The sequence below is a fragment of the Dipodomys spectabilis genome, unplaced genomic scaffold (assembly GCF_019054845.1).
Source record: "Dipodomys spectabilis isolate Male_0828 unplaced genomic scaffold, ASM1905484v1 ptg000081l, whole genome shotgun sequence".
NCBI classification, from domain to species: domain Eukaryota; kingdom Metazoa; phylum Chordata; class Mammalia; order Rodentia; family Heteromyidae; genus Dipodomys; species Dipodomys spectabilis.
In genome coordinates, this window is record NW_024870758.1 from 2,327,808 (window position 1) to 2,399,896 (window position 72,089).

General features: G+C 38.7%; 1 protein-coding gene and 1 non-coding gene across 2 annotated transcripts; both read right to left on the reverse strand.

Moving 5' to 3' along the window:
• Positions 1–506: 506 nt before the first annotated feature.
• Dars1 (aspartyl-tRNA synthetase 1) lies at positions 507–53,799 on the reverse strand. The gene is made up of 16 exons (XM_042683503.1): positions 53,624–53,799; positions 51,358–51,415; positions 48,046–48,138; positions 42,696–42,798; positions 24,562–24,664; positions 23,634–23,714; positions 22,134–22,193; positions 18,597–18,708; positions 17,491–17,625; positions 13,610–13,757; positions 12,107–12,253; positions 8,981–9,023; positions 6,431–6,511; positions 4,307–4,418; positions 4,014–4,085; positions 507–1,119 (listed from the first exon to the last, which is right to left on the reverse strand). The coding sequence occupies exons 1-16, from the start codon at positions 53,687–53,689 to the stop codon at positions 1,028–1,030; spliced, it is 1,506 nt and encodes a 501-aa protein (XP_042539437.1). The 5' UTR covers positions 53,690–53,799; the 3' UTR covers positions 507–1,027.
• An 18,012-nt stretch (positions 53,800–71,811) lies between these two features.
• Positions 71,812–71,918, reverse strand: LOC122110865. The gene has a single exon (XR_006147928.1). It is a non-coding gene; the product is annotated as a U6 spliceosomal RNA (small nuclear RNA).
• Positions 71,919–72,089: the final 171 nt, after the last annotated feature.

Here is a 72,089-nt window from a genome sequence, read left to right on the forward strand (position 1 = left end):
GAAAATAATGGTCAGATACTTATGGTTCACAAATAACTTGCTACTTTTTTGTTATCCTATTTTTTTGAGTATTTTAAAATCAATATCTGTATTACACTTTTTTGTTTACTGTGGAACTAATATGAACATCAATACATATTAACAATCTAGAATGAATTACTGTTAATTCTTACATAGAAACTTCTTTTTGGTGGAGAAGATGAGGATACATTTTAGTGACAAGCTCTAAGTACTATTACCAGTGAAGAATGAAACAGGATATTGCAATATTTTTAATTCCTAAAAAATGAACTCTATTAATCAACCCAAGCTTTTTGCTTTAAGAACTCTACCTTTACACTCACTTGAACTTTTATCTTGATATGAATATGTGTTAAAAACTTACTAGTTTTCATTTGGTTTTAGGCATTTATATAAAGCCAGTTTATCTACATTTAATTCTTGAAGTATAAATGCAAATAACTAGTTATAAGATCATATTACCACAAAGTTATACAAACTATAAGTTAGCTTTAAAATTTTATTGAAATTCAAGTTTAGAATTTAACAATACAGTACTGTTTTGCATATTTTTAGCAGGATTTTCATCTGCTTTACATGATTTCTAGGTATAACTTTTAAGAATTGATCCTTTCTAACTTGTCCATTACATATCAGCTACATATTTGTTAAAAGCTTAGTCATTTCTCCAATCATTTTATGTCAACGTTAAAAGTTTAATAAAAACTTCAAGTATTGAAAATTTAAGACAATATTGTGGCCACCATAATGTAGAAAATAAAAACTTCAGAATCTTAACTGTTTAAAACTTGTTAACATTAACTGAAGTAATGAGATATGAATTTCTAACATTACTGTATGAATTTCTCATTAAAATGTCCAAGTATTTCCTATTGCAGCATGTCCAAAGTTATAAAAGTCTCTTTTAAATAAACATATCAAATTAACCCAAAAGTAATGGTGACATGTTAGTAAGACATTTATTCTATTGGGTACCCAAGGTACACCTGAGCGAAGCAGGCCTTCTCTAAGGAGTCAGTCGTTTGGGGTCGCGAGGGAACATTGATGTCTGGCGCACATTATGCAGCCCTAGGAACAGCATAGTCACTCTTTCCAGCCCTGGGGAAAAGAAAGGCATCATTAATCCCTTTTCTGAACACCTCTCTGGGGCTTCTCTTACTTTATATTACTAATAGTACCACGGTTCAACAAAATACTGTGTTAATAAGGGCAACTTGATTATTTAGGGTTTCTGTAAAACGAAATGTCCTGGATAAATATTCAAAAACAGAGATGCTACTCTATGTGGGAAGAACTAAATGAGAATTCTTTTTGTAGTATTGAAATGTGAAATATGAAAATACACATAAATAATGAAATCTATAAACAATTTTTGAAAAGCCAGTCATTTTATAATATAGTTCTTATAACTAGATTTCTTTTTAACAGTTTTTATAATATTCTGATTCTGCAGTCCGGGCAACAAGTTATTAAATAAGTCATAAACTTATTTGAGGAAATTCATCAATACAAGTACCAAAATATTTAATACAATTTTGTAATTATTATTATCATTATTATTTTTAGTTTTTGGTGGTTGTGGGACTGAAACTCAGAACCTGGGTGCTGGACTGGGAAGGTGGCTCAGTGGTAGATAGCTTGCCTTACAGGTAAGAGGCCCTGGGTTAGATTCCTCAGCACCACTTAAGCAAAAGGAAAAAAAAGCCGGAAGTGGCGCTGTGGCTCAAGTGGTAGAGTGCTAGTCTTGAGCCGAAGAGCTGAGGGACAGCGTCCACGCCCAGAGTTCAGGCCCCACGACCGTATACCCCCCACCCCCCAAAAAAAGAACCTGGGTGTTGTCCCTGAGCTCTTTTGCTCAGTCTAGTGCTTTACCATTTTAAGCCACAGCTCCTCTTTTGTTTTTTGAGGGTTAATCAGAGATAAGACTCTCAAGGGGACTTTTCTGCTCAGGCTGGCTTACAACCACAATCCTCTGATCTCACCCTCCTGAGTAGCTAGGATTTTAGGTGTGAGGCACCAGTGCCAGGCCAATTTTCTACTTTTTAAACACTGTGGACCCTAACACAGAAGGTTTTTACAGTACATTAGTATATTAAGTGTCTTGAGTGTAGAAATGTGACTGATTCTAATGTATGAATAAAATAATATGTAACTGACAAGAATTAAAATCACTGAAAGTAGCAGAATACTATTTCACAAATTTTCTTATGTTAAGATTTTATAATACTAACCGTACAAAGATACAGACAAAAAATATATTTATATGGCAATGAGTTTTAAATATTATACATTTTAAATGAAAATTGCAAACAAAAATAAGAGAATACTTCATCCTGTTTTTATTTTTTTGTCGGTTGTGGGCCTTGAACTCTGGGCCTGCGCGCTATCCCTCAGCTCTTCAGCTCAAGGCTAGGGCTCTACCACTCGAGCTACAGCGCCACTTCTGGTTTTCTGGTGGTTTATTGGAGCCAGTCCCGGGCAGACAAGACCGTGAAACTCCTATCTTCAATAAACCACCAGAAAACCGGAAGTGGCGCTGTAGCTCAAGTGGTAGAGTGCTCGCCTTGAGCTGAAGAACTGAAGGATAGCGCCCAGGCCCAGAGTTCAAGCCCCATGACTGACAAAAAAAAGTGTTTCATGGACTTTCCTGCTTGGGCTGGCTTTGAACCATGATCCTCAGATCTCAGCCTCCTCAGTAGCTAGGATTACAGGCGTGAGCCACCGTGCCTGGCTTTATTTTTTAATGTCAGAACTGGGGCTTGAACTCAGAGCCTAGGACTTTCACTTTTCTTGCTTAAGGTTAGTACTTTACTCCTTGAGCCACCCCCCATTTCAGTCCTTTTGTTGGTTGATTGGAGACAAAAGTGTCATGGAGAGCCAGACACCCATAGATCATACCTGTAATCTTAAGCTACTCAGGAGGCTGAGATCTGAGGATCACAGTTCCAAGCCAGTGTGGGCAGCAAGTACATGACAATCTTATCTACAATTAGCCAGCAAAAAGCCTGAAGTAGAGCTATGGCTTAAGTGGTAGAGTGTTAGCCTTGAATGAAAAAGCTCTGGGACAGCACCCTGAGTTCAAGTCCTAGAATTGTCACAAAAAAAAAAAAAAAGGGAAAAATGTCTCATGGTTTTTTTTTTTTTTGCGCTTTAGCTGGCTTCAAACTGGAATCCTCAGATCTCGGTATCTTGAGTAGCTGACTGGATTAAAGGAATGAGTCACCAGTGCCAACTTTTACTGCCTATTCTTTACATAATGACATCTGCATATTCTAAACCCTGTAATAGTGATTTAATATCAATCAATATATTAAACTCTTATCTCCAATTAATCACCAAAAAGCCAGAAGTGGGAGATGTGGCTCAAGTGGAAGAGTGCTAACCTTGAGCAAAAAAGCCAAGGGAAAGTGCCTGGGCCCTGAGTTCAGGCCCCAGTACCAATTACCCCCTCTCTCTCCGCTCCCCAGCTACTACAATACTATCAACAAATTTCAGCTAACTTAATGTGAAACTTTAATTTGGGGTAATCTCATTAGACTCATAGTAGGACAGAGAATATAGGACATTTCCCTTCAAAATGATTTGTTTGAAGGGTTTGAACTCAGGGTCTGGGTACTTCCCTGAGCTCTTTTGCTCAAGGCTATCATTTTGAGCTATAGCCCCACTTCTGGTTTTCTAGTGGTTAATTGGAAATAAGAGTCTCATGGACTTTCCTGCCTGGGTTGGCTTTGAACCCCGATCCTCAGATCTCAGCCTCCTGTGCAGCTAGGATTACAGGTTTGAATCATCAGCAACTGGCGGCTTCCAACCTCTTTAAAAGAAAATGCTTAGAACCTTATTATTATAATAGTATTTTAAAACCTACAAGTTAGCTGTTCACTTTTTATTTTGGAAATAAAATTTTTATTTAGTCCTAATTAAAAATGCTTAAAATTAAAAGTTGTATTATTCTTAGCATTTATATGTATTGTTCAACAATAACAGTGGATTACCAATTCCTCCACCAGCATGAGGAGGTGCTCCAAAGCGGAAGGAATCAATGTAAGCCTTGATTTTCTCCAAATCTATACAAATAAAACAAAATAACATTTATCATTTCATTTAACATTAAAAAAATTCACAACTCAAGAGGGAGAGCGCTAGCTTTGAGCTGAAGAGCTGCAGGACAGTGCCCAGGCCCAGAATTCAGGCTCCATGACCGGACCACCCCCAACCCCCCCCCCCAAAAAAAAAAATCCACAAAAGCAATTACTGCTCAATGAAGACTATATTTTAAGCCATTTACCAATTCCATGATGCAAGGCTCTCTCTGTCAGTAGCTGGGAATCATGTATTCTCTGAGCTCCTGACAATATTTCTTCTCCTCTCATGAACATATCATAAGAGTTTGAATGTTTCTGCAGGGAAAACAAAATCAGTGTTAAAGTACTACTACTCTTTCTCTGTTGTAAACATATGGAGGGAAAAACCTATGTTGTATGAAGAACAAATTCATGTTTTCTTCTTCAGCGAACATAATTTCTTCTGCCCAGGAAGATTTATGGAGAGCTGAATAATTTTTTTTTCCTGTATTAAATTTTGAGTCCTTTTTTGTGAGTCCTTTCTTTTCCCTTTTCCCTCATCTCCAGCAACAAATACAAGTGCCACATTAAAGGGTGTGCTGCCAGGAGCCGGTGGCTCATGCCTGCAAATCCTAGCTATTCAGGAGGCTAAGATCTGAGGATCACAGTTCAAAGCCAGCCTAGGCAGGAAAGTTCATGAGACTCTTATCTTCAATAAACCACCAGAAAGCCAGAAATGGTGTTGTGGCTGAAGTGGTAGAGTGTTAGCCTTGAGCTGAAGAGCTGAGGGACCAGTGCCCAGGCCCAGAGTTCAAGCCCCAAGACCAACAAAAAAAAACAAAAAAAAAAAAAGAAAAGAAAAAGAAGTGTACTGATTTTTTATTTTACTTTACTATCCAAAATATTTTAAAATATGCTATGATTTCTGGGTCATTTTGGAACTGAAATTATCAGTAAGTCCTTAGTCTTTTTTAATTAAGAAAAACTTTCAAGGAAAAATAAGTTGAAAATCAACCAGTTAAGTAGTTCTTTCAGGTTGATAACATCAACTTGAACTTAAACCCCTTCCCCACTTTCAACAAACAATGGCTTTCAAAGTCTGATACTGAACCAGGTACTTCAGTATTACCAGGAACTTGTTAGAAATGTAAATTACCATGCCCTACTACTGACCAACTAATCATACTCAGAAATGGAGATCATAATCTGTTGTTTTCTATACTAAGGGGCTTGAACTCATGGCCTAGGTAGGCTCTGTCCTTTAGCCTTTTCTTTTCTTTTTTTTTTTGGGGAGGGGGGGGGGGAGTCCGGTCGTAGGGCCTGAACTCTGGGCCTGGGCACTGTCCCTCAGCTCTTCAGCTCAAGGCTAGCGCTCTACCACTTGAGCCACAGCACCACTTCCGGCTTTTTCCTTTTTTCTTATGTGGTGCTGAGGAATCGAACCCAGGGCCTTGAGCATGCAAGGCAAGTGCTCTACCACTGAGCCACCTTCCCAGCCCTAGCCTTTTCACTCAAGGCTAGCACTCTACAATTTGAGCCACAGCTCCACTTCCAGCTTTTTGGTGATTAATTGTAGACAAAAGTCTTATGTCCTTTTCTGCCTGGGCTAGTTTTGAACTGCAAGTCTCAGATCTCAGCCTTCTGAATGGCTGGGATTATAGGTATAAACCAGTGGTGACCATCTGTTTTTAAAAAGTACTGCAGGTGATTGTAATGCATATAATGCCTGGGAACCTCTATTACAGGAAAACAGTTAAAAAGACATTACTTACATTTTATCTCCTAAAACAATTTGAACTCTGAGTTCAAGGTCAATAATAAGAAAGCATAATAATGTTTTTAAAGCTAGCAATAGTTATCAATTCTTTCTTCCTTATGAGTCTTCTAAAAATGGCCCAATAAAGTAATTTTTTTCCTTTTTTTTTTTTTTTTTTTTTTTTGCCGGTCATGGGGCCTACTCTGAGCCTGGGCACTGTTCCTCAGCTCTCCAACTCAAGGCTAGTACTCTACCACTTGAGCCATGGTGCCACTTCAGGCTTTTTCTGATTATGTGGTGCTAAGGAATTGAACTCAGTGCCTCATGCATGCAAGACAAGCATTCTACCACTGAGCCACCTTCCCAGACTTAAAATGATTTTTAATATCGGCCTTCAGGACTAATTTGACAGAATATTAAAATTTAACAATGCCAGTGTGAACTATAGTGAGACACTAATACTGTATAATAGCAATATATCTATTGATACTATGTTATTAATGAAAATCATTATTCATGTTATATAATTTGACATAGTGACAATAGTTTTCCTTCTTTCCTTAGGTACATTATTTGAAACCAAATTACTTACAGGATTATTTGGGTCAGGCATGGTATAGAAAGGTCTTACAGCCAATGGATATTTATCAAGAACATAAAAATCCGTATCATACTGTAAGAAAGAAAAAAATGCAATTAAAATAGGCTTTTTAAAAAAGGCTAACTTTTCTAGAACATAATTTTTTATATAGTTTTGCTCCCAAAAATCACTATAATTACACTGACTTGCTTTTTGCAAGTAAAATCTAAAGTTCTAGTAGGTATCTTCTAAGAGCTATTTACAATGCGTAATTCATTCATTCTTTTTTTAAAATTGGTGGTGGAATTTGAACTCAGGGCCTGGGCACTGTCCCTGAGCTCTTTTGCTCAAGGCTAGTGCTCTACACTTTGAGCCACAGCTTGGTTTTTGAGTGGTTAATTGGAGCTAAGAATCTCACAGGGACTTTTCTGCGTGGGCTGGCTTATGAACCATAATCCTCAGATCTCAGCCTCTTGAGTAGCTAGGATTATAGGTGTGAGCCACTGGTGCCTGGCCCTTTTATCTCTCTCCCTCCCTCCCTTCCTTCCTTCCAAACTGGTTCTTGGGCTTGAACTCAATAGCCTCATGCTCTCACTTGGCATTTTTGCCCAAGGCTGGTACTCTATCACTTGGCCCACACTTCCATTTGGCTTTTGTGTGTATGAGTGTGTGAACGCTGGTCCTGGGGGCCAGCTGAACTGGGGGCCTAGGTACTGTCCCTGAGCTTTTCTGCTCAAGGTTGGGGTTCTACCACTTAAATCAAAGCTCCATTCCCAACTTTTGTGGTAGTTAATTAGAGATTAAAATCCCATTGACTTTTCTGCCTGGGCTGGCTTTGAATTGCCATCTCCAGATTTCAACTTCTGGAGTAACTAGGGTTATAGGTGTGAGTCACTGATGCTGAATTTCACTTGTGTTTTTGGTAGTTAATTAAATAGTCTCAGGAACTTTTCTGTCCATGTTGACTTTGAATGGAGGTCCTCACATCTCAGCATCTGAGTAGCTACGATTTCAAATGGGAATCACCAATGCCTGGGTTTAGTCATTTCTTGTAAAGTGTCAGTCCTGGGGCTTGAGCTCAGGGCTTGACACTGTCCCTGAGCTTTTGTGCACAAAACTAGTGCTCAACCACTTGAACCACAGCTCTACTTCTGACTTTTTGGTGTTTAATTGGAGGTGAGTTTCATGGACTTTCCTGACCCAGGTGGCTTTGTATCTCGATCTGAGAGGGCTCAGCCTCCTGAGCAGCTAGGATTACAGGCATGAGACACCAATGCCCAGCCATTCATTTCTTTTGATATGTAATCTCCAACCCCTCCCCATCACAAATTATACTGCAATAAATACCATTTATTTTTAGTTTTTCATTTGTTATTCTAAGTCATCTAGTCTTTTAGATGCATCTACACCATTTTTGTTAAATTATTTGAAATCCTTTTGGGTTTTACCAAGACTTTATTAAATGTATAAGTCACTTTGGAAAAAACTGACAAACTGGAATTTTATTTCAATATTTGTATTAAAAAACATGGCTTTTCTCAATAATTGTTTAGATATAGAAATATCACTTGGTAATGTTTTTTTTTTTTGGGTCCGGTCGTGGGGCTTGAACTCTGGGCCTGGGTGCTGTCCCTCAGCTCTTCAGCTCAAGGCTAGCGCTCTACCACTTGAGCCACAGCGCCACTTCCAGCTTTTTTTCTTTTTGCTTATGTGGTACTGAGGAATCGAACCCAGGGCCTCGAGCATGCAAGGCAAGCGCTCTACCACTGAGCCACCTTCCCAGCCCACTTGGTAATGTTTTTTCAAATGAAAAAGTACTATTAACATGAAATTTTAAGTTCTGTAGAATATTACTATGTGATCCAGATTTAATTAAAAAGACATTAACAACATTTCAACTGTATTTCATTTCAAACATGTTTGCTACTGTAAGAGATCAGAGAGAATATTAACAGTTAACAAATTGGTTCTTTTGAAACAATTTTTGCACACACACACACACACACACACACACACACACACACACACACACACACACACACACACAAACTGTATGGTTTTCAAAAAGTTCCCTAGTTTATTTCAAGTGTAGCCAGCAGGGGGAGCTCAAGGACTTTGTTAATTACATTATTGTCTTAAGTTTTTAAAGACCATACTGAAGTATAGTGTATATCCTTTTTGGAGTTTTAGTTTTAAAAAAGCAAGATACTAAAATAGATATGAAGAAAGCTCATTCAAGTTTCTTAAGAGGAATTCCTAGGGAAGATCTTTTTAAAATAATCGCAAATAATTTAGAAGTCCTTTTAACTTACCTGATATTCTAACGTGTCACTTACAATCACCCTAGTACAACTTAGCACATATATAAAATATTCAATTAGTTCTAGGCAGAGTCCAAGTATTTTGTATTTTTTCAAGAATTAAAAAAATATGGTCCTCATTTTGTTTATTCTAGAAGCATAGCACTTTAGGGAAGATGCCAAGAACCTGTAGTTGTTCTCTTGAATCAGCATACATCTCAGATATATAGAAAAAGAAAGCTAGCATATCCAAGAGTCCTACCTTTTCCTTTACCAAACGACCCAACAGTTTTTCATTTGGGGTACTGAAAAAAAGAAACATTAAGTCAGGTATTTGTTTTTGTTTTGGCTAGCATTCTACCACTTGAGCCACAGCGCCACTTCCGGCTTTTTTCTTTTTGCTTATGTGGTGCTGAGGAATCGAACCCAGGGCCTCATGCATACAAGGCAAGCGCTCTACCCCTGTGCTACCTTCCCAGCCCAAGTCAGGTATTTGAAGCTCAAATAGCAACTTAAAAAAAAACAAAGGGGCTGGGAAGGTGGCTCAGTGGTAGAGCGCTTGCCTTGCATGCATGAGGCCCTGGGTTCAATTCCTCAGCACCACATAAGCAAAAAGAAAAAAGCCGGAAGTGGCGCTGTGGCTCAAGCGGTACAGCGCTAGCCTTGAGCTGAAGAGCTGAGGGGCAGTGCCCAGGCCCAGAGTTCAGGCCCCATGACCGGACCCCCAAAAAAAAAATTTTTTTTTGGCCAAAACACAGTTAATCTATCTTGCTCTCCCACCCACAAAAGGTATCTGCTCCAATAATGTGGTTACTTGTCTTAACAATAAGTGACCTCTCTACCTTTTGGTAGACTTTATCAAAAGTTTGTAAAATAAAAATCAGTATTTCCAATCTTTAAAATGTAATACGGTTTACAAAAAGGTTAATTATTTTCTTTCTTTTTTTTTTTTTGCCGGTCATGGGGCCTGAACTCTGGGTCTGGGCGCTATCCCTCAGCTCTTCAGCTCAAGGCTAGCGCTCTACCACTGGAGCCACAGCGCCACTTCTGGCTTTTTCTGTTTATGTGGTGCTGAGGAATCGAACCCAGGGCCTCATGCTTGCAAGGCATGCACTCTACCGCTGAGCTACCTTCCCAGCCCAAATATGTTAATTTCTGAGGTAAAGAGATACTTTCTGTAGCCTACATGCTATTTAAGAATAATTTCCAAGTCTGGTGCCAGTGGCTCATGCCTATAATCCTTGCTACTCAAAGAGGTTGAGATCTGAGGATGGCGGTTTGAAGCCAGCCCAGGCCGAAAAGTTCCTGGACTATCTCCAATAAACTACTCCAAAAAAAGCCCGAAGTGGTTCTGTAGCTCAACTGGTAGAGCGCCAGCCTTGAGCACCGAGGCTCAGGGACAATGCGCCCAGGCCCAGAGTTCAAGCCCCAGGCCCAGGAAAAAAAATCCAAACACTTAAAATAGTTAATAGAAGGTAGTAGAGATAGGAAAAGAAAATAATGGAAAGGAGTCAATAGGATCGAAGTTCAATATATGTATGTGTGAAATACCATGGTGAAAATTCTTTGAACAGTAACATACCCTTAAAAACTATATGATACAATGTAAAAAAAGTCCTACCCAGGACATAGCATTAGTAGGAGTAAGGAAGTGAACAAAGAGGATAGGGAGGATGACTATGCTCAATATACTTTATATACTTGTATGAAAACGGAATAATAGAGTCTTCTGAGACTGTCTTAGGTGGACAGGAATGGGGAATGAGAATGTGATGGAGGAATTGCATCTGATCAAGGTGCATTTTACATATATTTAGGCACGTGAAAATGAAATTCCTTTGTATAATTAACAGGTACTAATAAAAAGAAAATATTGTCCAACTTGAAATATTTATGATTTGCCTTAAAATATCCTATAGCAATATAGGGGATGCTTACAATCTTATTTTTTCTTTGTTAAACAACAACAAAAAAAAAACCTCTTGAATAAATCATGTTTTGAGTATGTTTTTGGAAAAAACTGCAAATAAAAAAGAGACAACCATATATATATATATATATATTCTCTGTGTGATGACTTAAACATTTTACTTTTATTTTTGTATTTTTGTTGTTGGTCATGGGGCTTGAACTCAAGGGCCTGGGTGCTGTCCCTGAGTTCTTTCGTTAAAGGCCAGCACCCTACCACTTTGAGCCATAGTGCCACTTCCAATTTTCTGGTAGTTAACTGGAGATAAGTCTCACAGACTTTTCTGCCCCGGCTAGTCGGAACTGCAATTCTCAGTCCTCAGCCTCCTGAGTAGCTAGGATAATAGGCATGAGCCACTAGCACTTTGGCTGACTTAAATATTTTAAACTAGCAACTGTGAATGAAATGTGATAGGAAATTTCATAATTTGCTTCAAAATTATGTTTTATGATGTTTAGATAATAAAATACTATATATCAAATAAAGAACAGTAATTTGATAACTTTTGAAGATACTAGTATTTTTATGTGTGGGGACAATTGAGACCACTCTCTACTTTGTAAAACCACTGATTTGGAAGAAATAACATTATATAATAAAATCATAGGCATAACTTTTTTTTTTTTTTTGCCAATCCTGGGCTTGAACCCAGGGCCTGGGCGCGGTTCCTGAGCTTCTTTTGCTCACAGTTAGCATTCTACCACTCGAGCCACACCACTTCTGGCTTTTTCTGTGTATGTGGTACTAAGGAATTGAACCCAGGGCTTCACGCATGTTAGACAAGCACTCTACCACTAAGCCACATTCCCAGCCCCTCCTTATATTCTTTAAAGGGTTAAAACTATGAGGGGGGGGGGAATAAAAAGTGTTTATAACTTAAGTGAAATAAATAATAATTATTAACACACTCATTCTTATATTCTACATGTAATTTCTTTTAGTTCTTTTTTTTTTTGGGGTCTGGTAGTGGGCCTGGACTCTGGGCATGGGCGCTGTCCCTCAGCTCTTCAGCTCAAGGCTAGCACTCTACCACTTGAGCCACAGCGCCACTTCTGGCTTTTTTCTTTTTGCCTATGTGGTGCTGAGGAATCGAACCCAGGGCCTCATGCATTCAAGGCAAGCGCTCTACCACTGAGCCACCTTCCCAGCCCCTATATGTAATTTCTTTCTTTTTTTTTTTGGGTCCGGTCGGAGCCTGAACTCTGGGCCTGGGCGCTGTCCCTCAGCTCTTCAGCTCAAGGCTAGCGCTCTACCACTTGAGCCACAGCGCCACTTCCGGCTTTTTTTCATTTTGCTTATGTGGTGCTGAGGAATCGAACCCAGGGCCTCTGGCATGCAAGGCAAGTGCTCTACCACTGAGCCACCTTCCCAGCCCCCCCTATATGTAATTTCTAAAGCATAAAAAATCCTGGAACAAACCTTAAGTCTTCTTCATCTCCCATTTCAACTCCAGCTTCTCTAAGCATAGCCAATGCTTCACAATATTCCAGTCTTAAAGTTGGCTCCAAAAATTTGAATGGTTCACATGGGAACTGTTTATTCACCGTTTGAATTTCAGTCTGAAACCTGTAGGTACAGTTAGTTAATCATGTGTGAGAAATAATGTTTCTCCAAGAGGTTGCCAAGGCTGTATTAAAAAAAAAAAAATCGTTAAGTGAAAGCCAGGTGCTGGTGGTTCATGCCTATAATCCTAGCTTCTTAGGAGGCTGAGATCTGAGGATTGCAGTTCAAAGCCAGTCCAGGCAGGAAAGTCCTTAAACTCTTATCTCCAACAAACCACCAGAAAACTGGAAGTGGTGCTATGGAAGAAGAGCCGAGGGATAACACCCAGGCCCAGAGTTCAGGCTCCGACCGACAATAACAACAAAAATCATTATGTGAAACAATATATGCACCAGAAAATGGTTATCTAATTCTTAAGTTTAAAGGTGAAATTTAAATATATAAATTTATAACACATTTTCTCAATGTCATCTATCTACCTACCTACCTATCTATCTATCTATCTATCTATCTATCGCCCGGGGCTTAAATTAGGGCCTGGGTATTATCTCTGAGCTTTTTGGAAGGCTAGTACACAACTCCTTTGAGCTACTGTTCCATTTCCAGCTTTTTGGTAGTTAATTAGAGTTAAGGGTTTCACAGACTTTCCAGCCCCAGCTGGCTTTGAACAGCCACTCTCAGATTTCATCTGCATGAGTAGCTAGGATTACAGGTGTGAACTGTCGGCATATTGCTTAATCACTGTGGTATTGAAGGATTAATTTTTTTTCCTTCGAAACTAGTATCAGGTAGCAGTGTTTGAAACATAAAATACCAATTTTTTTCCTCCATAGTAGTGGAGCATGAACTTAGGGCAGGTGTTTGCCAGGCATGTACTCTATACTATCCAAGTCTTTTTGCTTAAGTTATTTTTCAGACAAGATCTTATTTTTGAGTGTGGATTTTCCCAACTGCAGTTATATGTTAGTTAACTCTGAAGCTATGTTCTATGATTCTGTCATGTGTGAACACATTATAGAGTATGTACTTATACAGACTATAGTGTCATTATTTTTTGTTGTTTATGAGACAGGGTCTCTCTATGTAGGCCAGGCTACCCTTCAACTGAGTATGCAGCACAGGCTGCCATCAAACTCTTGAAACTCCTCTGTTATCCTCCTAACACTAGGATTATAGGCATGTGTCAAAATACTGGTCAGTCCAGGAATACTTATGGAGCATATAACTAGTTACATTGATTTCTGGGTAAGTATGCACAATAAGTTTAATTTGCATATCAATTCATTTTTTTTCTTCTTTAAAGTAAGGTAGGCTATATAGTAAAATCCTATCTCAAAAAGCCAAAACCAAAACAAAGCAAAAAAGAACCCAAACTAACTTCAAATTAAGAATATTTAGGGATATAATATACTTCTTAACCTTTCTTGAAGTCCTTTGAATATTTGTACCAAGGTGTCAGCGATTTCTTCCAGAACTTCATGGTAATGATAATTAAAAGCCATTTCAATGTCCAAACCAACAAATTCGGTTAAATGTCTGTGGGTATTAGAGTCTTCAGCTCGGAAAACTATGAACAAAAGGAATAAATAACAAATTGTTTTAAATTTTAGACAGATTGTAATTTAAATACAAATTTCCACTTAGTACTCAGGTGGTTCTAGTTTCATATCACTATATGCCTAGACAGCAAGTTCATATAAATTCTGATAGGTATGCAGTGTAAAATATATGCCAAATATAAATTAATAAATGAAGCTCATGAGAACCCCAGGAGAATGCAAGATCCCAAAGTATCTTCTCAAAATTAAAAAGTTGATTCAATTATGAATCAGTATAGTTCTTCTAAATTTTATTACTAATATTCATATAACACACCCTTGTTTAGTTACTTATAATGGGCCCCAAATAAGTATAATAATGATGTAAAATAACAAAGGTCTAAAAACCTTCTTGTGCTCATAATTTACTCTTAACCTATATTTTGCATGTCTTTAATACTATTCTTATTTTGTTTATTCTGATAGTCCATGTTCTTTACTTATCCTGTTTCCTCTGACTAGAAGTAACTGTCCTTGTTGCTCATATATCCTATTCTGCCCTTCAAGCCCTTCTCAGTTTGGCTTTGTTTTCAAGGCTACTCTAGTCAATTCTAACTTCTTCCTCTTTTTTTTTTTTTTGGGTCCAGTTGTGGGGCCTGAACTCTGGGCCTGGGTGCTGTCCCTCAGCTCTTCAGCTCAAGGCTAGCGCTCTACCGCTTGAGCCACAGGGCCACTTCCGGCTTTTTTTCTTTTTGCTTATGTGGTGCTGAGGAATCAAACCAAGGGCCTCATGCCTGCAAGGCAAGCCCTCTACCACTGAGCCACCCAGCCTCAACTTCTTCCTCTTTTTAAAAAAAAAAAATTTTTTTTTTTTGGGTCTGGTCATGGGGCCTGAACTCTGGGCCTGGGCCCTGTCCCTCAGCTCTTCAGCTCAAGGCTAGCGCTCTACCACTTGAGCCACAGCACCACTTTCGGCTTTTTTCTTTTTGCTTATGTGGTGCTGAGGAATCGAACCCAGGGCCTCAGGCATGCAAGGCAAGCGCTCTACCACTGAGCCACCTTCCCAGCGCAACTTCTTCCTCTTTTTATACTTACTAAGTAACTCTTTTCTGGGTAATTAACACCAATCTGCTGATTGTACAGCATAATTGTTCATTTTAAAAATCATTTGATTATTCTTTGTAACTGCTTAGAGTAGGTCTTATTCATCTTGGCATCAAAGACAATGCTTATTCCCTTGTTACAAAAAGCATGAGCCACAAATCAAACCAATTGACCTGGACTACAGAATCTTAGGCCTCACCCCAACTTTATTACATGGAATCTGTATATTAACAAGATTCCTAAGTGATTTGTGTGCATTAACATTTGAGAAATGAAGCTGGGCAGTGGTGGCTCACACCTGTAATTCTAGCTACTTAGGAGGCCAAGATCAGACGATCCTGGTTCAAAGCCAGCTTGGGCAGAAAAGTCCCCATGAGACTCTTCTTTCCAATTAACCACTCAAAAACTGGAATGGCACCATGGCTCAAGTGGTAGAGCGCTAGCCTTGAATACAAAGAGGCTCAAGGACAGAACCCAGGTTCTGAGTTCAAGCCCTATAACCAACCAAAAAAAAAATTGAGAAACACTAGTTTATTCTTCTTTTATGTACATGGGTATCTAGCATAAGAATATATATGCAGGGGGGCGGGGGGAGGATGGGAAGGGATGGGAAGGGGAAACAAAGGAGGAGGCTATAATGCTTGATAAGAAATGTACTCATTATCTTGCCCATGTAATTGTAACCCCTCTGTACAGTATTTTCACAATAAAAAAAAATATATATGCAGCATATATATATATATACATATATATAATAAATGGTCAATGAATTCAGAAAATTAAGACATTTAACGGTATTGCCTTTTTCTTTGTGGGAAAGCATTGAACTATCAAAAACATATAAAAACTTGGTGAGTTTATTTATTTATTTTGTTGGTCCTGGGCTTGAACTCAGGGCCTGGGTACTATCCCCAAGTCTCTTTTGCTCAAGGATAGTACTCTACTACTTAAGGCACAAAGCTCAGTTCCTTTTTTTTTTTTTGGTGGGAAGGGGTAGTTTATTGGAGATTAAGAGTCTCAGGACTTTCCTGTCTGGTCTGACTTTGAACCTTGATCCTCAGATATTAGCCTCCTGAGTAGTTGGAATTACAAGCATGAACTACCAGTGACCAGTGCCTTGGTGAGTTTTAAAAGCTGATGTAAGGCTGGATTTTACTTACAATTAGCTTAAAAAATTATTTACTTGACTTTTAGCAAATACATCTTAAGAATATTTTAATAATATAACCTAGCTAGGTGACAGTTATAGTGGAGTTTGGGAGGAGTGTGGTTATGACTAGGCAGGGCATCATAAAAAGTTCATGAGATTCATCCTAAATAGAAACGGGACCAAAGAAACCTATGGTCCTTGCTACTCAGGAGACTGAGATCTGAAAATCACAGTTCAAAGCCAGCCCAGGCAGTGAAGTCTGTGAGACTGTTATCTCTAATTAATTATCAAAAAGCTGGAAGTGGAGATGTGGCTCAAATAGTAGAGCGCCAGCCTTGAGCAAAAAAAAGCTAAGGGAGAACACCCTGACCTCAGTACTAGTACAAAAGAACTAAAACCTGCCGGGGCGCTGGTGGCTCAAGCCTGTAATCCTAGCTACTCAGGAGACTGAGATCTGAGGATCGGTTCAAAGCCCCAAAGAGTCTGTGAGACTCTTATCTCCAATAAATCACTAGAAAATCGGAAGTGGCGCTATGGCTCAAGCGGTAGAGCACTGGCCTTGAGCTCGCCCAAGCCCATTGTTCAAGCCCCATGACCCCCCAAAAGAAAGAAAGAAAGAAAGAAAGAAAGAAAGAAAGAAAGAACTGAAACCCCTCCAAAAACTCCAAAGCAAAAAGGCTGGAGGCACAGCCCAAGGCAGTAGAATGCTAGCCAAATTCAAATCCTAGTGTAGGGGCTGGGAAGGTGGCTCAGTGGTAAAGTGCTTACCTTACAGGCATGAGGCCCTGGGTTGAATTCCTCAGCACCACATAAGCAGAAGAAGTTGGAAGTGGCATTGTGGCTCAAGTGGTAGAGTGCTAGCCTTGAGCTGAAGAGCTGAGGGACAGCGCCCAGGCCCAGAGTTCAGGCCCCACGACTGGACCCCCCTCCCCCCCCCCCCAAAAAAAATCCTAATACAAAAAACAAACAAAAACCCAAAACAAATTCTATGTTAATATGGCCCATAAGACCTTTTTTTTTCTTTTTTTTTTGGCTGGTTGTGGGACCTAAACTTGGGGCCTGAGTACTGTCCCTGAGCTCTTATGCATAAGCTTATTGCTCTACTACTTTGAATCGAAGTGCCACTTCCATTTTTCTGGGGGTTCAGTGGGGGTAAGCCTGCCTACCTAAGTTGGCTTTGAACTACAAACCTCAGATTTTAGCCTCTGGAGTAGCTAAGGTTATAGGTTTGATCCACCAGTGCCTGGCTGCCCATAAGACATTTACATGGTTATTTCAGCCCCCTCCCCCAGGTGATGCTAAGACTCAAAGTCAGGGCCATGTAGATCCAAAGCGAACGTTGTTATACTGGGCTATAAATCCTAGCACTCAAAATCAAGTATTTGTGTAGTCAGCAATTAAAATTTATGCTTTCAAAATGTCTGTACTTATACATGTAAAATGTGTTTCTAATACTGCAACTACTACATGATAAATGAATTTAGGAAACATAACTGACAAAATCTTACCTGGTCCAATGCAGAAAACCTTCTCAAAATCAGCACAAATGCACATTTGCTTATATAGTTGTGGAGACTGAGCTAAGTATGCATTATTTTTAAAATATGACACAGTAAATACATTGGCTCCTCCTTCACTGGCAGCTGAAATGTAAAATTTGTAGTATTATAACTGGTAATATTATCAATGTAAACTTCTAATAAAAATTTATTTTTTAAGTTTTTTTAAAAAGAAAATTGTTAAGTATTTGTACAAAGGGGTTACAATTCTGTAAGTCAGGTTATAAGTGCAATGCTTCTTGGACAATGTCACCTCTTCCTTATGCCTATTTTCCCACTCCCAATCTTACTCACAAGTTACATAGTTCATTTAAAAAAATTTATTCTTTTGCTTCAAGTGGTTCACTTAAAAGAAAAACTGGAAAGTCCAAACTGGTAAGTCAGTCTATACATATTTATTCTTGTATGAGATTCTAGACAGTTTGTATTTAAGCCAGATTTTCTGCTTTGGATATAAATGCTCTCTTTGCTGCACCAATATCAAACAGTAAAGCTATTTTTGTAGACATATATAAAAACAAGAATATTGTAATCATTTTTTTAAACATAATTTTATGGGTACTGCTATTATTAAGGTGTTGTATAGAGGGGTTACTATTTCACAATTCAGGTCCATTTGTAACAATTTAAAAAATCAAGAATATAATTTTTAGCTTTTAATTTATATTTATCACTTGTATTCACTCTTTTACTGTTAATTAAGCAATTCTGTAAGGGTAAAATGCTTAAGATTCTTCTATAAGAATGGCAACTATGTGATCTTTCCACCAGCAGGTATTTACCGAGTTTAGAATGTAGTTTGTACAAAAGAAAACTGTAATACCAATTTTGAAAGAAAAACATAATGAAAACAACTTTCCAGACTAACTTATATAAAAGGAATCACACTTTGTATGCTAGGGCCTCATTTCACAATCATTATCATAAAATGACTTCAGGAACAAGTAGTCACTTATGTTGACATAAAGCATGGCCTTTGAAATAAATAGCTGCATAATAAACCTTACAGAATTCTTTTGGATTTTCCAGATTCAAGGAAATATTTTTAAACATACCCGAAATAATTTTAGGAGTTTGGATTTCCACAAAACCCTTGTTAATTAATGTTTCTCGGAAGAGATGGCAGATGCCAGATTGGAGACGGAAGACTGCCTGACTGGTTGATGTCTGTAAGACAGTAACAACATCTAATTAAATCAATCTGACACATTTATTGAGCACTCATCGTGTGCTCAGCATTGTTGGAAACCTAAAGGTAAACTGAACTATTATTCCTCTCAACATTGTAAAGTCTAATAGTAGGGGGAAAGACAAAAGCACACAAACATAACACAAAGGGCTGGGAAGGTGGCTCAGTGGTAGAGCGCTTACCTTGCATGCATGAGGCCGTGGGTTCAATTCCCCAGCACCACATAAGCAAAAAAGAAAAAAGCCGGAAGTGGTGCTGTGGCTCAAGTGGTAGAGCGCTAGCCTTGAGCTGAAGAGCTGAGGGACAGCGCCCAGGCCCAGAGTTCAGGCCCCAGGACCGGACCACCCCCCCAAAAAAACCAAAAAACAAAAAACAAAAAAAAAACAAACATAACACAAAGCAGGTGATAAAACATGCTGGAGTGTAATGACTACATATAATGACATAAAACTATTCTCACTAGAAACCCTTGGTGAGCAGATGCTTTAATTTATAAGAATTATACAAAAGAAAAAATATTTAACAATTAACAAAACATTCTTACTTCTAAATGCTCTTACATTTTAATTTTTAAGGTTAACTCACTAAGTGAGATGTACTAATGATTTTTTTTTCACTACAGAGGTTTGAACTTAGGGCCTTTCACTTGCTAAGTAAGTACTCTACTGCTGAGTCACAGCTCTAGCAATTTCCAGCTTATTGATCGCCATGGCAGGGTCTCAAATATTTTTGCCGAGGTTGGCCTCCAATCATGATCCTCTGGACCTCATCTTCCCAAGTACTAGGATTACAGGTGTGAGTCACTGTGCTCCATCGTACTAATACTTACAGCATACAAATACTCCTTTAAGGAAAGTAAGAGTTTTAGCACAGAATTAATGAGTGAGTAAAACCATGTTCTTTTACTTTAACCATTATCAATAATAATAAATTAACTGCAGATAGTCACAGACAATACAAGAGGTAGGTATCCCATCACACCGATTCCCCAAACGACACACAAAGTATTTAAAGCAGTACTCTGTCTAGAAAAAGTCACCTATGTCCTCTTCTTTTCCTTTTTTTCTTTATCAGTTTCTCTGGTCCTGCCATTTTCCTTTATAGACCATTTATAGACAAGAATTATCGGTAGGTCTTGCCTAATAACATTTGAAAAAGGTTATCTCATGACTGGATAGGTGTTGAATAAAATCTTTGACTCAAACAACTAATCTTGCTGTAGACAGCTGAGTTAGTATTGGGACTTCAATTATTTGTCAGGGCTTTCTCCTGATTTGTGCACACAAAACATTCTGAATTCAGCAGTGTACTTTGAAAACACATTATTTCACTGTAAAGAATGCTAACAAATAATCTTGAGTTTCTGGAGATCAGGGTTAAAGAAACTCATGCAAATGGGACTTATTTAAGAACATATTTGTAATTCAAACTCAAGAGACAGAAAGAGAAAAATAAATTCCTCACAAAACAATGGAGATTATTAAAAGATCAATTTGTTAGACTATTTACTCATTCTTTTTTAAAAATGTCTACATTTAAATTAGAAAGATTTGTAGGCCCTGGTGGCTCATGCCTATAATCCTAGCTACTCGGGAGGCTGGGATCTTAAGATCATGGTTCAAAGCCAGCCCAAGCAGAAAAGTCCCTGAGACTCATCTCCAATTAACCACCGGAAAACAGAAATGGCACTGTGGCCGAAAGTGATAGAGCCTTGAGTAAAAGAGCTCAGGGACAGTGCCTAGGCTTGGAGTTCAAGCTCTATGACCACCACCACCAACAAAAAAATGTGGTTTAGGGAAATATCCAATTCAAGTTGAACAATCTGCTTCCAAAATATTAGCAACTTATTTAAAGCAGAAACTGTTTACCTGTATTGATATACATATAGAGACTCCAGTAAAGTATATTCTATAAGAGAGCCACTGAGGGCTGGGAAAGTGGCTCAGTGGTAGAGCGCTTGTCTTACATGCCTGAGGCCCTGGGTTCGATTCCTCACCAACACATAAGCAAAAAGAAAAAAGCTGGAAGTGGCGCTGTGGCTCAAGTGGTAGAGTGCTAGCCTTGGCTGAAGAGCTGAGGGACAGCGCCCAGGCCTGGACAGCGCCCACGACTGGACCCCCCAAAAAAACCCAAAAAACAAAAACAAAAACAACAAAAAAAAGAGAGCCAATGAATACATTTTACTGCCACCTGCCTCTTTAAGCTAGCCCAAATAAACTCAATTCAACTTTATATCAAAGGGAAATTAAACTCTGGAAGTGTCACAGTTTACATAGTTTTTTTGGGGGGGTCTGTTGTGAGGCTTGAACTCTGGGCCTGGGCGCTGTCCCTCAGTTCTTTGGCTCAAGGCAAGTGCTCTACTACTTGAGATACAGCGCCACTTCTAGTTTTCTGGTGGTTTATTGGAGATAAGAGTCTCACAGACTTTCCTGCCCGGGCTGGCTTTGACCATGATCCTCATATCTCAGCCTCCTTATTAGCTAGGATTACAGGCATGAGCCACCAGCACCCCGCCAGTGCACTTAGTTTTAATAGAAGATTAATTATCACGAAAAAGCAAACACTCCTGATCCCAATACCATATTGATATTCCTACTTTTCTTTTTGATTATATAAACAAGTGTCTTATTACGCATCATTTATAAGGAAAACGAACCTATGCCATACAAGAATAAGCATTGTTTCCAATAACTTCTTCAAGGTACTGTTTGCTAGAAAGACAGGTACATACTTGATTAGACACTGAACAGTTATCCAGATAATTCCAACATTATCTTAAGTTTCTATTTAGCATTTACATGCTGGAAAATACTCTTTAGCAGATTTTTCACTTTTAATTTTTAAAAATTTTTATGGATTCATGTATTGAATAAATTAAATAAGCAATGCAATGATATAATAAGCAATTACAAACATTGGATTTTAGATTTTTTTTTTTGGTGCCAGTCCTGGGGTTTGAACTCGGCCTCCGCACTGTACCTGAGCTGTTTTTGCTCAAGGTTAGCACTCTACCACTTGAGCCACAGTGCCACTTCCAGCCTTTTCTGTTTGTGTGGTACTGAGGAATCAAACCCAGGGCTTCATGCATGCTAAGCAAGCACTCTACTACTAAGCCACATTCCCAACCCGATTTTAGATTTTTTTTTTTGGTCCGGTCGTGGGGCCTGAACTCTAGGCCTGGGCGCTGTCCCTCAAAGCTCTTCAGCTCAAGGCTAGCGCTCTACCACTTGAGCCACAGCACCACTTCTGGCTTTTTCTGCTTATGTGGTGCTGAGGAATCGAACCTAGGGCCTCATGCATACAAGGCAAGCACTCTACTACGGAGCCACCTTCCCAGTCCCACAATTAACTTTCTGGTATCTCTGCCCATCTCTATTTTGGCATAATAAATGAGAAATCATACCCTAAGATCAATGACTCTGTTGTCTAATCTTGTATCCTGATTAACAGTAGCTCTTCCTTCCTAAAAACAAAACAGAACAGAACAGATTTTACTAATGTTTTGAAGACCACATATAGAAGCCATATTTGCTTTTCTTTTTTTATAATGCATGCATTATAAATGAAAATCTGGGATTGAAAATAATGGTAGAAACAAAGGAAAGGCTAGAGAAGTCAATGTTAAAAGATCAAAGGAATAAAAAGAAGTGAGAATCAACAGGTGTTAATGTTTTTATCTATCCCCTTTTACAATCCCTTCCCTCATTATTCCAACATAACTATAGACCTCTATTGTTTACTGGATTTAATCTGTTAGTCCCAGGTTAATGGAACAGATAAAAGTTGAAAGATAGTAACAGTTCTTAAAAGTGTTGTCTGGGAATCAGAAGGTTTCTGAGACTCTTTCAGGGGGTTTATGAAGCCAAATCTTTATTTCCATAATATTTTTTGCTGTCATTCTTTCTGAATGTACTGAGTGTATAATCACAACAGAGTGAGTTCAGAGGCAATGTGAGAACCTAGTTGGCGTACATGAGATGAGACATTATAAATACTTGTAGATAAATAATATGTCATTCTTCATACTAAATTATTATTTTTTAGTGCTAGTACTCAGGGACTGGGTATTTTCATTCAGTTTTTTTCAATCAAGGCTGGCATTCTACACTTGAGTTTTTTTTTTTTTTTTTTTTGTGATAAGTCTCACCGACTTTGCCCAGGCTGGCTTCAAACCAAGATTCTCAGATCTTAGTTTCCTGAGCAGCTAGGATTAAAGGAGTGAGCCACTGACACACAGCTATTTTTTTCTTTTGAAAAACATAAAATTGTACTATTTTTATTACTTATATGAAATTCATACAAATATAATACTTTTATATAATAATTTTAAATAAATGAATACTCTAAAATTTGTTTTAGCTTTTTCTTTTTTTGTGTGTGCTGGTACTAGAGCTCGAACTCAGGGCCTTGTACTCTTGCTCAGCTGGCACTCTACCACTTAAGGCTTGTCTCCCATCTGGTGGCTTGTCTCCAGTCTGGTATTTTGCTGATTAACTGGAAATGGAGTTCACAGATTTTTCTGCCTAGGTTAGCTGAAAACCATGATCCTCTAGGTCTCAGCCTCCTAAGCAACTAGCATTTCTAGTATTGTAAATATTGATACACAAAATGAAGACTGAGGGCAGAAGGTGTTTCAATATCTTTAAGCATAAAAGGGATCTTGAGAACAAAAAGTTTGAGAACTGCTGGTGTCAGTTAATTTTTGTGGAGGTAGGGATCCAACACAAGCCCATGGCATACTAGACAAACATTCTACACTGGAGTCACATCCCTAGCCTTTGAAGAGTAAATTTAAATAAAAACAATTCAATTCACAGGAACACTTAACCCAAAAGTAGGACATCATGGTTTCAACATTTTGCAAACTATACAGAAGAAGCATAATTCATTAATATAATCTTACTTCTTCTCCTTCCACCTCAGGCCGAATGGCATCATCCAGCTGCAGGGGCAAGCGAGGTTCAGCCAAACTGATGACATAAATCTAGAAGAGAAAAATTGCAAAAAATAATCAGAAGCACACACAATCTGGCATGTGTTGTTTAAAAAACAATCTACAGTTGACTTAAACATGAAGCAGTACTTTCATGTATCTTGAACTGAAACTACTCGCTGAAATCAAAGAAGAAGATCTGCATTTTTCACCTATAAAATGAGGCTATTTTTGACTGCTCTAAGGGTTGTCAAAAGTAAAATAGCATACATACAAATACTTTATCCTAAAGTACATAGCAATATAATAAGGGGCTTGCTGTGTCATACAAAAGCTGATTTTAGAAAAATCAGTCTCAGGGCTGGGAAGTTGGCTTAGTGGTAGAGTGCTTGCCTTACATGCATGAGGCCCTGGATTCGATTCCTCAGCACCATATAAGCAGAAAAAAGCCAGAAGTGACACTGTAGCTCAAGTGGTAGAGCACTAGCCTTGAGCTGAAGAGCTGAGGGACAGTGCCCAGGCCCAGAGTTCAGCCCCCACGACCGACAAAAAAAAAAAAAAAATCTGTCAGAACTTCAATCAAAATGTGGTTTGCTCTAAGAATCAAACCTTTAAAATTTTCTCTTTCTCAAAAAAAAAAAAAAAAAAAATTCTCTTTCTCTAGCACACACCCACCATATTTTTTTTTTTGGATGCTAGTGACTGAATCCAGGGCTTTGAGCATGCTAAGCACAAAGGTATATTTCTAGTCCTCACAATTTTATTTTTATTTTTTGTTGGTCATGGGGCTTGAACTCTGGGCCTGAACACTGTCCCTCAGCTCTCTTCAGCTCAAGGCGAGCACTCTACTGCTTGAGCCACAGTGCCACGTCCAAGTCCTCACAATTTTATATTTTACCTTCTGAACATGTAACTCAACATCTTGCTGTGTACAGCTTCCAATTTTCTGATTCACTTTTCTCACAACACCTTCTACATCTACGATGCTTTCTTTGTTGATGCTGTCAAGAAAAACAACAACCTCAACTTTAATAATCTTATTAGAAGTGTCAGAACTCATTTTATGTTTAAACAGTAAAGGCTGCTGAATATATCAAACTTCTCTTTAATAGTATCCACTCAAGATCAAGGCAGCCTGTTTAACCTACTTACAATAAGCTATTACGGGACATGCATTGTGAGATTCCTTATAGAGATGATTTTTTTTTCATGCTATAATTTGTAACCATTTATAGATACTCAGGACATAAAAGGCAATAGAACCAATTGAATTGTGAAAAGTAGTAAAGTCTTTGAATTATTTATTAAAGAACATTTTCCTTCCTATTCTTGAGATTCACTAAGATCAGCATTTTCTATAACGAGAAACATTGGCTTCAATAAATGCAATTACTGGTAAGTAATGGAATTAAATAATAGAAGAAGGTCAACTGAAAAGATTTCAAGGTAATAAAAGGACATTAGGGTGTTGCTCTGCAATTAAATCCCTATTGCCTGTAGTTTCTGAGCATACTTTGTCATTGCACTTGTGACAGCCTACTAGATTGTGTATTCCAACTTAAAAGGATTACTATTTAAAACCTTAATATCTGATGAGTGAAAAGTAATGCATCTCTTGGGAAGTATACTCTTTATACCAGACACTAAAATTCTGAAATATAAAATATTATTTATGCTTATTAGACATTTAATTGTTTTTTTGATTTCTACTATGTAACCAAGGAAGAAAAAATTTAATTTTAAATGGCAATTCTTACGCAAATTGCACTAGTTTTTTTGGGGGAGGGAGGTCAGTTGTGGGACTTGAATTGTGGGGCTGGGCGCTGTCCCTCTCAGCTCTTCAGCTAAAGGCAAGCACTCTATCACTTGAGCCACTGTGCTACTTCCAGTTTTCTGGTGCTTAATTGGAGATTAAGAGTCTCACGGACTTTTTTGCCCAAGCTGGCTTTGAACTGCAATCCTCAGATTTTAGCCTCCTTAGTAGCTAGGATTACAGGTGTGAGCTACTGGCGCCTGGCTAGTTTTGCTTTTGTGTATATTATACTAACAGAATGTGCTACAACGTATTAATGAGGTGGGAAGGGGCCGGAGGCATGGCTCAGTTGGTAGAGCACTAGTCAATGAACAAAAGCATCAGGTTCTGAGTTCCAGTCCTACTCTCAGACCTAGTATCAAGTCCTACGCTCAGACTGAACTTCCATGGAAAAATTCTATTCATTGTGCCAAGGAATTGGATGGTTAGTAGTTTTGGTGCCATTAAAACATTCTAGAAATCCAACACTGTTTAATTTACATTGGAGCTTACCATAGTATTTTAATGAACATTTAACTCAGGTTAGAATCAAAATGAAGCATTTAGGTATGGCTGCTAAATAAGAAAAATTCTCATTTTGCTTAGTGTACTGCCTAGAATTCTTTATCACCAACTACCTTGTAAAAATAAAAATCCAACAGTACACGTATCTTAAAACTCTCTTAAGTCTCTTAAACTCCTACTAGAACTATCAGTGAATGTTTAACTAAAATCTTGTGTATTGAAGAAACAATTTTTTTTTTTGGCAAAAGTAGTTGGCCAACTAAGATAAGACTCCTCTGAGACTTGAGAGGATCAGTGGGCTTCAGTTTACTGTTAACAGGGCATTCTAATAATACTGGCAAACTAGTCTCAACTGAGTGTCTTTAGTGTGACTGCTACCTCTCAGTTACCTCACCCATTTGCACAACTAAACCTGATGCTTAAATAAATAATTCAAGCCTTACAAATTCTATTGTTTCACATGACATGAGGTTTTCTTTTCCTCATCAAGTAATGTGCCCTATCCCCTACTAAAGTTCCAATCTGACTACCTTTCTACTATGACCCCTCCCGCCAGACCACTTATTTTATTTTACCCCTTCTGATATCCTTGTAGAAGGCATTTGGTAGAACTGTGGCCCTTCCGTTGTCAGATAATTTTCTTCAACTCAACTTCAATACATCTACTTTTTTTTTGTGGGTATGGGGCCTGAACTCTGGGCTTGAGCTCTTCAGCTTAAGGCTAGCACTCTACCACTGAGCCACAGCGCCACTTCCTGATTTTTCTGCTTATGTGGTGCTGAGGAATTGAACCCAGGGCTTTATATATGCAAGGCAAACACTCTACCATTGAGCCACCTTCCCAGCCCCAATACATCTACTCTTTAAGAATTGGATTCCATACTATTTTCCTTTCAGAAGCTGGTAATTCTACCTATTTGGGATGTGGAGAACAGAAGAGATGGTTCAAGGTCAGCCTACCCAGTCTTAAAAGTCTGTGAGATACCAACTCAAGTAATAATAGCTGGGCATGATGGTGTATATCTGTTAACTCAGCTACGGGAGAAGCACAATGATTGGATTCAGTGCTGAATGCCTGTCATCCCCAGCAACAAGGGAGAACACAGGGGGACTGCAGGTATGAAATGAGACCCTACTTTGAAAATAATCAATGCAAAAAGTTCAAGTGAAAGAATACCTGCCAAGAAGTGTGACCCTACCACCCACTGTACTCCCTCCAAAAAAAAAAAAATATGGCCATGTCTGACTAGAGATTCAATGAAAGAAAAATCTTCGGGCAGGGAAGGTGGCTCAGTGGTAGAGCGCTTGCCTTGCATGCCTGAGGCCCTGGGTTCGATTTCTCAGCACCATATAAGCAGAAAAAAAAGCCGGAAGTGGCGCTGTGGCTCAAGTGGTAGAGCGCTAGCCTTGAGCTGAAGAGCTCTGAGGGACAGCGCCCAGGCCCAGAGTTCAGGCCCACGACCTGACCCAAAAAAAAAGAAAAATTTTCTTTCTTCCTCAGAAGTACTAGATGACTTTTTATTTTTTTAATTTTGAGTGATTTAGTTCTAATACATCTATACATCCAAATCTATTTGTTGAAATGAGAGGATTCAAAAGAAAAAAAAACATTAAAAAGCACCACAAATATATTATGCAGCCATTAGAAATGACAAAATAATGGCATTTGCAGGGAAATGGATGGAGCTAGAAGGAATCTTGTTGAGCGAGGTTAGCCAAGAACGAAGAGACAAACGGTACATGGTCTCCCTGATAGTGGATGCTAAATCCAAAATGTTAGGTGATATGACAAAACTAACAGGCCTTAAGAAACAAAGAACTCCCACTCATCTGGTTGAACCACTACTAAATATCCCCATGCTGCTGATCACATATATGGTATATAACATGTGAACACCGTTATATATTACAGACTGTGATAGACAATTTGCTCCAGGAAAGTTAGAATGAACTTGTGACTTTAAATGAGCATCATTATTCCACAATACTGTGAAATTCTGGAAATTATGTAATCACTTAATCACAATCAAAAAAAAAAAAAGAACCTCGGGGAAGGGAGGGAGGGAGGGGATGGTAGGGGGAAAACAATGGAGGGGGTAACAATGTTCAAGAGGAAGTGTACTCATTACCTCACTCATGTAACTGTAACCCTCTGTATAGTATCTTTACAATTAAAAAAAAAAAAAAAAAAAAGCACCACAAATAAAGAGATTTGTGACTAGGCACCAGTGGCTCACACCTATAATCCTACCTACTCAGAAGGCTGAGTTTTGAGGCTCAAGGTCAGAAGCCAGCCTGGGCAGGATTCATAGCTCCAATTAATCATCAAAAAGCTGAAAGTATAGTTGTGGTTCAAGTGGTAGAACACTAGGCTTAAGCACAAAAGCTCAGGTACAATGTTAGGCCCTGAGTTCAAGCCCCATAAAGATTTATGAAAAGGGTCAGGCTAAAACTCATTTGCTAGAATTAGTAAAAGGTTTCTAGGAACTGATGGCTTAACCCTATAGTCCTAGCTACTTAAGAAGCTGAGATTTGAGAATTACAGTGTTCAAAGGAACACTGACTTTTATTTCCCATCAACCATCAAACAGCAGAAAGGAGAGCTGTGACCCAGAATGTGCAAAAAAAAGTGTGAGGCCTTGATTCAAATCCCAGTACTGGCACAAACAAACAGAACTATAAAAGGCTAGGGTTTTTCATGTGTGTGCATATGTATATAAACAGATACATTTTGATAAGAATACTTGAGAACATTTCTGCCAGAAAGAGGAAATTTTAGTTTATAGAAATATGGTCTAATTAATGTTTTTCATGACTCACATGAAGACGGCTTCTACTAAGGCCATATTTTGGGGGAAAAAAAAGTTGTATCTAACAGAAAGCTTGGGTTTTTTTTTTTTTTTTTTTTTTTTTTTTATTGTAAAGCTACTATACAGAGGGTAAGCTTGGGTTTTTATAGAGGAAATAACAGAAAAAGAAATCCATGATGAAAAGCAGAGGAACTCCTCAGAACTATTTTATTACAGGAGAAATAGAAGAAGAAAATTAAACACATCTTTTTAAGAGCTAAGTCAGCTATTTTTATTCTTTATTACCTTGATGAAATACATTATCACTGGATTGTGTTTTATACTTCTTTAATTTCCCAACCACCTTTTTCTAATTCCATATAATTAATCACTAGCCAATAGGATAAATCAGTATACATGGGGAATTGTCAGCCACCAATGTAATAGTTAAGTCCTAACTAAAGTTGTTTTTATTATTTTTTTATTGTTAGTTTTGTCAGTTATGGGGCCTCAACTCTGGGTCTGGGGACTGTCCCTCAGCTCTTCAGCTCAAGGCTAGCGCTCTACCACTTGACCACAGTACCACTTCCAGCTTTTTTCGGCTTATATGGTGCTAAGGAATCAAACCCAGCGCCTCATGCATGCAAGGCAAGCACTTTACCACTGAGCCAACTTCCCAGTTCCTAAAGTTGTTTTTATAGAATAAAAGTCACAAAAATACCATTCTTTACATTTAAAAAAAATAATACATGGGTTGGGTGCTTATAATACATGCCTGTAATCCTTGCTAATCAGAAGGTGAAGAGTTGGGTGATTATGGCTCAACTCCAGTAAGACTGTCTCCAAAATAAACAGAAAGAACAGGGCTGAAGGAGGCCTGGCTCAAATTGTAGAGCACCAGCTGAACAAGTAATTCAAAATAAACCGTAACAGTAGAGGTGGAAGCATGGCCCAAGTTGTAGGGCACTAGGTAAACAAGCAAGCCTAGTAAGTGTAAGTCCTCAGGATCAAACTCCAGTACCACCAAGAAAAAACCCTTTGAAGCCAGGTGCCAGTGGCTCACACCTGTAATCCTATCAGGAAGCTGAGATCTGAGGATTGGTTTAAAGCCAGCCCAGGCAAGAAAGTCTGTGAAACTCCATCTCCAATAAACCAACAAAAAGCTGGAAGTGGAGCTGCAGCTGAAGTGGTAAAGTACCAGCCTTAAGCAAAAAAGTCAAGCAAAAGCACAAAGCCCTACTACAAGCCCTAGTACCTGTACCCCACCTGCCCCCCCAAATATATACAATAAAAATTTTTTAAAATACCCTTAAGTTCAAAGCTATCATATGATCATAAGGATTTTGAAGCAATACAAAGTTTACTTGTACTTTATCACATAATACACTAAAAATTTTCAATGTGTATTTTGCATTGTGAAAGGATTAGAAAGAACACAGCTGTCCTTTGCTATCTATCCATGGAGACTGGTTCCCTGATTCTCCTCCCCACCAAACTGCAGATGCTCAAATCCCTTACACGCCCCTAGGGCATAGCATTTGCCTATAATGTATCCATATCCTGCCCTATAGTCTAAATCATCTGTAGATTACTTATATTATGTAATACAAAGCTAATTCGATATAAATACTTGTTATACCACTTTATTTAGAGAATAATGGCAAGGGAGTAAAAAATCTTTATGTTTTACATGTCCAGTATAGATATAACATTTTTGCAAAATTTTTGATATAGGGTTGGCTGAATCAATGAAAGCAGAACCCAGGAGAGCTGACTGTACAGAATTATGAAAAACAGAGTTTATTTCCTAACAAATGTGACAGAATTTATTCATTTGTCCAATCTAACACTGTTCTTTTAAGCAACTAATTCAGGGAAAAGGTAGCAGTTATAAACACACAATTCAAAAGTAGCACTGTTCAAAGATAATTATAGAACTAGAATTAACTAATTAATTAATTTTGCGATTCAAGGGCTTCATGTTAACCATACCTCCCAGCCATATGGCCAGTCCTCTTGGCTTGTCCTCTATATAGCCCAGGCTGGCCTTGAACTCATGATCCTCCTGCTTTAGTTTCCTGAGTGCTGAGATTACAGGTGAGCACCATTACGCCCAGACACTTGTCTATTTTCTGTGGGCTAGTTTATTAAAATACGATAATCTCAAAGCAGTTAATCATGCAAAGTAAAATGAAACTGCTTATGAGGATACCAGAATTAGTGCCTTTTCATTGTTATAATACTGCAATCTTCAGAAACTTCATGTGCCAGTGACATGTGACCTGAAATACAATATAAGTGATAAGTCCTTTGCTAGTCTACAAATTAACTATATAAAGACTCCGATTCTTTCTCGCTCTTGGATAAAAGACAGGAAAGGAAAGATGATGGTAAGAAGGAGAGAGGGACAATGGAAAGAAGAGTGGTTATTTTTTTTCCTTGATGGATCACTGAAAAAAATTATATCTTGAAGACCATTAGGGTTGAGAATAAAACTCATAATCACTGAGCAAAAGGCTATTGTTGGAGCACAGAAGTCAGGTGAAAAAACATTTAATGGTATACACACTAGTCAGAGGCTATCATATTGCACATGAATATGGAGAAAAATATGTTTACTGGTACAATGTCCCAGTGCGAGGTATTAATAACTTTGGAAGGTATTCCTTGAATATAGAGCAGAGGAAAAATGACCATTTGTTCTTAGGATTTCCAGCTTTTTTTATGTTTTGGTGGTGTTGGGCCTTGAACTTAATGAAGATAGTCAAGTACTTAACTACTGAACTACATCTCTGGTACTTAATTTTTTTTATTTTTTGGTCCAGTCGTGGGGCCTGAACTCTGGGCCTGGGCGCTGTCCCTCAGCTCTTCAGCTCAAGGCTAGCGCTCTACCACTTGAGCCACAGCGCCACTTCTGGCTTTTTTCTTTTTGCTTATGTGGTGCTGAGGAATCGAACCCAGGGCCTCATGCATGCAAGACAAGCGCTCTACCACTGAGCCACCTTCCCAGCCCTAATTTTTTTTTTTTTTTAGGTCCAGTTATGGGGCCTGAACTCTGGGCCTGGGCGCTGTCCCTCAGCTCTTCAGCTCAAGGCTAGCGCTCTACCACTTGAGCCACAGCGCCACTTCTGGCTTTTTTCTTTTTGCTTATGTGGTGCTGAGGAATCGAACCCAGGGCCTCAGGCATGCAAGGCAAGCGCTCTACCACTGAGCCACCTTCCCAGCCCCTTTAAGTTATTTTTGAAAAAGAGTATTTCAAAGATATTGTTTTACAAACTTTTTTAATTATAAAAGAACATACTTATTTTTCAGTTCAGAACTCAAATGTTAATTCAATCATTTTTCTATAGGCACTGTTTTCTATTCAGCCCATATTTCTCCACATTTTCCCTCTCATATGGAATACTTAAAAAAACTTCGTGCTACCCTTCTGTGGTAATACTTACTTTGTATTTTTTTTTAATGTTTAAGAAACTAATAACATTTACTTTTACAATTCAAATGGAAATTTTTTGGTTTTTTTGGTCAGTCATGGGGCTTGAACTCTGGGCCTGGGTGCTGTCCCGAGCTCTTCAGCTCAAGGCAACTGCTCTGCCACTTGAGCCATAGAGCACTTCTGGTTTTCTTGTGGTTAATTGTAGATAAGAGTCTCAGATTTTCCTGCCTAGACTAGCTTTGAACCTCGATCCTCAGATCTCAGCCTTCTGAGTAGCTGGGATTTCATGCATGAGCCACGAGCACTTGGCTCAAATGGAAGTTTTTGTTTTTGTCAGTCATGGGACTCGAACTCTTGTCCTGAGTACTGTTCCTGAGCCCCATTTTTATTCAAGGCTAGAGATCTACCTCTTGAGACACAATGCCACTTCTGGCTTTTTCTGTGAACAATCAGAAGAGTCTCCCGAGCTTTCCTGTCTGGGCTGGCTTTGAATCGCAATCCTCAGATCTGAGCCTACTAAGTAGCTAGTATTACAGACAAGAGCTACCTGTACCTAAGTGGAAGTTTTATTATATAAATCTCATTATTTTATAAATCCCATTATTGCTTAGCAATTTGGTGTTTTACAAATACCAAAAAGTTAAGGATTCTCACCATTTTACAGGTGAAAAAACAGAGACTCTTAAGAGGTTAAATAATTACCTTACCATTACATGGTGAAGTAAGATTACTTACTAATTATTACAATAGACAGGTCTGTTAAAATTCTCAAATTAACACTTCTATTGCCAGTTTCAGAGGGGAAAAAAAAAGCAGCAGAATTTTATACCAAACAATAGGAAGTAATATTTAACCAACAAGAATGAATCCCATAATCTGGGATTTTTTTTTTTTTTGGACACTAGGTTTTGACTTATTTTTACATCTTTTAGTTTAACTTGTGAAATGTCTGAGCTTGTGTAGGTTTTGTTTGTTTTAGCATTTTTATCTTCCATGGATTCTCTGGAGGTGTGGTAAAGCTAATGGATCTTTTATCAGAATATATATATATATTCTGGCTGTACTGCACTGGGGTCTGAACTTAGGGCCTCACACTTGCTAAGTGAGGAATCTACCGCTTGAGTCACACACTTAGCCTTAGACGTTGTTGCTTTGTTTTGTTTTGGTCAGTCATGGGGTTTGAACTCTGGGCCTGAGCTCTTTACCACTTGAGTCACAGTGCTACTTCCAGTTTACTGGTGGCTTACTGGAGATAAGAATTTCACAGCTTTTCCTGTCCAGGCTGTCTCTGTACCTCTATCTTCAGATCTCAGCCTCCTGAGTAGCTAGGATTACAGGCATAAGCCAGGGGTGCCTGGCTTACATTTACTTTTATAGCTGTTTCTTTTCTAATAGATGAATATTCTGTTGTAACAGAGAGGTTTAAGTCATGCAGATGCTAGTATTTAAGCAGTACCAACATATGACAGTATAATGCTTAGCCAACATTCAGTAATGTCCGTATGGATACTGCTTTTCTTCAAAGCTTCAACTCTAGATAAATATCTGCTCCTACCATAGAACCTATAACATGTCTCCGGATACAGTATTTACCTCTCTTTCCCTTTTCCTAAAATTAAGTTTTCATTTGTATAACCCCAGCTCAGCAGATTGCCTAAGATCATTTTTCTAAGTCAATGAGGCTTCTGAATATTCTTGCTACTTTCTAGATCAATTAGCTAATGTAACAAACTGAAAATTTAACTAACCAACTAGTGAAATAACATTTAGGTGCAATTGCTTAGAAAAGAAAATAAACAAAACTAGTGTGTAGCTAGGTGACTAATCATTAGAGTATGACTTACCATTGTGGTTAAATTACTTAACCACAATGACTAATAGGGTATGTAGTAAAATCTTAAAATATGTATAAATAATAGTACTGAATAACCCTTATTTTCAGAATAAAAAAATCCTGTGTTTGAAATATTAGGAGATTATGTGAACAAGTATAAATAGCAATGTATGATTTTTAACTTTAAAAATTACTATTCACATTAGCAATAGTCATTTTAACATCAGTCTCATAAAGTTTTTTTTTTTTTTTGGGTCCGGTCGTGGGGCCTGAACTCTGTCCTTCAGCTCTTCAGCTCAAAGCTAGTGCTCTACCATTTGAGCCACAGCGCCACTTCCAGCTTTTTTTCTTTTTGCTTATGTGGTGCTGAGGAATCGAACCCAGGGCCTCAGGTATGCAAGGCAAGCGCTCTACCACTGAGCCACCTTCCCAGCCCCATGTCTCATAAAGTTTTAATAACTTATGTTTACATATTAATCACTGTCCTCTATAGCAGTCAATACTGAAAGGTCTCCAGGGATAACACCCAGTAACCTTAGCTAGTCAGGAGATTGAAATCGGAGGATCTCAGTTTGAAGCTAGGCCAGGCAGGAAAGTCCATGAAACTCTTTATCTTCAATTAATCAAGAAAATGCTGGAAGGAGCTGTTGCTCAATTGGTAGAATGCTAACCCAAAAGCTCAGGGACCAGATCCCAAGCTCAGAGTTCAAGCTCTAGGACCAGTGCTCCCCCCACCCCCCACCCCAAGCCAACTTTTTATGACCATAAACTAATCATTGACTTTTTGGTCAGACATGGGGCTTGAAAACTGGGCCTGGGCACTGTCCCTGAGCTCTTCTGCTCAAGGCTTGCACTCTATGACTTTGAGCCACAGCACAACTTCTGGGTTTCTGGTGGTTAACTGGGTCTCAAAATTTCCTGCCCCATCTGGCACTGAACCACAATCCTCAGATCTCAGTCTCCTGAGTAGCTAACAAGGATAACAGGCATGAGCCACCAGTACCCAGGGAATCACTGACTTTTAAATGGTACTAAATGAAAAATCATTTTAAAAAGAAAAAAATGGCTGAGCACCAGTAGCTCATACCTGTAATCCTAGCTTGGGAGGCTGAGATCTAGGATCACAGTTCAAAGCCATGCAGGCAGGAAAGTCCATGAGACTCCCATCTCCATTAAACTATTCAGAAAAACCCAGATGCAGTGCTATGTCTCAAGTGGAAGAGTATTAGCCTTGCGCAAAAGGATCTCAGAGGCAGAGCTCAGGCCCAGAGTTCAAAGCTCCAGGACTGGAGAAAGAAAAGAAAAGAAAAGAAAAGAAAAGGAAAGGAAAGGAAAGAAAAGGAAAGGAGAGGAGAGAGAGAGAGAGAGAGAGAGAAAGAGAGAGAGAGAGAGAGAGTGAGAGAGAGAGAGAAAGAGAGAAAAAGGAGAGAAAGAGAGAAAGAGAGAAAAAAGGGAATAACTTCTTGTCTTAAATCAGGTAAATGTCAACTCAAGATGTGATCCAGAAATACAAGCAAACCTGTGAAACTACCACAGAAAAATTTAATTTAAAGATATAAATATATTCCTATCCACTTCATATATACAACTATGAATCTTTTCATTCTGGTGCAGATACTGCAGAGCCTAATGCTCTTGCTCTCAGTTAACACTCTACCACTGGAGCCCTACCTACAGTCCAAGAAATTTATTAGATATATAAACCTCCCTAAGAAATCCATTCAGTTGCTTCATTTCTAGATGTATTCAGCCATGAGAAAATTGATCTTACCAAGAAATAGATGAAAATGATGTGTTGAAGAGTCTGGTGACATTTAATTAGTGAGCCATTTTGGATAAGTATACTGATAAAGTATATCTACCTAGGTCATGTTTCTGCCTCTCCCAACTAGTTTTAAACTTCAATCTTTCTTCTTAAAGAAAAAACACAAAAGCTAAAAGTTTCTAATATTACTGCCTTGTTTGTAAAGCAAAAGATAACTCAAGATTTAATATTTAGAGTAAATATTAAGAGTCTATCTACTTAAGATATTGAAAGTGATCTCATATTTTGCTTTTTAAATTATTAGAAACTGCAGCTGAAACAATCTGTTTGCTTTTTTTTGTTTTTTTTGGGCCGGTTGTGGGGCTTGAACTTTGGGCCTGGGTGCTGTCTCTGAGCTATTTAGCTCAAGGCTAGTGCGCTACCACTAGAGCTGCAGTACCACTTCCGGCTTTCTGGTGGTTAACTGGAGATAAGAGTCTCATGAACTTCCCTATCAGGGCTGGCTGTGAACCACAATTCTCAGCCTCCTGAGTAGCCAGGATTAGAGGTGTGAGCCACCAGCACCCGGCTTGATTTAATATATATATAGATATATGTTTTTTTTTTTTTTTTTCCTGTTGGTTGTGGGGCTTGAACTCTGGGCTTGGGTGCTGTTCCTGCATTCTTCAGCTCAAGACTAGCACTCTACCACTTGAACCACAGCATCACTTCTGGCTTTTTCTGCTTATGTGGTGCTGAGGTTGAACCCAGGGCCTGGTGCATGCAAGGCAAGCACTTTACCACTTAGCCACCTTTCCAGCCCTATAATGAATTTTAATTGCAGATTAAATTTCTTTTTTAAAATTTTTTAATAGTGAAAATACTGTACAGAGGGTTACAATTACATGGACAAGATAATGAGTACATTTCTTATCAAGCATTGTAGCGTCCTCCTTTGTTTCCCTTTCCCATTCCATCCTCCCCCCCCAACCCTTCTCTCCCCACCACCAAAGTTATAAAGTTCGTTTTCGACATACAACTGTACGTCTCATTGTTGCAATGGGTCCACCTGTATCCCTATTTAAATGATTTGTTTTTTCCCTTCCCCTCCACAAATTATAACAACATCAAATACAGTGAAAGCAGGGGTTATACTGTGGGGGAGGGACATACAAAGCAACAAAGAAATAGTCTTATAAATGTGTTAGAAACAATCGCATGAAAGAAAAAAAACATTTGAATAGGTATCTTAGGGTTCATTTCCCTAACATCAACCACCAGCTGTGGCCCAAAGGTCCGTGAGACTCTTATCTTCAATAAACCCCTAGAAAACTGAAAGTGTTGCTGTGGCTCAAGCAGTAGAGCGCTCGCCTTGAGCTGAGGGACAGCGCCCACGCCCAGTGGTCAAGCCCAAGACCGACAAAAAAAAAAAAAAAAAAGCTAAGTGAGAAGTATGCACTATTCAATTGGCCACAGACGAGGATTCTAAAACTACTAAATTCCAGGGGCCTTAAGTGTTCATGTAAATTAGCATTATCTTATTACTTGAGTATCTACAAATATAAAGCTAGTATAAAATGTTTACAACTATAGCTCTTAACTAGAAAGTCAAAGTGATTTTTATATTTATTTATTTATTTTGGGTCCATCGTGGGGCCTGAACTCTGGGCCTGGGCGCTGTCCCTCAGCTCTTCAGCTCAAGGCTAGCCTATAATCCTAGCTACTCAGGAGGCTGAGATCTGAGGATTGCGGTTCAACGCCAGCCTTGGCATGAAGGTCCTATCTCCAATAAACCCCTAGAAAACTGGAAGTGGCTCTGTGGCTTAAGCCATAGAGTGCTTGCCTTGAGCTGAAGAGCCCAGGGACAGTGCCCATGCCCAGAGTTCAAGCCTTACAACCGACAAAAAAAAAAAAAAAAAGGAAAAAATAAAATTTATAATATTAAAATTCTATAAAACCAAGTTGCTGAAATCTGGTTTACCATATAAAACTGTAGCTTCAGCACCAGCTCTATATTTAATGTGTTTCAGTAGTTGGCTTCAATGCTAGTAATATGAAGGATGCCTGTTTGTAATTATGTATAACATTAACTCTGAAGTTGGTTCAGGACAATTTGGCTCCATAATTAACCAAAATTCTGCAAAGAACAATCCAATAATGACAATTTAAATAATTATCAGCTGGTAATTTTATAGACCTATATAATTCAAGTAAAAAGTTAATATTGTAGCATTGATAACTGAAATTTGCATAAAATGACTTATCAACTACTTATTGATAAACTGGGTACAGAAACTTATGGTTATAAAAATTCTTTCATCTGTTTCCTAGGTAATTTCTTTCAGTTATTTATGATTCAACAGTAAATTTACCTTAGATTCTTATTTTACAAATTTTAGCTTACCAACCGTGACCTCAAAGATAAATATACAAAAAAGCTACCTTAATCTTCAATTTCACAATGGAGCCAATGCACACTCACTTTAAATAAAACCACTGTTTTAAGCAAGGCATGATGGTTCATATCTGTAATCCTACCTACTTACAAGGCTAAGGTATGTGGAGGCTTATGTTTCGAGGCTAGCCTGGGCAATAAGTCCATGAAACCCCATCTCAATGGTGGTGCATACCTATAGTCCTAGTTTATGCTGTAAATGTAAACAAATGGATTGTGGACCAGGCCTGTCTGGGCAAAAAGTGAGACTTCCGTTATTAGAAAAATAAAAAGAAGTGACTCAAGTGATACAGCCTGTTTAGCAAGCACAAGGCTCCTGAGTTCAACGCCCAGTACCATCAAAAAATGATTCTGATTCTTTTTTTTTTTTTTTTTGGTCGGTCTTGGGGCTTGAACACTCTGGGCCTGCCTGGGAGCTGTCCCTCAGCTCTTCAGCTCAAGGCAAGCACTCTACCACTTGAGCCACAGCACCACTTCCAAAAAATGAAAGAAATCCAAACAAAAGCAAAAACACTGTTTAAAAGAAGCTGGGCTGGTGGCTCAGGCCTATAATCCTAGCTACTCAGGAGGCTGAGATCAGAGGATCATGGTTCAAAGCCAGCCTGGGTGGCTCACGCCTATAATCCTAGCTACTCAGCGCCCAGGCTTAGAGTTCAAACCCATGACTGACAAAAAAATAAAACAAAACAAAAATCCACTATTTAGACTATACCTAACTAGTAAGGATTTTCAAAGATAAAACAAATTCTAAATATTTTTTCTTAGTAAGTTCTAAAAGTTCTTTAGAATTTATATTACAATTTCACTTACTTATTTTTATTCTTAAATAGAACAGGTAACAAGTCATTCTAAAGTAAAACGTTCTTCATTTTCTTCTTTCAATTTTTTTTTTTTTCAGAGCTACTGACTCAAGCTCTTGCACTTGCCAGGCAACTACTCTTCCATTGAGCTAAATCTCCAACCCCTCAGAATTCTTACTTTGAGTACAAAGATAATATTGTTGGCTTTCTGTTAGATGACATGTTCTTTAGACTTCTACTATCAAAGGCTAGGATTTCTGAGCTACTTTAGTGGTCTAAAGTAATAAAAAAAGACAAGCTGACTAACTTATCTGGAGTCTGAACCAATGTCAGTCAACCAACTATTAAACTCATCATTCATCATTAAAGCTTTACTTATGAGAATTTTCCTTTTCTACAAGGTAACTAAGCCATTTATACAACTCCATTTAATTATTTGGCTTGATTTCTTAGTGTATTAGTGCCAAAATTTATATAACTATTATCTAAATACCATATGCTAAATCTATTGTATAAAATTGGCTTTACTCTGTGAATGTAACCAGTTCAAAGGCTTTATAACTTAACAAATGCTCAACCTTTTCCCATGTATTGCTAGTTGCATGAAGTCCAACTTCTAAGGACCTAAAAATAGCTCAATGTTCTTTTGTTTGTTTTTAAATCTAACTTACAACTTGATTCTGCATTACACCTAGATCAAGGGACATAAAGCAGATGCTTAACACCTTAATCCTAGCTGCTTAGGAGGTGGTGATCCAGAAGAACTTAGTTTGAAGCCTCTGGGGCAGAAAAGACTCCATCTCCAAAAATAAGAAAAATAGCAAAAAGCTGGGCTGGAAGCATGGCACTTGACTTCAAACCCTAAATACTGGCAAAATCAATCAATCAATAAAATTAAGTAAAAAAGAGAAAGCTGGGCGTCAGTGGCACACGCCTGTAATCCTAGCTACTCAGGAGGCTGAGATCTGAGGATTACCGTTCAAAAGCTAGCCAACCAAGAAAGTCCAGGAAAGTCTGTAAGACTCTTTGTTTTTTGCAGGGGGGGGGGGGGGGGGAGGGGAAATGTGTCGGTCTTGGGGCCTGAGCACTGTCCTTCAGCTCTTCAGCTCAAGGCAAGCGCTCTACCACTTGAGCCACAGCGCCACTTTGGGCTTTTTCTGCTTATGCAGTACTGAGGAAATGAACCCAGGGCCTCATGCATGTGAGGCAAGCACTCTACCACTGAGCCACCTTCCCAGCCCCGTCAGTGAGACTCTTATCTCCAATAAACCACTCAGAAAACTGGAAGTGGCGTAGTGGCTCACGTGGTACAGTGCTAGCCTTGAGCTGAACTGCTGAGGGACAGCATTCAGGCCCAGAGTTCAAGCCCCATGACCGACAAAAAAAACAAAAACAAAAACACCCCCCCACGCCTGCCCCCCCCCCCCCCAAAAAAAAAAAGAGAAAGAGAAAGAAGGACATCAGAACCAAAGTCTCTCAGGGTTTGGCTAATTTTCAAACATCAGTACTCTGCTTCACCTCAGAAATTAATAGTATCAAGACTTACCTAAGAATTACTCTGTCTAAAAGAAAGATCATTATATATACCTGATTTGGATAAAGGCCTATAGTTTCTGTATAGGTTATAAGGACATGAGTCAACCAAGATCTGTTTGGGAGACCATTTGCAAGTAGTTCTTTCGGATAGTAAGTTCTGATTGCCATCTGGAGCTAGAGGTTCAGGAACATGCCCAGCAAGTGCTAGAGCCTGAATTCTATCACCAGTACAAGAAAAAAAAAACAACTACATTTGATTCTATCGATTGTTTTCACTTAGCAAGACTCAAGAGTTTCTAAGTAGACCCAAATTAATGACAGTATCTATTTTGTGGATTACTTTCTGTGAGTTCTAAAAACATCACATTAATTGACTGTCCATCTGTCAGCAGAATGCCTCTCAGTAAATATTAAATGTAAGTGGAGAGCTGAGAGTATGGCTTAAGTTTTAGAGAGAGCCTGCCTTGTATGAGGCTCTGAAACTAAAGCCTAGTATCAGAAAAGAAAGAAAAAATGGGATTACTTTTAGACTAGAATCTTTTCTTAAACTATGTAACACTGAGATTATAATGCAATATAATAGAAAAAATACGTCCCAGGAAAACTGTCAGTTCCATACATTAGTTTTCAGAATCAAATATAAAAGATTAAATTCATAAAAATTATTCAAGACTGACTTTTTCCTGCTATCTAAAATATAATCTAGCATAGTGGTTTCCATAGCCATCTTTTTTTCCTTTCCATAGAAGGTCGTCTGTGTAGATACAAGTTTGTTTCTAGGGGCAATGCTCATTGATGTCCTACTTCATAGGTTGCATATTTACATTAAAGGCTAGCTGACCAATGTTTTCATAAGTACTCTCAATGTCTCTGAAAGCAAACTTGATTATCAGAAAATTCAAGAGAAAACACAGAAGTGGCACTCTTTGGACAGTAGCATCATGAGAGAGAGAAAGAGGTCAGCTATCGTACTAATAGAATCAACATTATCAAATTCATCAGTCAGTTGATGGAATGCACGATACTAAAACCTTTAAACCTGAAAACAGTATTACTATGAAAAAAATAAAACATTTTGACAAATATCTAAACTCAAACCTAAAATACATAAAACACTGTACAAGGGGGTCAGGAGCTCAAATATAAATTAGATATTAAATTAGGTCATTGTTTAATTTCTAATTCTAACATCCATAATTCTGTTTACGGTAACCATGTTTGGAAATATTTATCTAGGTTAACAGAAAATCAAGAGAAAAAACCCCATAGCATTTATTTTAGATTTCTTTTATAAAACATTTACATATATGAAGCACTGTACTGTTTAAAAATGTAGAGACCATTTCCCCATGTCTATGTTGATCACTGCCATGGATAAAATTCATGAGATGAAATTGATACAGACATACAAATAACATAGTTGTGGCCAACTAGTAAGTAAAACTTACCTCATTACGATTTACAGCATATATAACTACCCTTCCTTTCTGTCACTATATCCTGTTCTTTTGCAAGGTGAGTAATATACTGTGCCTTCTAAAAGAATTCTGAGCCAGGCAGCAAGACCTTTAGAGCAAGGAGTAGGAGAGGGAGGGTATTGCTTTTTTCCCCTATACCCTTTTGGCATCAAAGTTATAACAGGATATCACATTCATTTTATTTCCTTCAGAAAAAAATCATTTGTAAAACTACATTCTTATTTTACATACTTTTATTAAGTCACTAAGAAAACTTGTTGCTTAATATGCAAATCATAACTTGGGGAAGGTAGGGAAGAGGGAGAGAGGGAGGAAATAAAGCTCAACAATCACCACAAAATAGTTGCTCTGCTTAGCAGAGCAGTTGAGGCTGCCAGGCTTTTTGTTACTCTACTTGAAAGTAAATGTGACATGTCTGTAAAGAGTGCTGCTTCAGCAGTTCCAAATGAATTTCAAGCCTGTGCTCCATATTTTCTCTTTTGTGAGTTTAATGTATTCAAGCAACACTGAACTGACAATTTAAATAACTACATTTTTAAACAAACGAAGCATTGATGTTAATGTATGAAAATGGTCCAAACCCCTGGGAGTCTTGGTTCCCACCATTGTTTATTCTGACAACAGGATATAATTGCTTACTTACTTGGCAGCAAATTTAACCATCTGCTTGCTTGCATGGTCTCCCACCGCCACAAGAGCCTGGACATTAAATTGTTGCTGACGTAGGACTAAGAAGCACTGCTTCCCTGAGAGGCAGGAAGAATACAAGTGCATGAAAAACATATTGCTTCAGGTTTGGCAAAGAAGGAAAATGTTTTTCTACTTTAAAATTGGGCCCAAATTTAGGCACGTACACACAAGTGTATCCATCCAGCATTCACAGCCAAAATATATTCAACCAACAAGCTTTAAAAACTCAAGCTCCTACCATGAATAACTAAAAATGCTTGAACATTATTATGAAAACATAGACAAATCACTAATTAATGCAATGTATAAATCTAAAGATTATTTTGTAATTTCAGACCACTTTCAACATATAATAGCTACTAGATTCTATAAAGACACTAATAATTACCATGAAAGCTTCAATTATGCAACCACAAAAGTGCTAATAAAGTGCATTAATAAGAACACAAGCATTTTATGGAGGTTGTCAATAGAATTCTTACCATTTTAAGTGCATTTTAAAGATAATTCAGATTGATAGGTTCCTTTCATGTTGTATTTTATCATTTCCCAATCTTTCATCCCTTATGAAACTTCAATATTTTTAAACTCCAAATAATCTGTTTGTGAACTCATTCTCTCCAAGTACTATAATCAGTTTTATTTTTATCTATCCTGGGCCTCTTGATTTCCCTTTCTTTCATAAAGAGATGTCATCCCTTATTCATAACCTTCTGAAAAATATTACTTGTAATATATTTCAGTCATTATGTACCCATGTGATAGCACTTTTCCTCCAAAGCAGATTCTTACATCTCTGATCAAATTTAGGAAAACGACTTTGTCATAAAAGCGAGTTAAATATCTTCAAGTCCCATTTTTCTCTATCAGTTTGTCTTGGGAAAAACAAAGTTTTCCCTTTTAAACTGAGAAATGTTTTCCAGATTAAGAATTAGCTTTGCAGGGGAAAAAAAAGTAAAAAAGGAAAGCAGTAAATATGTTAATATGTTTGGCATAATTTTGAAATGCAAATCAGATAGTAGTCATGAATAAATAGAGGTTGGAAAATGTCAATGCAGATAGTCTATTGGCTCTGGATTCACACATGATTGACAGGTTTTTATCACAAAAAAGACACTAATTTTCCCTTTTGTTCTGGAGTAAAAACCTAAAAGAAAAGGAAGTTTTTTTTTTTTTTTAGATTATACAAATTCAGAGGGATTTAAAAACATTATATGGTAAAAATTGTCATAGAAAAACTCATGGATCAAAATGACATTATTCAAAGAATTGCTATTTCAGTCACACTGTTCCACTTGGAACAGAATGTTAGGGAGAAATTAAAGGTAATGTGACTACAACACTGCTAGGGTAAAGAGTATTTTAGCTGTTCTAGTTGTTTAGTGGCAGTCCAGACCAAGCTTAATTATGAAGCCATCTAGTGCTGAAGAGAACAGAGAGCTCTAAAAGACTTAAAAAGGGTGAGCATAAGAAAATGTTTGTGAGTCAGAATTATGGGATAATATTTAGCTTAATGATTTGAAATATGGCTTGGAAATCAAAAGCCCTTTAATCAATAAGGACATCAGTGGCTCACGCCTGTAATCCTCAGGAGGCTGAGATCTAAGGATCATGGTTCAAAGCCAGCAGAGGCAGGAAACTCCTTGCGACTCTTATCTCCAATAAACCATTCAGAACAGGAAGAGCTGCTGTAGCTCAAGTGGTAGAGCCACTCACCCTGAAGTGAAGAGCTAAGAGACAGTGCCTAGGCTCAGAGTTCAAGGTCCCCCCCCCCCCCACCGAAAGCCCTTTAATTGTATCCTATCAGTTCCCTGAAAAGGGGTCTAGGGAAAAAATTCATACCACTTTATGTGTTTATTCACCTGTAAACTGAGAAAAATTACAGCATACTACTTACAAAGTTTTATTTTAAAATCTTGAGGATTATATGTTTTTGTGCCAGAATCTGGGTGCTGTCCCTGAGCTGTTTTTGCTGAAGGATAGCACACTCTACCACTTATGCCACAGCTCCACTTCTTGCTTTTTAGAGGTTAATTGGAGATAAGAGTTTAATGGATTTTCCTTCCAGGACTAGCTAGCTTTAAGCCATGATCCTCAGATTTCAGACTCCCAAGTAGCTAGTATATAGGCAGCAGCCACTCATGTCTGGCAAGCAATCATCTACTTTTATAATCCAAAAGAACAAGTGTTTCTAAATGCTATCCTTGAGCTCTTTTGCTCAAGGCTAGTACTCTACCATTTTCTGGTGGTTAACTGGAGCTAAGAATGTCATAACTTAAAATGATGGACATATATTAACTTTATTAGCATACATTTATACACTGGGAGATTTCACTGTGACATTTCCACACAGGAACATAATGTATTATAATCAATCCCCCTATTACTCTCCCTTCCTATAACAATTTCAACTGGTTTCATTGTTCTATTTTCATATATGCCAACAAATTATATATTAATTCTGTAATAAAAATATATGAAAACAACTAAGAAATGCTGGAGCAAGGGCTGTATTAAATGCTATAGGAGCAGAAAACTCTCCTAAATAGAGGTATCCTAGAAAGTCTGTGGATTCTGTTCATATTCCACCAATTCCTATAAGACTTCGGGAAGCAGCTTTATTACTTTGGATATGTTTCTTCATTCATGAAGTGGACTAGCAATGCCTGTTACATGGTACTTCACATATCTGTTGAATGATTAAAGATGAAAGTGGGGAAAGCAAAATATCAGTGGCTTACTCCTGTAATACTAATTCAGGAGGCTGTGATCTGAAGATTAGAGTTTGCAGCCAGCCTAGGCAGGAAAAGTCTGGGAGAAAGAGCTGGAAATGGAGTTGTGGCTCAATTGGCAAAAGTGCTACCCTTGAGCAAAAAAAACTCAAGAGATAGCAACCAGGCTCTGAGTTTAAAGCCCAGACCTGGCTATCTCCCCCAAAAAGTGTGTGAAAAGTAGTTACAATCTAATATAAATGCTATTAATATTTTTAGATAGTGCTGAATACTAAGGTAGGCCAATATTTTATAAGACATCAGTTTGTTTAAAGCCCCCTAATATTTCTGCTATTAATTCAAAATTGTTAGCACTGTCCAAAAGAACTTTCTACAAGAAAGTCTTCTGTATGTGAGCTGTCTAAAAGGAGAGCCAGTAACCACTTGTTTATTAATCATTCAAAATACAGCTAGTGTGACTGAGCTGCTGAATTTTAGCTTATATGGGTACATGTGCCAGTGGCTACCTTATTGGACCATCTTTCTTTTTTCATTTTATTGTAAAGATGCTGTACAAAGGGGTTAGTTACATGAGTAACATAAGGAGTACTTTCTTGTTGAGCATTGTTACCCTTTCCCTTGTTGTTCTCCCACTATCCCTTCCCTCCCTCACCTCCCTCACTCTTCACCTCTCCACCCCGCCTGAAGTTGTAAAGTTCAATTCCAATATACTATCTTGTGGGTCTCATTGTTGCAATGGGTCATCCTGTGTCCTGGTTTCAGCATTTTTTTTTATTCCCCTTTCTCTCCCCAAATTAGACAAATGTTTATACAAGATGCAAGGTACCAAAATCAAGTACAGTGACAACAGGGGATATACCATAGGGGGAAGAACATACAATGGAAACAACAACAACAAAAATCACATAGTACATTAAAAATAACAACAAAGAAAGACCTAATGTATCCCCATCTTGGGGTTCATTTTACTTAGCATCATCCTAGATGATCCATATGTAAATAGCTTTTGAGCTTTTCTGCTCATCTGATAAAATTATCCTAGATGTACTACTATTTATTGCAAATGAGGGAATCCATGGGACCTATATTTCTTTGGGTTTGGCTTACTTTACTTAATATGATTTTTTTCCAAGTCTTCCCATTTCCTAACAAATAGGGTGGTATCATTCTTATTGAACAATATTTAGGTCAAATTATAATTACTTTTTTTTTTGGTCAGTTGTGGGGCCTGGTCGCTGTCCCTCAGCTCTTTAGCTTAAGGCACTCTTACCAGTTGAGCCACAGCACTTCTGGTTTTCAGGTGGCTAATTGGAGATGAGTCTCATGGACTTTCCTGCCTGAGCTGGCTTTGAACTATGATCCTCAGATCTCAGCCTCCTGGGTAGTTAGGATTGTGTGAGCCATGGACACCTGGATCTATAATCAGTCTGAGCTCCTTTCATTAGTCTTTTTGTTTGTATATATATATATAATATTTTTTTTTTTGGGGGGGGGGGGGTCCAATCGTGGGGCCTGAACTCTGCCCTCAGCTCTTCAGCTTAAGGCTAGCACTCTACCACTTGAGCCACAGCACCACTTCGGGCTTTTTATTTTTTGCTTATGTGGTGCTGAGGAATTAAACCCAGGGCCTCAGGCATGCAAGGCAAGCACTCTACCACTGAGCCACCTTCCCAGGCCCATATATATATATATATATATATATATATATATATATTACATATATATATATATATATATATATATATTTTTAAATCTCATCTTTTTTGGTACTAGGGATTGAACCCAGAATGTGCACTACTTAGGTAAAAGCTTTGCCACTGAGCTACATGACAACTATTATTAAGTATTTTTAAAATACAGTTTTACATTTTTGTCTAGGCTGGCCTGGACCTTGATATTCCTACTTAAGGGTCTTTTATAGCTAAAATGATAGATGAGTACAGTATACCACTATTCCTAGTTTTATTGCTTGAGATGGAATCTTGCTTTTCTGCCTAGACTGAACCATAATTCTTCCAATCTCTTAACTCCTGAGTAGCTGGACTACAGTCATGGGCTTTTGGATACAGCATTAGAAGAAATTTATTTTCAAAGATATCTTACAGGATCCTAAACTGATTAACCATGGATAAATACTTTACAATGACTTAATAGTTTTAGTTCTGTTCTTTTTTTTCTTTTCTTTTTTTTATTTTGGTCATGGGGCTTAAACTCTTGTTATTGTTGTTTTTTGTTGTTGGTATTGTTCATGGGGCTGGGACTCTGGGCCTGGGGACTGACCCTCAGTTCTTCAGCTCAAGGCAAGTGCTCTACCACTTGAGCCACAGTGCCACTTCCAGTTTTCTGGTGGTTTACTGGAGATAAAGAGTCTCACAGACTTTCCAGCCCGGGCTGGCTTTGAACCACAATCATTGGAGCTCAGCCTCCTGAGTAGGTAGGATTAAAGGTGTGAGCCACCGGTGCCCGGCTTTAGTTCTGTTCTTAATAATTCACTTTGGTCTGTAAGGAATTCATATTACCAAAAAATTTAGTGTCATTGTCAAAATGGACAGTAAATCATATCAATCTTACCTTTCGCTCTGCTTGTATGTACTCTTGCACGTACCCAGACAATTTCATCAGCTTTTTGTATTGTCAAATCTCTCACCCGGACTAAAACTCGATCTGCAACACATAATAAAAACGACTTTTAAATTAAAAATTTACAGAGACCATTATTTTCATCAAGCAGCTAGTCTAAAAACTTGCCATTATCTTAAGTAATTCTTAATCTTTGATAAATTCTTCTCTATAACCTTCAAAAATTTACAGAGACTATTATTTTCATCAAGCAGCTAGTCTAAAAACTTGCCATTATCTTAAGTAATTCTCAATCTTTGATAAATTCTTCTCTATAACCTTCAATATGCAATTTGCTTTAAATTGTGTGAATTGTACTTTCTAAATATAATACTCTACTACCTTCATTGCTATCATCTTAAGTAAGGCTACTATTACCTCTTGCCTAAACTATAGCGAGTTTCTTAACTGGTTCCTTTCTAATTTAGTCTATACTATAATGAAACAAATTCCAAAATGTAAACCTGCTGAAAACTTAGATGAATTAAAAAGCCAAACATACCTTTTAAGCATAAGTGAACATGGCATTTTGCTTGCTTGTCTAGAATGTAAGTTAGCTAGCCACAAGATTCTTAGCCTAGATAGTCATGGTAGCTCATTCCCCAGGACAGTGACTGATCCAGGGAAGGATATATTACTCAAACTCAGTTAATCAAAGTCCTTTTCTGGGAATCAATGTACATAATCTAGGAGTAAAGCGCTGTCTTTCCTGAGCTGAGAGGGTATATACTTGGGGCAAAAAAATCACCATCTTTCCCAATAAATGAGCTTGTAGGAGAGAATGAGTCCAATATTCTAAAGGAAACAGAAGCAAGAAGAAGGCAGAGCTTTGAAGAGGCTTGAGTCCTAAATCTAGTCATATTTGGGTCATTCTTTGTTTCCTTTAGTTACTAAGTGAGCTTTTTTTCTTTTTTTTTTTTTGGGTCCGGTCGTGGGGCCTGAACTCTGGGCCTGGGCGCTGTCCCTCAGCTCTTCAGCTCAAGGCTAGCGCTCTACCACTTGAGCCACAGCGCCACTTCCGGCTTTTTTCTTTTTGCGTATGTGGTTCTGAGGAATCGAACCCAGGGCCTCAGGCATGCAAGGCAAGTGCTCTCCCACTGAGCCACCTTCCCAGCCCCTAAGTGAGCTTTTGATTTTCAAGTGAGACCAAGACCCCTGATATTAAACACAATGATAAATATCCCCCTAAAGTCCATCAAATATGAAAACAGCAACAAAACAACTATCATGGAAAGATAGCTAAAATATTCAAAAATCATTTTTCCTATTCTCAATATGCACTATTTGGTAGGGGGGGAGGGAACCTGGATTATCAGCCGGGCACTGGTGGCTCATGCCTGTAATCCTAGCTACTAAGGAGGCTGAGATCTGAGGATCATGGTTCAAAGCCAGCCCTGCCAGGAAAGTCCATGAAACTTTTTTTTTTTTGGGTCAGTCGTGGGGCTTGAACTTTGGGCCTGGGCGTTGTCCCTGTGTTCTTCAGCTCAAGGTAAGCGCTCTACCACTTGAGTTACAGCACCACTTCCGTGAAACTCTTATGTCCAATAAACCACTAGAAAACAGGAAGTGGTGCTGTGGCTCAAGTGGCAGAGTGCTCACCTTGAGCTTAAGAGCTGAGGGACAGAGCCCAGGCCCAGAGTTCAAACCCCATGACAGACGAAAAGAAAATATTAAGAAATCCTAGCTACTCAAGAGGCTGAGATTTGAGGATTGCTGTTCAAAACCAGCCCAGGTAAGAAAGTCTGTGAGATCCTTATCTCCAACAAACTATCCCCTCCAAAACCCAAAAGTGGAGCTATAGCTTGAAGAGTAGAACTAGCCTTAAACAAAAGAAGCTCAGGAATAACATACAAGCCCTGAGCTCAAGCACCAGGACTGGCACAAAAGAAAAAGAAAGAAAAATGACACAATATTAAGAATAATACCTTTTGGGATATTACAAATCAAATTATATAATGCATTTAATCTATGTTTTTTCTGAATGCACTCATGATTTGTCTTTTGAAGCAAGGATACATACAGTTTAGAGATTTAATTTCTAGCAGAATGCTATGATTCTCATGGCCAAAAACAGAGGATGAAAGAGGAATTTCAAAGCCATACGGATATGCATCATAAGAGGATTTTTGCAAAATTCTGCCAATAGATTGCATGAGTGAAGCCAAATTCCAAGTGTGCTGTGTAAACTCACACAAAAGTGTAAAGAAAGAAAAAAAGTGTTAAGATTTTAGTAAGCTTATTGGAAAACACCAAGATTGAAACAGTAAATGAATAGTAACGAGGGAATAAATACTCAAAACCAAATAGAGAGCATAACAAATCTGAATGTGTATGTGTATTTGATGATTTGGACCATCTTAATAGTATTACATATACAAAAGAGTAATGGCCTGTCTTTCTTGTGGCATCCCATTTAATTCTCATAGGGGTTCTCAATCTTCAATATATCCCAACATATCTGAGGTATCCCAATTCACATTCCATCAGCGTAACTGGCAGAGGCAATGAACAGCAGTAATAAGGTTTAAGAGTCACTTGCATTAGAATAAAAGAATCTGGAGCCATAGAAGCAGACAAGAAAGATAAACTATTTGGAGGAAAGTATGAAGATTTATTCAGAGGTATTAAAACATACACAAAGGCTGCATGTTATGTGGTTATTAACCACTTTTCTATTACCCCTGGGTCACAGTAAAATCCTACTTAATAATTTAGGAATTAAGAAAACATATATAGTCCATCATTTAATATGCACCATTAAACCTCCAATATTCATTTAAATATATTACTTCTCTTTTAGATTATAAACCTTAAAGTGACAGTATTTATATACAGTGATGACATCTTGTTGTGTTACAAATGTCATTTTGCCTTTTCAAAGTTATTCCTTCAGTTATGTCTTTTGTTACTCTACTTAAAACTTAATGAAGGGGGCTGGGAAGGTGGCTCAGTGGTAGAGCACTTGCCTTGCATGCATGAGGCCCTGGGTTCGATTCCTCAGCACCACATAAGCAAAAAGAAAAAAGTGGAAGTGGCACTGTGGCTCAAGTGGTAGAGCGCTAGCCTTGAGTTGAAGAGCTAAGGGACAGTGCCCAGGCCCAGAGTTCTGGCCCCACGACCGGACCCAAAACAAAACAAAAAACTTAATGAAGGGATAGGTATATAGCTCAATGGTAGAACATTTTAATTTTCTTAGCATGCCCAAAAGCTTGGGGTTGGATTTCCCAGATCCACAAGCAAAACAATGATTTTATAAACACTAACCTGGCTTTTCTTGTGATTGTATCATTGAAGATATTCCATATCTCTCTTTAGCATAATCCTAGAAAAAAAGTTTTTGCATCATGATTCTAAAAATGTAAATACAAATAACCACACATAAAAATGAAAATTTTAACGTGAAGGAGCATTTCATTAATTCAGAGTCAACCACTTAAAATACAGAAGCCTGTTATTTACATGTGTATCTCCAAAAAGAAAACAAACCATCCAGTCTCTACTTGTTTCACAGATTACCAATCCTGGATGGATACACCATGTATAAAAGCACTCAGATGAAATGTACACTCATGTACTACACAACTTAATTACCATCTTCAAAATGGAAATTAAATTACTTTAAAGCAGGATTATGAATTTCTTCTGGGAATAGGACAAAGTACCAGAGTTGTATTAACTTTATATTTTGGGAAGAGATGCTTTCTGACCCAGATATCCTGTTTTTAGAAATCAGAGATGTTAAATATGAATTAATTGCAATTTTCCTTTTTTAAAACATCAAGAAACTCACCAGCTTCTTGTTTCTAAAATCCAGTTTTAGGATAGTAGGTTACAAAGGGTTGACAGTGGCACTGTAATACTATCAAAACTCAACTACAGATTTAAAGACAGGTATAGGAATGGGAGACCAAGGGTCTAAGTAGATAAGTGATGTTTCATTTCAATCTTACCTTTAAAATGATGTATTAAGTTCCTTTCAGCTATAAAATGATCTGTCACAATGTTTATCTTATAAACCTATGCTATTTGCAAGAGTACATTCATAGTCTTTAAACACATCAATAGATAAAATAATTTCTTCAGATTTTTACAAGGTAACTTAAAATCTGCATAAAAGTTTCTGCCACTAAAGCTAGTGGTTGGAATCCCCTCTTTTAGATACAGAGAACAGTAGATTTTGTACCATTAAATGAATCAAGGTGCTTATGGCACTTGTTAGGTGGGTGTTTTACCACTGGAGTCATGGCTCAGCCCTTTTTTTTTTTTTTTTGCAAAGGTTCTTTTTAAGGTAGTCTCCCTTTATTTCCTGGTCAGCCTGGGCTGTGATCTTTCTGTGTTTCCCTATGTCACTTCAAATGACAGGCACAGCACCACTGCAACCAGTCATTTTGTTTCCACACGGCTGTCATAACAAGTACCCTCTATCACAACCAACCATTGGTTGAAATGCAGTCTCATGAACTTTTATGCCCTGATTGGCTTCTAACCCTATCCTCTGATATCTGCATCTCAAATAACTAGGATTATAGTTTTCATGGTGCCCTGCTGAACAATTTTTTTGAAATATTAAGAAAAATGCATATCAGATGGTGGCACATGCCTATAATCCCAGCATTCTAGAAGCTGAGGCAAGAGGATGGCCAAGTTCTAGGCTAGCCTGTTCTAAGTACAAGATCTTATCTCAAACAAAAAATACAATTCAAGGGCAAGTATCATGTGGGCCATAAGAGAAGATACTGTCACTCAAGGAAGCCTGAAAATAGCATACATATGTAAGAAATGCTTCGTAAAGTAAAAGAAGGAAGATGTGTAATCTCTTCTGGTTAGTGTTAGTCTAGCAATCCTGATTATATGTAACATTCTGAGATGATTTATTATGTAGTTTACCATAAAAGCACAATTCTTCAATAGCAAATTAGGAGCCAGACAGAGTAAGGCTTACCATTATAGTAAACCACCATTTCGGAAATTAAAACTCTTGACTTCTAAGAAGTACTTAAAGAACCACTGGGTGTTTATTTCAAATGAATCCTCTACGAACTTCACTAACCACGTCAGGTGAGCAAGAACGACACGTGTTTTTTTTTTTTTTTTAAACTGCCACATGAAAAAAATGGTCATTACACATATGGGCAGGTGGTTTTGCCGAGGACGATCATTCTTTGACAGGGCATTCCAAGCACAGATCGATTGGTACTGGTGGGCAAAACCACCGCGGGACTAGGGTGGAGAGTGTGTTACGTGACTAACCCAGACGAGCTCAGGGGTGCACACGCGGCTCCCGCTTCCGGGGAGGCCGGGGTTCGCGAACGTCCCGCCCAGCCCCGGGGGGAGGCTCCTCAGACCAGGTCACCAGAAGCACCAGGGTTCGCAGCTGGCTGAGCCCGGGCCCTGCAGACCCTCAGGGAGGTTCTGGGCCGCGGGAGCCCCGGCTCCAAGCCCGAGGAGCGCTGACGGCAGGGCCCCGGGACGCTACCCCCACCCTCGGCCCGGCCGGCCCTCCCAGGCCCGGGGACGAAGGAAAACCCACTTCCGCCGCGTCCATGATCTCCCGCGGCTTCTCCTGATTCTTGCGGCCGGCGCTGGCGCTGGGCATCGTGACAGACTCGGGGGAGTGGACACTACCCTCCTTCGCAGGCTTCCGGAGGACCGCACCAGGGGGCTTCTCCCCGACCGTAACCTCCACCCTCCCGGCCCAGACAGCGTGTGAAGTGTCGGCTCCGGAAATATCGCGAGAATCCCAACACTCCCTCGAGATCTCCGTGCGGAGAAGCTAGAGGCCGTGTGCCGCCCACGGCTTCCCCCTTGCTCCGCCCTCTGGAGGGAGGGGAGTTGTCCGGACTTGATGGAAATCTTCGGGAATTGGGTAAAAAGTCTCGCGGGACTTCCCGGAGGCGAGGGGTCTGGGCTACTTTGCTTGGCCTGGTGGGTCACTTTGTTCTTGTGTGCTCAGTCTGTTTCTCCGAGGCTTTGTTCACCTTCCAGCCACGTCAGCTCCTCCGGGTTTTAATCGCAGAGAACACTCTAGTAAAAAATTAGGCCGCCCCGTGCTGGTGGCTCACGCCTGTCATCCTAGCTACTCCGGAGGCTGAGATCTGAGGATCCACGGTTCAAAGCCAGCCCGGGCAGGAAAGTCCGAGAGTCTCCGCTCTCTGACTAATCACCGGAAAACCTGTGGGTCAATGTGGTGGAGCGCTAGCCTTGACTGAAAAAGCTCAGGAGACATCACGCCTTTATACATACCTTATTTATATGCCCAGAGAAACGGGAGGATAGTGCAGACATGATAAAAGAACAGGTTCTAATCTTTACAGGACAATTCATAGGACAAAAGCAGCAAAAAGAAGTGCTTTTAAGAAATTATACACATGATGGCAGAAAGCCCAGCAAGAGCACAAGGCCCTAAATTCAAGCCCCAGAACCAGCATAAACACACACACACACACACACACACACACACACATGCAAAGTGGCCAAAGAAAGGAAGTAGTACATGGAGAAGCCACACAGATAGATGAAAAGATAAGATCCTTACCCTAACAAAGGCATAAGGCCATAAGAAGAGATTTGAATTCAGATTTGGGACCATCAGTTCATACACTAGTACCATACCTAAGGGAATAAAAGTTTTTAAAAATATCAAAGCACCGATTTGGAAGAAATAGTCTTACTATTAAGGTTTGTAGAATTCATAAACTTTATATTAAGATTACGATGATTATCATTGTGGTGGTTAAAATGTGTTTGTGACTTTGGCTAAACATAACTATGCCACAGTATTGTGAAATTTATGTCATCACTTCATCTCAAAAAAGAAATATTTGGAAAACAAATATCAAAGGAACTTTAAAGACTCCTTCTTGTGTTGGAATCCCATGAGTATAATGGAAGGTACTTTAATGTAATGTATTACTGATCCCTAAGGAATGAGTAAGTTTTCCTGCCCTGTGGAATCAGAAATGGCCAAGTAACGTATCCAATGATATAGGAACAGATTGTGAAATGTGTCACTTCTAGGCAGCCTGTGTGTACCAAGATCTAGAAGCTATCTGTCTAGGTCCTTTGTTCTTATAGAAATCATGGAAAGATTGATATTAAGATACACTGTACATGTAAACTGATATGTTGAATTGGAGCACCTTTGTACAAACAGTACTTGAAGACTAAAAAAAAAACTTATGGGAATCATGAATAATCTGAAATTTCTTTCTTTCTTTTTTTTTTTTTTTGGTTGGTTGTGGGGCTTGAACTCTGGGCCTGGGAGCTGTCCCTGAGCTCTTCAGCTCAAGGTGAGCACTCTACCACCTGAGCCACAGCACCACTTCCAGTTTTCTTGTGGTTAATTGGAGATAAGAATCATAGACTTTTCTGCCCAGGCTGGCTTTGAACTGTGATCCTCAGATCTCAGTTTCCTGAGTAGCGAGGATTACAGGCGTGAGCCACTGGCACCTGGGATGACTAATCATTTTATTGCCAGTACCTAACATAACGGTTAGCATAAAGTTGATGCTTTTGAATAATTACGTAACAACTAAGGGAGGTAACAAAATTTCATCCCACCTGTAGTTAGATGGTAAGCAGCACTAGCGTAGAGACCATGTCTTAGTACTGTACCTCAAGATTGAATGAAACTGCCTCCAGAGATGGTTCCTTTAATTTACCTGGGGTCTACGCTTACCTAAAGTTCCACTTTTGTATAGCTGTGCTTCAGTTTTTGTGTTCCATGTGAGACACATACTTAAGTGTGAGGTGAATGATTGGCTATTTAATGGTAAAAGTTGGACCAAAAACTGATTAGAAGCTCTGAGCACTTGCTGGGGTCTGTCAGTTTTACTCTGCTAGGCCATTTGATAGGGAAACTCAGGTGTCAAGATCTTTAGATCTTTTCCTTTGGCTGGTCAGAGTGTTGAAGAAGAAATTCTTCTGTGGGAAGAATAAAGGGATGATTGCCAAGATGCTGGAAGCACTGTCAGCCATCAACAGGTATTTGGCCCCTGAATTCTACTAGTTTTGGCACAGCACCCAGTGTAAGGTCCGCTCCTGGATGGCTAGCAGACTCCACCCTCCTCGCAGCAAAGTCTCTACCCAGTACCCGCGTTTCCTAGGCAACTGGGACACCTGGAAGAGGTCACATCTGCATCCGCTGAGGTCACATCTGAATTTGATGTGGCCACACCGTTCTCTGCCCATACCCTAGATAAGGCCTAGCCCAGGCCCAGATGCTCTCTCTGCTCTTTTGTAGCTCTTTCTCAGCTCTTTCTTACTCTTCTCTTTCCCAGCTCTCTTCTCTTTCCTAGCTTGTTCTTTCCCACCTCTTTCCCAGATGCTCTATTTTCTCGCTCTTTTCTTTCTCTTTCCCAGCTCTCTCTCTTTCCCAGCTCTTTCTCTTTCCCAGATCTCCCAGCTCTCTTTCCCAGGCCTTTCCCCACCGCGTGGAGGACCAAGATGGCCTGGTGCCAGCCGGAACGATGAATAAACCTACTCCTTACCTGAATACCACGTGCGTGGTGCTGTTCTTACTTGGTTACCTCTTTTTAAAAACCTAACACCCAGTTTCTGAAGTCAATGAACCTACCTGCCTACCTATCACTTTATTCTCTTCAGAGAATAAAGTCTCATGTCAGGATGAGAAAGGAATCTTGCCAAAAGAGAGGGGTAGGGGGGCTGGGAAGGTAGCTCAGCGGTAGAGTGCATGCCTTGCAAGCATGAGGCCCTGGGTTCGATTCCTCAGCACCACATAAATAGAAAAAGCCGGAAGTGGTCCTGTGGCTCCAGTGGTAGAGCACTAGCCTTGAGCTGAAGAGCTGAGGGACAGCGCCCAGGCCCAGAGTTCAGGCCTCATGGCTGGCAAAAAAAAAAAAGAAAAAAAAAAAGAGAGGGGTAGGGAAGGGTATGGATTTATATTCTCACACAGACTTCTTAGATTCCTTATTATCACTCCTACTCTCCACCTCTACTTTTTGAGGTGATTGGAGCTGCCTATCCAGGTTCTATAGTATCTGTTAAGTTGCTTCTCAGACATTCTGACTGCTACCTTAAAATTCAGCTTTCCATACCTACTAAATAAGGTACTATGAGTCTAATTTGTAGCATCCTACATTTGGAGACCACTGTTTCTACAACTACTTTCCTGGTATTCCAACTTCTTAGATGAAATTTTTGTAAAGTTAGAGATAGGAGCATAATTAGATCTTCCATCTTAGCATAGAAGAACTCAGTTATAATGTCAGTGTATACAAGGTTTCTAATTTTTTAATTATAGTTTTTAATTTTTTAGTTATAATAAACACCAGAGTATATATTGCCTGCTGACTGTGTGCTAGGAAAGGCATTTGAGATGTATCAGGAACTAAGTAGGTAAAGATCCTTGTTTTTGATGCATCTTATATATTAGAGGATAGAGGCAGATAATAATAAATGTAGCAGGTTATCCTAAAATTCTAAAACATGTTGGAAAACAGTAGTAAAATAGAGAAAATAGAGCAATGCGCAGGATTAGGGAGTTCTGGTGGAGGAGAAGTGGTTGGGCTGAAATATTAAACATCATGGTCAGGGTGGGCCTGGTAGAGAAAGTGGCATTTGAAGATTTGAAGTCAATGAAAGATACAGCCACATACACATACATCTAGGAGAAGAGCATTCAGGTAAGGGGAATGACCAGTGAAAAGATTATAAAGTGAGGGGTCAAGGAAGCTAGTATTCTACATAGTAAGCTTTAAAGGCAGCTAAAGTGTATAAGGTTGCCTGTCTCCAGCCTAAATTGCGCCAGTTTCCTAAAGCTTTAAAAAATTGTGCTTAAAAATAAAATCAATTCTTCCCACTTTTTATTTAGTGATACTAGGGACTGAATTTAGGGCCTCACACTAGGATTGGGTATGATTTGGGTATTGGTTGTCCCGCGATTCATGTATTGGAAGTTCTACCCCTAGTGTTGAAGTGAGGGAACTTGTGAGACATGGGGCCTACTGGAAGGTCATTAGCTTATGAGGGCAATTCTCTAGGATGGGATCAAGTAGTTCTCATAGGCTGGGTTAGTTTCTTTAAGAAAGAGTGATCAGCCAGTGCTGGTGGCTCACACTGTAATCCTAGCTAATCAGGAGGCTGAGATGTGAGGCTCATGGTTCGAAGCCAGCCCAGAAAGAAAATTCATGAGACTTTATCTCAAGTTAAGCATATACACCAACACACACACATACACACTCACACACGGTTGTTAAAAAGACTCAATCTGGTCCCTCCTCATTTTTTGTTTTGTTATTCCCAAATATGTACTTTTTGCCTGGAGCCTATATTCTCACTATGTTGTGATATAGCTCTGGTTATAAATACTATGCTTTTTGGATTTACCAACCACCACAATTATGAGCTAGATTTCTTTTCTTTATTAAAAAAACCAATTTCAGGTATTTTATTGTAGAAACACAAAAGACAATAGAGATCATGAAACAATAGCTCCCTACTTCCCCTTCTCCAAATCTCTGACAATCACCATTTCACTTCCTGTTTCCATGATTTTTGACTGCTGTAGATTTCTCCTGTATGAGAAATCAGATAGCACTTGTCCTGTTGTAAACTTGCAAGTATTTTTGAGTTTTGGTATTGTCAACTCCTTCTAGCTGAGCTTTGCTACCATGGTGAATTTAGCTGTTTTTTCTCTCATGCCTGCATGTAATTTAAATTGTAGGATTCCTATTCACTAGGTGAATCAAATGAGATGCCTTTGGCTTTGAAGGAGAGAATCCCTTTGAGAAAAGCCTCTTTTCTATCAAAGTAGTTTGTTTCCTTTTTGTTAATCTTGAGAGAATTTTATGAAGGGATCCTATCCTGTATGTGCCAGGTGGCTTGGTCCTTGCTAATTACATTTTTGTTACATACATCTTTTTCCTGAGCACTATAATTAAGACATCTGATTGGAAGTTTCTTGATTTTAAGTTTCATCCTGTTAAACCTCATCCTTTTGCAAATTATGAATCTGAGCTCAGCCAATGTGAGCAGAGGTGAAGGTCCTGCTGTGTTAGGGATAAAAAGGGAGCAGCCTGAATGCTTTGTGTGCTTGCTTGCCACATTTTTGGCTGATGGCACATCCTTCTGTGGAAGTAAACTTTGCTTTGCCAGGTTCCTTTTGAGTTGATATCTTTATTTCTACAAGACTCTCCAACATCTAGAGTTATTTCTAACATCCAGAGTGTTTCAAACAAAGGAACATACTGATCACCAGATAGGAAGTTTGGAAATGGGAGAGTCCGAGTGTGATGGATGTAGCCATATCTGCAATGTCATCAAGCATAGTCTTTCTGCAATCTTTCCTTCTTCAGTTCAGTAGATTTTATCCTCAGGTTGTAGCCAAATGGCTACAGCCAATTTGGGTTATCACATCCAGTAATGACAACATTAGGGAAAGAGAAGGACCCACTAGATTCTTGTGCTTCTGCTTTAGACAGACATTTCCTCCAAGTCCCTGTAGTGAGCTTTCCTTCATATCTCATTGGCCAGAAATGGGTCACATGGGTCACTGAACCAGTTACAGGTAAAGGAAATGGGATTAGTAGACTAATTAGACTACCCCAAGACTTAGGGAGATGGAAGAAGGTTGCTGCCTCTATTGAAGCACATTGATGCATTGGGAGAGAGATGGATACTAAAATGAAATCAGATTCCATTAAGAAGAGGTTAAGAGGAAAATGGATGCTGAGTAAATAGTCAACACACACATTAACTGCGATTTAAGGAAAGTAATTTCTTATCTCTAATCCTTTTTTTCTTTTCTTTTTTAAAAAGAAAATGAAGATAATGGTATTTTATTATGTAAGGATTTTAAAATGTTACTTTATGTATAAAATTTACGTATAAATATACAGGACAGTCCCTTGTTCACAGCATTGCTTAGTTCAGTGGTTCTCATTGTGGTCTTTGACCTAACAGTGTCAATACCATAACTGATGTTATTGACTGAATTGTGTCCCTCCACATGTGCCCCCTCCATTCATATGTTGAAGTTCCTACACCAATATTCAGGATGTGATTGCATTTGAAAGTGATCATTAAATTGAAATGAGGACATTGGTGTGGGTCTTAATCCAGTAGAACTAGTGTCCTTGTAAAGAAGAAATTAGGACACAGATGCAGAAGAGAAGACCATGTGAAGACACAGAAAGAAAACAGCTGTTGGACAATGAGAAAAGCCTCAGGAGAAACAAACCCTTTGAATACCTTAATCATGATCTTCGACTTACATCTTTGTAACTGTGTAACCATAAAATTCTCTAGCTTAAGCTATTCAGACTATGATATTTTATTTTGGCAGCCCTAGTAAACTAGTACACTTGGAAACTTGTTACCAAGTTAGAAATGCTGACAGTGAAGCCTGGCAATCTTTAAAAGCCTTTATCTGATTTTTGTCTCCTGGCTCCCCTCCTAACCACCCCCTCTCTTTTGAGCCAGGGTCCTGCCATGAACTGAAGCTGGTTTCAGATATGGTGCTTCTTTTGAACACTCAAATTTGCAAGGACTAGGTATATTTTTTTAAGGCTGCAGGAACCCAATAGCCTGGGTTCATATTCTAACTTGTTTTGGCGGTGCAATTTTGGGTACTTAAAAAACCCTCTTTGGGTTTCAATTTCCTCATTTGTAAGATGAGGTAACTCTTGTCTTTGCCTTTTAAGTTGCTATGGTAATAAATGAATCATCTAGGTAGACTATACAACAGAGCTTGGTGCATAATTAATACTCAACAAGTGTGAGATATTATTATAGTAAATAACATGTAAATGTTGAATCAAAAACTTTAGAAGAGAGCTGAGGATATAGCTCAGTGCATCTATGTGGTTCAGGATTCCAGTACCACAACAAAACAAAACAAACATAAAACAGCCCAGAATGTCCAGAAGAAAAGGTGAAGTTCTCATGGGAACAGGATATAAAATTTATGACAACAATTCTTCCTAGAAGATGAAGAGCAACATAACAATGTGTGCTGTGCATTATTTGCATAAACTCCAAAGAACTTGGCACCATCTACACTTTCTTATCACAATAAAAAATCAGGAAGAAGGAAAAAAAAGAGGTTTTAAGTCACAAAAAATGAGGATTGCAATAGTCAAGTTTACTATAGGGACTCCTCAGGTCCTCATCTGCAAATAATTACCATGACCTTGGTTGTCTGTTTTATTTATATTTTAATTTTTACTGATTATTAATATCCATTTTTATTAATGTATGACAATAAATAAATTTATAATTTTGCAAGCCAAAAAATGAATCTAAGAAATTCAGATAATCAAGGTTACTGAAATTATTAGTAAAGTACCTGAAATAACATTGACTATTCCAATCCCTATTTTGGTGACTTACAATCCCTTTACTTTTCTTCTTGCTTGTGATTATGATCAGAATATGTAGATGGTGACAAGTTCTTTGAAGTGAATGCATACAACACATTGCATACATTGCTTTTCATTCTGGAGGAAGGACTGTTGCCATCAATTTTATATCCTGGTCCCATGAAAATGTGACCTTCTTATCCATCCTCTTTGCTTCTGCTTTTCAAATTTTGTGGTGCTGAGAATGTAACTCCAGGCTTTGTGTATGGTAAGCTCACACTCTATTCATGGAGCTATCTATACCTAAGATCTCTGTTCTTGGTGATTTGTCTGATTTTTTTCACTTGGACAACTTACCCTTCTCTGATAGCCCATTTAAGACTACCTTATGTTAAATAATTTTTTCTATCAAAGCAGCTAGATACTTATTTTCCTTTGACTTCTATCTGAGGCTATACCAATTGTTCTACAGTATGCAGCTGTCACTTGCTTCTGCTGACATTTTTACTGGGCAAGTTGCATTTCCCAGTCTTGTTTACGTATATTTGATTGTCTTCAGTATTTTATATGAGTTGTAAACACACTGGGTAAAAACAACTCAATAAATGACAAACACTAAAATGAATAATAAAAACTTATAGTCTCATAAAATGAGAATGAAGGGAGCCCCTTTCTCAAGTAGAAGTCAGATAGTTATAACGGGTTGTCTAGAAATGCTGGGTGGCTCCACTTCCCCTTAAAGTAGTCATTCAGTCCCAGACTTGTTTTTGTAATCCTTCCCTGCAGTCTGCAATTCTTCCCTTCAACTTATCTTTTTAATCACCGTAGGAAACATAACCATCCATTTATCATCAAGGCTTTAAACCATGCTACTATTTCTTATTGCCTTTTCTTGTCCCCAACATTCAACTCTCTATCAAAATCTTTCTGATTTTTTTCCTTTATAATATTACCCATCTCTAACTTATCTCAAACACCAGACTTTCTAGGACTGTGGAGGAGAGTTCAAGGGAAATAATAATTCCTTTGGATAGATTATGACTGACTCATTTTGTAATTCCATATATAACTTCAGCTATATCCACTCACTCTGTAAAGACCTTTAAAATGTTCTCTTATTAAATTGAAGTTAACCACACATCAAAAAGAATTGTGCATAACTGAGGAGCTGAAAAAAAGAATTGGTAATAGTAATTATAAAATTTTTATGGCCTCTTGTGTGAGTTTCCCTTTTCATTATGTAGGTTCCCTTTGATTATTTGCTGCTTTGCTCATTTCAGTAAAGAACTCAATCAGTTTTTCATTGTAACCTCACCATTTAGACCTAAAGAAGGTTTTCCATAGTTTAAAGAAATAGTCCTGACTTCCTGGTTCTGTTTTAATTTCTGAATCTAGCTCTCTTTCTCGAGTGTTTGTGTGTGTGTGTGTGTGTGTGTGTGTGTGTATGATTTTTTTAGTGTCTGAAGCTGCCTGGAGATGATAAACATAGTTTACCCCACCTGAGGGAAGTCTCAGAAACTTTTTCCTGAGATACTTCTCATTTCTCTGTCTATCCTTTCTTTCATGTTTCTGGGAGTTAGTGAAGATGATTTCTAATAAATTTCTGCTTCTCAGGTATCTTATAATAATAAACTGATGCCCCTGAAAGAAGAAAAATGTTTCTATGTGGCATTTATAATATAGAATAATATATGCAACATACATGGGATTTATGACAATTTCAAAATGAGTCCTAGGACTCCTTCAACTCAATAAAAAAATTATAATTTTGCCAGCCCTATTTTCCGCGATGTCCTCTTTCCATAGCCTTTTGTCACTAGCAAAAGAAAAGATATGAGTATTCCCAATGAGAGAGAATGGAGGTGTGTGTGGGGGGAATCCTTGACTCAGCGTCCCAATTTCTACACAAATCACAGGAATTTGAAATGGACACTAAAAAGCATGTCAAGGGGGGCTGGGAAGGTGGCTCAGTGGTAGAGCACTTGTCTTGCATGCCTGAGGCCCTGGGTTCGATTCCCCAGCACCACATAAGCAAAAAGAAAAAAGCCGGAAGTGGCGCTGTGGCTCAAGTGGTAGAGCGCTAGCCTTGAGCTGAGGAGCTGAGGGACAGCGGCCAGGCCCAGAGTTTAGGCCCCACAACCAACAACAAAAAGCATGTCAAGGGGTTTCATGTATATAAAAGGAAACTCCCAAAGTAGCAGTCTAGCAAGGATTTACTTAGCAAAAGAGAATAAAGTAGGAAGAAACAGAAAAGGGAAAGAAGAGTACCTCCTACCTGGCATGAAGAAGATGGGTGCAGAGGCTCAGAACGGCAATCCTTACCCTGGACGTATTTGTACCTTATGAGTTGAGCAATTAGGGATTGAATCCTTACCTAGACATGTAGCTAGGTCACCTAGCAACCTCTAATTACTTTGCTAAATTTCCAAGCATGGAGACATATTTGGATGGGCCTATTATTACCTATTATTACAGACAAGGGGCCTAGGATGAATCTTATTACTTGAGTCATGTATAACTATGTTGTGTTAAATTAAAAACATTTAGTTATCATTACTTCTTCCTTAGTGGTTAACTCTATGATTCTAACTCAGATTACTCTTCCTGGTTGAGTGGCTCTTCCTGGTTAAGAAACTCTAGTTCTTCACTAATCCCTTAGCTGTCATAGATCTTGCTTCCAAAGACAGCTGCAATAATAACTCTCACCCCATAGATTGTTTGAAACATGGTTGCAAAACAATTGTCCAGGGGCTGAGAAGGTGGTTCAGTGGTAGAGCGCTTGCCTTGCATGCCTGAGGCCCTGGGTTCGATTCCTCAGCATCACATAAGCAAAAAGAAAAAAGCCAGAGGTGGCACTGTGGCTGAAGTGGTAGAGCGCTAGCCTTGAGCTGAAGAGCTGAAGGACAGCACTCAGGCTCAGAGTTCAAGCCCCACGACTGACCAAAAAAAAAAAAAAAAAAAGAATTTATAGAAGATAAGCAAGGATCTTTACCATCAACCTGAGTTGCACTCCTAGATGGAATGTGAATGAGGCCACTTTTGATGTCCTTCACGTGTTCCTTTTTGATGTTTTGACTCAGAGTGCTAGACAATACTCTGTGTACTATAATTGTCTGACCAGCCCTTAGAATCATGAGAAATAATGCATTGCTATTGTTTAAAGCCACGGCATTTTGAAGTGTTTTGCAATACAGTGGGACTTCATTTGTCTTACTTTCTTTTGCTTGTTTTGTGCCTGTACTGTGGCTTGAACTCAGGGTCTGGGTGCTCTCCCTTAGCTTTCTCACTTGAACTCAGGGTCTGGGTGCTATCCCTCAGCATTTTCACTGAAGGCTAGCACTCTGCCACTTGAGCCACACCTCCACTTCTGGCTTTTTGATGGTTAGCTGAAGATAAGAAGCTCACAGACTTTCCTGCCTAGGCTGGCTTCTAACCACAATCTTCAGATCTCAGCTTCCTGAGTAGCTAGGATTCAAGGCCAGCCTGAAATAGACAGTGTGACCTAGTTTCAAAAAAGGAAGAAAGGAGGAGGAAGGAAGAAAAAAAGAATTGGTGCAAAGTCAGACAGGAGGGGTAGTATAACCATAAGAACCCCAAAATCATTCCCTAGAGAGGCTGCTGCCTCCCATAACTGATGCTATAGGCATACCAGGTTAATACTCACATGATTTAGGTGAATGGAGAGTTACTTTTTTAAATCTATGCTACTTGATTTAGTTAGAAAAGTTCTCTAAGGATTTGATCACTTCATTCATCTATTCTGGATACAGGTCTATGCCCAATGCTACCATTTAGGAAAGTCTAAATGTTCAACTATTCCTATATTCATAACCCAGGGTAGGCTCATCCAGGGCTCCACTTTGGTTACCACAGAGGGCAGCAGAGTAACAGACAGGCAGTGAGGGCACAGGGGTAGGTAGGCTGGCCTCTGTGATTCAGTGTAGATGGCGCTATTAGTTCCTTTGGCAGCCCAGCATAGCAGCTCCATATCCCTTACCTCCCATCCCACTGAAGGAGGGGACAGCTTAATTAATTAATTAATCCAGTCATTCATTTATAACAGGGCAACAGGAGCCAGGGCAGCCAAAATCATGGCAGTCAGATATCCCAGAGCAGAAAGTCATTGTACTTGTTACGCATCTCAGCTCCAATTTCCAACGCTATCACTGCTTCAAGTTCTCTCCTTAGATGTTCCGTACCAAGCACTACAAAGGTGTATGATTTGTGTCCAGGCTGTTTGCTTCTTATTTACCCAATAACCAGCCTAGGACTTTGAAAAACATAAGAGTGAGTTATAAAATTCAGTAGGCCTACTTTCTAATGGTATATTAAGTTCAAGACCTTTGGAGCCAAAAGTTCTAGGCCAGGGCTTCATCTTTGTTGCTTAATTGCTGTATGGCTTTGAGAAAGTTGCTTTCTTCTCTGAGCCTCAGTATCCTTAGTGATGTTTCCTTTGTATGTTTGTGTTGGAAAACAAATAAGTTATATAGATACATATCGTAGCCAACAGAGGATAAATGGTGTATCTTTAGGACCATTAGTATACAGGGTGGACATAGAAGGTAGAAAAAGCTTGTGTTTCCTGGTCTACTATATGATGTTTCCTCAGAAAAAAAGAACCATCCTAGTTTATTTTAGAAAATACTATCTTTTAAACTCCTTTGCACTTTTTATTACATCAGTTTCACCCCCCCCCCCTTTTTTTTTTGGCTGTCTTGCAGACCTGAGGACTGAACTCAGGGCCTTGCACTGAGCTGAATCTCCAATCCCAGTTTAACCTTTTAAAAACTTTGGGGATAGAGGTATAAAACAGAGCAGTGCAAGTCTAAAATCTACCTAAGGTTTGCAATTTCCAGGGGTCCGTGAACCTTTTGAATATAGTATGGCTGTGTCTACATGTATGCGGATTTTAGGGGAGATGATCCATTCTTACCATTAGACTCTCAAAAGCACTTGTGCTTGAACAAGGACTAATAACGCTAATAGAAGAGCATCCTTTTATATCTTCTTTTACTGAAAGTAGTTTGAAGGCACTCCCTCACTTAAAGCAAAGCAGACACCGCTTTGGAAAGCCCTGAAAATGGTTCCTAGCTAAAGACTTCTTTCCTTTTTTTTCCAGTGTGTCCCCAATGAAGTGGCAAGTCTGGTCGTTCTCACTGGTACAAGTAAAGCTGTGGAGATGAAGCATGTGGGTGAGGAGGCGCTGCCTGTTGTAATTATGGCTAACAAAAACCAAAGCCCAACCTCAGCTGCAACTTCTGGCTCTGGGAAGTCACTTATAGAGTAATTGGGATTTATACCTGATCTCAGGATGACGAATCTCTAAATTGTGTCCCCAGACATACCTGAGGCAAGGCCCGAAGGGTTGCTGGCTAGAAGGTGTGTGTATAGTATTCTTTGTTCCTCAGGGATTAATAAATGAGGATAATATCACTCACACTGAAAGAGGCAGGTGTCCAAGAGGCTCTTTGACTTCTGCCGTGGGACCTGACAGCCCTGACACTGAGCTCCATAATTTATGGAGAATCATTACAAAACATGAATAGACTCATCCACATTTGGGGTATTAAATCCACCTTCTTTTAGCCACAAGCTCATTCTCCTTGATTTCATTGGTCTTTCAAGAAAATAGGTGTTGCTGTGTGAAATAACAAAATTTAGATGTGGTGAAAGGAAGTGTAATTTAATAGCTCAATGGATGATGACTATTGTTTTGCAATTACTATTACATTTCTTTAACAGAGCATTCACAGATTGAGGAGTATATAAGTCTCCTGGGACATGTTTGGAAAATATTTTTGACTCATGGAAATAATTGAGGCAAACTGTGGCTACACCTGTTCCTAGTCATGTCCCCGGAATATGTACAACCCGGCACAGGATGAACGTCTGCAGGTTGTCATTAAAACAATAACAAAACAACTTGGCAGTGGAATAGGGAAGTCTGGTGGGTGGGGAGTAATGGTCTGCAGCCTTTGGTTGTGTGTTCTGATGCCCATCAACCAGGAAAAGGAGTCCAAGACTTCCAAATGATTTTCCCCCTTACAAAGCTGTCGTGAAATAAAATACAAATCCTTCCTGATTGTTTCTAGCTTTCCTTCCTTGAGGAAATTTTCAGTCAATGGGAAACAAAGCCTTATTCAAAGGATTAAAGCGATAGTCATTCTATTGTTCATAGCTTCAATAATGTGGCTTTCCTTCCACTGACAAATTTTCAATTCACAAATCATCTTAAAAACAGGAAATTTTGAGGAAGCACATGCTTATGATAACAAACAAGAGATCTATTGCGTGGTATAGATGTTTATGCAAAGAGGCAACCAATTTTACTTAAGAATTTTGGCCCGTGCATCCTGGAAAGATCACTTCTTAAAAGAAAAATCTGTGTGGCTTTTGACATTAAACTGCTCCAGAAGAGATGGAGAGGGAGAATATTCATGGCTACACTCCAGGCAATATTGTACAGGCAACAAATTCATTGCTTTATGTCTGTTTGTCCTTTTGCCCCATTCAAGTCCTGAACCCTTAAGGAAGGGCCAGCAACATCGACTGGAGAGAATGTTTGAGGGGGTCAATGGCAGGCAATAGCCATAGGGAGCCACACTAGGTTAAAGAAGCTGGTAGAAATAGCAATTACTGTTGCAAACAAGGCTGGTAGCAATTTAAGGATAATGAAGCAGGGCTAACCTGTTAGAAAAGGTGCTTTGGAAGTCTAGACTAGCTGCTTCTAAATAAACCACTAGTAGAGTTATTATTTAAAGTTTTTTTCTTTGATGACTATCTTTTTTGGTACACTGAAAGAAACATTCTTGACCTTCCTGAATAATTTTTAGTGTCCACAATTCCCCATGATTTTTCCCTCAGCCCTTATCATCCCTCATCAGACTGTATTTGATATCAACTAAAGCTGGACATGTTTTGTGTCTTAGTGTATGATAAAGGAATTCTAATTTTTCTTCAGCCGCTATTTGTAAGGTATTTGACTTGATTGTTATATTCCCACAGTCCATTTACAGCACACTTTCTCTTACTTCTTCTACTTAAAAAGAAAAATCCAGAAACAGAAACATCTTTAAATCCAGCATTTAGGGCTGTTGAACAATCATCACAACTATAGGCATCATTAATTTACCTGGTAACCTGAACTTTTAAAAAGACCACTCCAAATTGGGAGATAACTCCCAAAATCCTTCTTGCCTTCCTAACCCCCACAAACACCAAACCTTTCAAATTCAATTATATTCTGAGCAACTCTGTTCTGAAAGTTCTGCAGGAATCTTAATTTCTGTGTTTCCAAAACTTAATTCATCACTTCCATTCCCAAATCCATCCACGTGTTCTTCTATATACACTCTATAAACTATTACATCCTCTTGCCAGAAATCTAAGAATTGCTGGGCACCGGTGGCTCACGCCTGTAATCCTAGTTACTCAGGAAGCTGAGATCTGAGGATCACAGTTCAAAGCCAGCCCAGGCAGGTTCTGGGGCTTAAACTCAGGGCCTGGCCACTGCCCTGAACGACTTTTGCTCAAGACTCATACTCTACCACTGAGCCACAATTCCACTTCCAGCTTTTTTTGAGTAGTTTACTAGAGATAGGAGTCTCACCGGACTTTCCTGCCTGGGCTGGCTTTGAACCACGATCCTTTGATCTCAGCCTCCTGAGTAGCTAGGATTACAAAGCATGAGTCACCCACGCCTGGCTCAGTTAGTTGTTTTATAAACTCTTATATAAAACTCAGAGTCAAACAAAATTTCATGAAACTTACATTTCTGATAAAAAGGGGAAGTTCATTCAATAGGGGATTCACTTAAAAACATCATTACCCTTGAAATATTTAGTATTTTTTTTTAGGTCCAAGACTGGAACTCAAACTTGGTACCAGATGCTTTCGCTTATTGGCTAACGTTCTACCAACTGAGCCACACCTCCAACCCCTTCAATAACACTTTGGTCAACATTAACTTCATTTCCCACTCCACTTTGTTTTCTCTTTTTGTTTATTTGTCTTGTTTTGTTCTGCTGTTGAGGGAGGATCATGTGCCCTCACTCACTCTCAGTCTAAAGCAGCTTTCACTCCTTAACACTAGTTTATGCTGCTGTGCTTTTGCAAATGCTAATTCTGCTCTCTTGAATCTCCTCTTTCCATCTCATAAGCACAATAAACTGCTACTTAAACAATAAAAATACTTTTTAAAAAGTTTAAAAATAATGTTGTAGTTCAGGGGATTGAACCCAAGGTGTGGTGTATGTTAGGTAAACACTCTATTACTAGTCTCTACTTCCATCCCTATTTTTTATGATGCTACTCCAGTATTCTCTTCCCTATGGAGCCCTTCCTGAGGACCCTGATACAGTCTGTTCACTTCTTTGTGCTCCCAAACAAGTATATCTCTTGCCTTCATAAGAATACCTCTCTCACTGTAGTGTGTACTGTGTTCATATTTTTTTTTGTTATCATTAGCACTAAATTCTTTGAAAGACAGGGAATCTCTTTTATTAGAACCTCTTGAATCATAACCTCTTGATATAGAATATGACCCAACAGAGATATCCAAACATGTGTTCAAAGAATTCTTGCCTAGAGCTTTGGATTTCAGAGACGGCTGAAGCTAAGCTGAGTGTACTGAATAACTATCATGTATGGAAAATGTAATACCTATTATTTAATTTTTACAGATAATACCTTAAAATAGATGTTATTCTTCTTGCATACAGGATGAACCTGAGATTCAAAATAATTAAATTACTTGTTTGAAGTATCACAGTTGATAAATAATTGGTAGAGCTAAATTCAGTTGTTTTTTAAACTCTAAATTCCACATTCTTGTTTTCATTCCATGCTATTCCTTAACACAGACCACAGGTTTAAGAATGATTGCTCACACTGTGTTTTCAAAATAAATACAAAAAATTAATCTCTAACGGTGAGTGATGATATGTATAGTAAATAGTCTCCAAAGATTGTCCTTAATGAGCTATGTCTTCTAATGTTCATGCTTTAAAATTTTTTTTTTATAGTTTTTCTCCCATGTATGTAGGCTTATCTTGTGTAGTCAATAACAACGGAACAGAGTTAATGTTGCTGAACTTCCAAGATTGTATCCACCTGGGACATTTGTCCTGAGAAAGTCAGTGCCATAAAAAAAAAAAAAATCTGACTTACTATGTTATTAGGAATCCTAGGCAACCCACATGGGGACACATCTGGTCATCCTTCAACTATCTTAGCCTTTCCAGCTCAGTTACCAGACATGTGAATGAGAAAGCCATCTTTGACATCCAGTTTTAGCCACCATCTGCCTACAACTGTATAAGAAACCTTAAATGAATACCATCCAAAGGAGTCTTAGTATTCTCTCTCACAGAGCTTTACTATAGATAAGAATTAATGGTTAAAGCCAGGTGCCAGTGGCTCATGCCTGTAATCCTAGCTACTCGGGAGGCTGAGATCTGAGGATCATGGTTCAAAGCCAGTCCAGGCAGGAAAGTCTGTGAGACTCTTATCTCCAATTGACCACCAGAAAACTGGAAGTAGCACTGTGGCTCAAGCAGAAGAGTGCTTGCCTTGAGCTAAAGAGCTGAGGGACAGCGCCCAGGCCCAGAGTTCAAGCCCCATGACGAACCAAAAAAAAAAAAAAAAATTAATGGTTGTTTGAAGCCACTTGGATTTTGTTAGGCAGCAGAAGGAAACTAGAACACCATTAAAAAAAAAAAAGAAAATGACAATGTTCATATACTTGTTGAAGCTTCTTTTATTATTTTCCCTTTGTATAAGCACATTTGCAATAGCTCAGTCCTTAATAGGTTTATGATGCTCCTCCAGTCTCTTATAATAGTATTACTGAGTTTTACTTCCTTCAATTTTAAAATGAAAAGTTGGGTTAATCACTAATGTCTATTCCAGTTCCAAAAACTTACACATTCCTTTTCAAACAACAGAAGAAATATTGTCTTTGTTAAGACTTAATTTTTTTCATGTTTTTTTTTTATTGTAAAAATACTGAACAGAGGGGTTACAGTTATATGAGTTAGGTAATGAGCATTGTTACCTCCTCCTTTGTTCCTCCCCTACCGTCCCTTTCCTCCCCACTTCCTAACCCCTTCCTCCCCCTCCCCCTGGAAATTGTAAAGTTCATTTTCTTTTCTTTTCTTTTTTAAATAAGTTTTTTTTATTGTGAAAATACTGTACAGAGGGGTTACAATTACATGAGCAAGGTAATGAGTACATTTCTTATCAAGCATTGTTGTCTAAGGTTCATTTTCAACATAGTGTTTATTCTTATTTAAGCATTTTGATATATCCCTTCCCCTCCCTAAATTATAAAAATATATATACAAGATGCAGGACACTGGAGTTAAATACAGTGAAAACAGGGGTTATACCGTGGGGGAAGAAAAATAGGGAACACTTCACAAATTTGTGTGTCATCCTTGCACAGGGGCCATGCTAATCTTATCTGTACTGTTCTAATTTTAGTATATGTGTTGCTGAAGGGAGCACTGTTAAGATTTAATTTGTAGTAAAAATTCACAGGCATAAGAATTTTTTAAACTTTTTTTTTTTGTGCCAGTCTGGGGCTTGAACTCAGAGCCTAGGTACTGTTCCTGAGCTTTTTGCTCAAGACTAGCTCTCTACCACTTGAGCTACAACTCTATGTTCAGCTCTTTGGTG

Coding starts and splice junctions, on each gene's coding strand:
- Dars1 (XM_042683503.1), bottom strand. CDS start 53,689: ATGCCCAGCGCCAGCGCCGGCCGCAAGAATCAGGAGAAGCCGCGGGAG. Junction 24,665..42,695: donor ATGGTTAAATTTGCTGCCAA/GTAAGTAAGCAA, acceptor TTTTCTTGACAG/CATCAACAAAGAAAGCATCG. Junction 23,715..24,561: donor TTGAGTTACATGTTCAGAAG/GTAAAATATAAA, acceptor TTTCTCTTCTAG/ATTTATGTCATCAGTTTGGC.